General features: G+C 39.4%; 1 protein-coding gene across 1 annotated transcript; it reads left to right on the top strand.

Annotated features, from left to right (window-relative positions):
* The first annotated feature begins 29481 nt into the window (after positions 1-29481).
* GAMT (guanidinoacetate N-methyltransferase) lies at positions 29482-38902 on the top strand. The gene is made up of 7 exons (XM_053702785.1): positions 29482-29705; positions 31986-32131; positions 33147-33210; positions 33364-33431; positions 34552-34662; positions 38505-38675; positions 38769-38902. The coding sequence occupies exons 1-6, from the start codon at positions 29531-29533 to the stop codon at positions 38643-38645; spliced, it is 705 nt and encodes a 234-aa protein (XP_053558760.1). The 5' UTR covers positions 29482-29530; the 3' UTR covers positions 38646-38675; positions 38769-38902.
* Positions 38903-72089: the final 33187 nt, after the last annotated feature.

The following is a 72089-nucleotide window of genomic DNA, read 5'->3' on the forward strand; positions in this document are numbered from 1 at the left end:
GATCTTCACTGGAGGATGTAGCTGGTTTTTATTTTTTTGCATTAATTTTTTTAGCAACTACAGACCACTCTCTCTGAGGTATTCTTCTCACTGTCTGCTGTGTGGCCTGCTTCGTAGGTTCTTCCACCATTATTTCCAACTTGTTCAGTATTATCTGTCCTTCTTCCAGAGATGAGCAAGAATATAGGGTATTCTGGTGGGTAAAGATCAGCTTGAAGGGAAAGTTCCACCGGTACCTTAATTTCTCCCTGTTAAGCGCCTCCACAATCGGCTTCATTTCACGCCTCTTTCTCAATGTTATGGGGGATAAGTCAGTATATATTTGGATAACATGACCTTCATATGTGATCATTTTAGCTTGTCTTGCCGCTTGTAAGATCATTTCCTTGACATGATAGTAATGTAGCTTAATTATAATGTCTCTGGCTTTGGATTGGGAGGGTCTGGTGAGGGCTCTGTGGATTCTATCAAATAGTAACATATTGATTTCTGTATCTGGAATAAATTGGTGAAATATCTCCGTGACATCCGCTTGGAGATTTTTGTAATCTTCTGTGAGATTTCTGATTCTCAAATTTGATCTTCTAGATCTGTTTTCTAGGTCTTCCACCTGTTCTTCAAGTTTTTTAATATATATAGCATGATCTAGCAGGGTGTGTTGAATTTGGGGGATTTCTTCTGTGATATCATCAATCTTGTTCTCTAGCTCTGTTGTCCTTCCTCCAATTTCTCTTATGTCCTTCTTGAGGTCATATATTGCTGTTTTCAATTCTTCATGGAAGAAGGCTTTAATCTGAGTTAACAGTTCGTTGTTTGGGATATCCTTTCCCACTTGGTTATCTTCCTCTGTTGGTTCTGCCTCAGGGGGTAGCTTTGTTGGAGAAGCTGCTTTATCTATGAGTTTAAGTTTAAGTTGCGACTTGGATAAGCAGTCCTTTACTGTTTGGTTCCTGCTCTTCATCTTGAAGAATGTCCCCCTTCAGCAGATATGTTTCAAAATTCGTCAGAGAAGCAGATGAATTGAAAACGTTACACCTGTATTCTCCTTTGCTCACCCTACTTCCCTTTCCTCTTCCAACAGCTTTATAAAAACATTAGTTTGCTGCTAGTTGGCATTATGTCAGCTAGTATCCTCAATGTCTCTTTAAGATCACTCCAGGTTGAATTTTTATATGTTTAGCCAAACATTGCAAGCTTTAAATATCTCTCCAGAGTGTTGTTAATATTTCTTAGTGTCTCAGGGTCTGCCGTTCTAATGTCTACATGACAGCATTAACCACAGAAAGTCTCGCTAGAAGTGTCCCAATCTCGCCTTGTTGAGGTGCAGAATCAGGCTAGTAAGAGGTGAGATGTTATCTGCTGTGGCTTTATTAGAACTACTTAGGTTGAGAACCCTGAACTTGATGTTAGTGACTTCTCATGCTCTCTGCCTATTTAGGCATACAGTTAATTAGTCTGCAGCTTTTGATTGCTTTCTGCTTTATAATCCTCCCCCAGTGTCTCTCCCCTACATTGCAGGGATGCTCCGGTTATAATATAAACTCATTCTCTAGGCAAGGTTTAATGATAAAATGATATAGTGAGTAGGTGTACAGTACAATCTTAATAATTATAACCCAATGTTAAATCTCAGCGCTCCCTGTAATAGTTTATCTCCTTTGCTTGACTGTGCACAGAAGATTTTTTCTAGAAATAGAAGATTTAATTTTTCTAGTTTTTAGATTAAAACATCCGTTTTATACTACCTATTTTGTGTGTGTGGGACAATCTGTCTTTAAAATCTATAATAACATTGAAATGGTTAGAATGGTTAAAATATTCATACGTATTGTTCTAAATAAAAATTACAATATTATATATATATTTAATTTAACCAACAATGCCCATAAAAAATGTCCAGATAGTATGTGCTATTATGTTGAACCTTGAAAGAATATTGAAGCTCCTTTCAGATTTCCTGCACCTGATCGGTTGCTGCTTAGTGTGTAAACCGGATGTCTTTCGTCCGACAAGGGTATAATAACTGAAATGAGATAAAAGACACACAGCGCCCACCGAATCAAGGTAGCTTTTTAAACAATTTATTATGCGCAAGAAATAAAATATATACACTTACAAGATTGTAGTGTTATAGATGCCTTTAAAAGATTATGTTGTCAGCAAGAGTCCGTCCATCCACAACCAGCTGATAAGCTTAGAGTTCCGTATTCAAGGGCTGCTCACACAGTCTTGCCGCCTCAGCTGTTCTCCCACAACAGCGTGTGATGTTCTACATAGAGAGCGGCTTGTATACTTCCACTTAGCTTAACGCTGGGATAACGTGCTTCAGGACACTTCAATGCTTTGTCCTATTTAACCCAACGCGTTTCTTTTGCAAGCGTGCAAACTTCCTCAGGGGCATTTCTCTCTCCTTTGCTTGACTGTCATTTCACAATCTTAATAATGCTAGTGCATCTAAGATGGCAACTTTTCCCGCCACTCACCCTTATGTTGCTGATCTCTGTAGCAGATTTCAAAGCATATATGTAGTTTCCAGAAGATATTGTCACCTTCTTTTTTGCCTGATCTCCTCAGCCCTCACCTCCAGGCAATGACTCCTGAGGCCTCCTCCACCTCCTCAATTATTATACCTTCCGGTAAGCTGCTCCACTTTAAATGCTTATTTTCGGTCTGATATAGCCAGTCCTTGGGTCTACTTAGTATAAGCTGGCCGGTCAGATGGTAGGGATTTGAATTATATTGATTTCGGCCCCTTGCTGCACTTTATCCAGCCCGGGGTAGGCCACATCCACGGCCTTTCCTAGTTTCGGCCTGGTACTGGAACCCGGATCTCTCGAAAATGGCTCCAAAAGCTCCGGAATTTGCACTGCTGCCTCCTAGTAGTGTCCAGAGGCACACAGGACTTAAAGTATAAAGTTAGCAGTGCCAAAACAGCTTTAAAAATACTCGATTTTGTGATCTCTGTCTGGAGCTCCAGCTAAAAGCTTCCTCTCAGTTTGCTGGCTAGCTCCGCCCCCGTGTATGTTTTATTTTTAATGTGGTGTGTGTTTTACGGTGAGGGGGTGTACAGATTAGGGATTTATATGTGAGTTCTACTCTCTCTCTTCCCTCAGACTCCCCGAGGTGCCTGCTTCCATTCTTCCAACATTGTTTTGTGTATCTCAACTAAATCGGATTTTAGATAATAATATCTCTCCATTTGTAGGAGCAAATCTACATGGGTTGACCATTGCCCTATTGTGGGAGTGTTTGTGGATTTCCAATGTCTGGGAATTAAAACTTTAATGCTATTTAACATTAAGATCATTAATGCTTTTTTTGCTTTGTCTTTTATTTTGGGGAGGCCTTTAAATAGAAGAGTTTCTGGTCTATTAGGAACAAGTGACCCAACGATTGTACTTATTCTAGCCGTCGCTTCATTTAGTAAATTGTGCATTCTCTGGCAGCCCCACCATATGTGTAACGTTGTGCCTCTTTCCCTGCAACCCCTCCAACATCTGCCCGCGGTTTTGGGATAGATCTTTTGTAGTCTGTGAGGTGTTAGGCACCAGCGTGTTAGAAATTTAAGGTTAGTTTCCAGAATCCTGGAGGATATGGAGGAGGACTTTGTTGTTTTAAAGACCTCGGACCATTCTTGATTTGTCATATCTATGCCGAGTTCCCTATGCCAGGCGCTAGTATCGCTCGGTAGAGAATTTGTATCTGGAGTTAGTAAAATCTTGTCGATTAGTGAGATGGAGTGTGACGGTGTGTGCTGCATGAGGCACAATTTTTCAAAAGCTGTTAGTTGTCTGGCTTTACTGATTTTTGTGCGTATGGGTTTCATAAAAGTGTTTCAGCTGTGCATATGTGAACCAATTAGGCAAGAGTCCAGGGTCCGAGTCAGCAATTTCCTTGTATGTTTTTAGTCTATTATCTTTTACAAGAAATTGGAATGTTTCTTTACCAATGTGAGTTGGTTTATCTGGGTTTATTGTGGCATTGGGTATAGGTATTGCCGGATTGTGTATGAAAGGGGTCAGCGGGGATACCATCGTTGAAATGTTGCTGGTTGTGTTAATTACTGAATCCCAAACTGAAAAGAATTCACTCAGAATGGGGTATTTAGCTATTTGTTTTTGTCTATGTTTTGTGTGTAGCGACGCTATTGTATCCATGTTTTCCCTATGCAATATTTATCTATCTATTTGTGTCCATTTTTTATTTTCGTTGTTTATACTCCAATCTAGTCTGTTTTTGGATATGTCAGGTACTCCTAGTCCTCCCTGTTCTTTTGAGAGATATGGGGGGTGTTGTATACATGGTCTGATATCTTTCCATATGTAATTGTTTAAGTTGTTTTGTGATTTATGGATGTATGTGTGGGCTACTGGTATCGGTAATGTCTGAAGGATGTATAAAATTCTAGGGAGGATATTCATTTTGATTACATTTATTCTGCCCAGCCATGAAATAGTTTTGTTTTTCAAATTTGATAATTCTCTGGTGATGGATTGCATTAGTAAATTGTAGTTCGATACAAATAGTGTATTTGGGTTTCATCCCTGTAATTGTTTTTTATATACCACCTATGTTTATAGCGCTGTGGAACCAGTTGGCGCTCTACAAATACCTGATAATAATAATAATCCCCGGATATTTCATCTTATTACTTTGTATGCGTAGGGGGCTGTCCAATACAGCTTGTATGAAGTAAGTTAAGCTGAAAATGTAAAACTATACCATAATCTGCAATGACCTTCAAAGCCCTAGGAAGTTATGTATGTAAATTTGTGAGTGTTAATAGGACATTATCATCGTACATGGCAAGTTTATATTCGGTGCCTCCTATTTTGATTCCAGATATGTATTTGTCTTTCTTAATTTTATGGGCTAATGCTTCTATGGAAATTGCAAATATGATAGGTTACAGTAGGCACCCTTGTCTTGTGCCATTTGTTATGTGGAATTTGTCTGATAGTAACCCGTTTACCTTAATTTTTGGTAATGGGGCGCAGCATAATGTGAAAATGAGATTGATGAATTTCTCTCTTAAATTCATGTGGGACAGTGTGGTACGTAAGAATGGCCAGCTCACTCTATCAAAGATTTTACTATCCGAGTTTAGTAGAGATATCGGTCGGAAATTTTCAGGCCGGTCTGGGTTTCTCCCTGGTTTTGGTAATACGGATATATGGGCTTCTAACATGTTAGAAGGGAATCCTCCCTTGTCTAGTAATGTATTGAACAATTGTGAGAGATGTGGTAGGAGTTGTGACTTGAATGTTTTATAATACTTTATGCTAAAGACATCAGGCCCCAGACTTTTGCCACTCGGCATGCTTTTGATAGCCAGAGATATTTAGTCAGTGGTTATCAGTGATTCAAGGTAGTCTATATTCTCTCTAGACAATTTAGCCATATCAATGTTTGAGAAGTAGTCATTTATATGTTCTGTTGTTGGGTTGTGTTTCTGTTCACTGAGCTGAGGAGTTGAATCAATTTTGATATTGTATAGAGAAGAGAAGTAAGTTTTGAATGTGTTTTCTATGGCTTTACTATCTTTGTGTTTATGTCCCTGAGAGTCTGTGAGTTCTAGCACCTGGGATTTTAATTGTTTGAGTTTTAATGCCCTGGCTAAGAGGGCACCAGGTTTATCTCCTTGTTCATAATAGTGTTGTTTCAAGTGTAGTGTTTTGATTTGTAGTTGCTTAATTAGGAGTGCATTTAGCACTTTGCGGGCCTGTGCTAATGCATTAGCAATGTCGGTTGAAGAGGGCCTTTTTATGCTGTTTTTCCCAGTACGAGATCTGTGATAGAAGCAAGTTTAAATGTTGTCTGTGGTGTTTTTTTTGTTTGGCTTCTATCTGCATACGTTCACCTCTCATGACGCATTTGTGTGTTTCCGATATAGTGGAGGGGGCATGTAGTTCCGATGAGTTATTGGCAAAGAATTTCACAAGTGTTTTTTCTAAATTAAATTTGGTTGAGGCTGTCTTTTAAAAGTTGTTTGTCTAACCTCCATATGTATGGCGTAAGGGGCATATTTGGCCATTGGAATTTGCACAACACAGGGGAGTGGTCTGACCATGTTTGTGGGAGGATGTCTGTCCTAGTAACCAGTGATAGTCCCAAACAGTAACCAGTGATAGTCCCAAAGAGTCTGGTTTATTCTCCAGATGTCGTGTAAATGTAGTTGAGGTTAATTGTGATTGTACTGATTTTATTGTTTTCTTAGAATGTGAGGATTGTCTATTGGAGGGGTCTATTGTAGGATCTAATGGCAGATTAAGTTAATCTTTTTTAGCTAGAGAGGTGGCTATGTTTTGCATTAAATACAGGAGTTTCGGTAGTATAATCATTTTAATTAAATTATCTTCTGCAGTCAAATATAGGGGTAAACGTGCCCAGTTAGTCATATTCTGATTAAGTTTTATGAACAAGGGACGGTAGTTTCTTTTGTACCATATGGGATTAGTCGAAATAATGATCCCTAAGTATGTAATCTGTTCAGGTACAATTTTAAAGTGGGGGGAAAGATTTATCTAAAGGAGGCTTATTAATCCAAAGAATTTCAGATTTGGTAGTGTTTACTTGATATCCGAAGAAAGGAACCAAACTCCTGAACAAGTTTCAGAATATAGGAGATTTCTATGTGTGTATCCTTAAGAAATAGTAAATCGCAGGGCAGGATTGGGACCAAAAAGAGGCCCGGGAATTTTAGGGCAAAGAGCCCCCCCCCCCCCCCCCCACACACACACGGCAAGTATAATGCCTGTTTAAGTGAGAAAAACATTTAAAATTCCCAACACTTACACAAGCTCACTATAAGTCACTCACATACACTGATATATTCTGAATCATGTGAGTGACTTAAAGTGAGGTTGTGCACTGTTACTGTTTGGGTAAAAAAAATATTGCAATGCTGCTAGCCTCACATGGATGATTCAGAATATATCAGACAATAAGTCACTCACATACACTGATATATTTTGAATCATGTTAGTGACTTAAAGTGAAAGTAACTCCTAGCATTTTACAAACGCTAGGATTGACTTTTGAAACAAATAAAGGGGACTTTCATTCATGAAGTATAAGATACTTCATGTAGAAAGCTCCTTTATTTGTTTTAACCGCAGCCCACAGATAAAAAAAAAAAATTGCTAAGAGGTGACATTTTCACCTCTTAGCCAATAGTCGTGCAGTAAATCTGGCTTGGCGCCCATGGGAGCCGGATTTACCGCACGGCTATTGGCTAGAATCTTATACTTCATGAATGAAAGTCCCCTTTATTTGTTTCAAAAGTCAATCCTAGAGTTTGTAAAATGATAGGATTTACTTTCACTTTAAAGTGAGGCTGTGCACTGTTTGGTTAAACAATTATGGCAATGCTGCTGGTTTAGTAATCCCTAATCAGATTATCAGAAATATATGACTTAAGGTACTCACATGAATGATTCAGAATATATCATTGTATGTGAGTCACTCAAATCACACAATTTTGATAATCTGATTAGGGATTAGAGAGCTAGCATTGCAATATTGTTTTAAACCACAACAGTAACAGTGCACAACCTCACCTTCTATCTGTAGTGTAGACAAAACTCTTAACTAATTTACATTCCATTATCTATTTGTAAACTTTATCAATTGGTAGTAACAACTAAAACTTCCAATAAAGTGACAGGAAACCCCAAAATTATTTTTCATTTGCATAGTCCTCATATAAGTGTAACATATTTTGCATTCCTTATACAGTATGGCCCCTATTTAAGAAAGGTCTGAAGACTTGCCAGAAACACGGGCCACAAGCTCCCTACGGAGCTTGTTAAATGGGCCTCTATGTATGAAACCGTATGCTTACTACCTAGATAAATGTTTTACATTTAATATATTATATTTGCATTTTTCTTACTTAAAACATCATAAACTGGTTTTCAATTTCAAATGCTATAGTAAATGTCTTTGCTGGCAAAGTGTAAATCTTGCTAATAAAAGTGCACTTATTTCTTTGCATACATGACTGCTAATGTATTTTGCGGTCTTCCAGTGACAGTCGTGTATCTATCTAAATTTCAGTTTGCATTAAAATTATATAGCAAACATTAACACACAACACAGGATATTTTCCATAGCACTCGATTATGTTTATACAGCCAAAAGGGAAAATAAAAATGATGTAAAACGTTAATCATCAAGTACAATTTGTAGAAAACATTCTGTGTTTTACAATGTTTAAAAGCAACACTCTGAGCATTTGTTAGTGGAAAGGTGGTATAGACAACAAATGCAAAGTACAATTACCCATAGGCCATTTCACATGGCTTTATTTTCTGTTGCTCTGTAGGCTAACTTATCATTTTCAGTGTGTGTTTCTATGGTCCTTTAACTTTTTGAATAAAGTGGATCACTTTTAACTGATGGCCAGTTGCGGCTTGTTTTCATTTTCTGCTTGCTTTGCCTTTGCGGTTTGTCCGCCACTTACTGCCGGCACGTTGCAGCCCCCAGGACTCAGACTCAGAATGTTTTCCCATGTTCTAACCTCTGCCACACTGTCACTACGGCTTTTAATCTCCGGATCTGCGTGGGCCGCGGCACACTTTAAAAGAACATCGGTAGGATTTTTCAAGAGAGCGAGACGTGAGCCAATGAGTAGAGAGCAAGAATTTGCCCGGTATGCCTTATGGTCAGTCAGGGCCTGGTAAATCGTCCGCGTATAATAAGAGTTCGAGTTTCTTACCCATGAGGGGGGTTCTTTGTAATTCTTGCCTGAGCAGTATTGTGAGAGGTTCGATAGCTAGACTGAATAGTAAAGGAGAAATCGGACATCCTTGTACTGTACCTTTCGACGTACTAAAAGTATTGGTTAGGGAGCCATTCATCAGAATCGAGGAAGATGCTTTAGTATAAATTAGTTTAATACAATTTAAAAACTGTTTTTTAAACCCATACTGACTTAAAGTAAAGAATAGATGGTCCCAAGTAATTGAATCAAATGCTTTCTGAGCGTCTATTGAGAGAATAGCTAGGTCATGCAAAATTTTCAATTTTTTCCGATCATCAAGATTCCAATAAGAGCCTAAAAGTAGAAAGATTTTACGGATATTAGCAGAGGGATTTCTATGTGTCATGAAGCCAACCTGATTTTTTTTATTATTATTATACTTTATTTATGAAGCACCATCATATTCTGCAGCGCTGTCCATGGATACAGTACATTTAAATAAAACAATAATATAAAACTTCTAAGACTAAGAGACAGGATAGAATTTACAAACACATACAGGAGGAATCGAGGGCCCTATTCCCATGGGAACTTACAATCTAGAAGGGTAGGAGGTTGAGAAACAGGGAGGTGAGGACTGCAAGATTGAGGAAGATGTTAATGCAGAGTTAAATGGAGGGAAATGTTGTTAGGTAAGAGAAATATTATTGAGTTGGGTGGTAGGCTTCTCTGAACAGAAAAGTCTTCAGAGAGCATTTAAAGGAAGAAAGATTAGGGCAAAGCCTGACAGCACGAGGGAGAGTGTTCCAGAGGGTAGGTGCTGCACAACAGAAGTCTTGCAGTCTAGCATGAGAGGAGGTGACAGTCGCAGATGCAAGGAGCAGGTCATTGTTGGATCTTAGTGGGCGAGCTGGAGTATACTTGTTGATAAGAGAGGATAGGTAGAGGGGAGCAGTGTTGGTGAGCGCTTTGTATGCAAGGGTGAGAATTTTGAATTTTATTCTGCTGTGTATGGGGAGCCAATGAAGGGACTCGCAGAGAGGTGCAACAGATACAGAGTGACGGGAAAGGTGGATCAGCCTGGCAGAGGCATTTAGGATGGATTGAAGGGGGGAGAGGCGGGAAAGAGGAAGGCCAGTAAGTAGGTTATTGCAGTAGTGAAGTCAGGAAATAACTAGGGGGTGGATTATTTGCTTTGTGGTGTTAGCGCACAGAAAAGGTTGAATCTTGGAAATGTTGTATAGATGGTTGCGGAAGGATGTAGAAAGCGATTGGATATGGGGGGCGAAGGATAGATTTGAGTCAAGTGTAACTCTGAAACAGTGGACTTTGGGCGATGGGGAAATGGTGATGCCGTCAACAGGGATAGAGAAGTCGGCGTAGAGCTTGAGGGGGGATAAGAAGGAGCTCAGTCTTGGACATGTTAATCTTTAGGTGGTGAGAGGCCATCCAGAAAGAAATACCAGATAAGCAGTCGCTGACATGAGAAAGGACAGAGGGAGAGAGAGCAGGAGTGAAGAGGTAGATCTGGGTGTCATCAGCATAGAGGTGATATTTGAAGCCGTAACTGTTGATAAGTTTACCCACTGAAGAAGTAAAAATGGAGAAGAGTAGAGTTCCCAGAACAGATCCTTGAGGTACTCCAACAGACAGAGGCATTGGAGAGGAGGTGTCGCCGGTAAATTACACAAAAAAAGACCTGTGAGAAAGATAAGAGTGAATCCAGGAAAGAGCAGTGTCACAGAGGCCCAAAGAGCTAAGGGTCTGTAGGAGGAGGGGATGGTCAACTGTGTCGAAGGCAGCTGAGAGGTCAAGTAAGATGAGTATGGAGTAGTGGCCAATATTTTTAGCATAGAGAAGATCGTTGGTAACCTTGGTAAGGGCAGTCTCAGTTGAGTGTTTGGGGCGGAATCCGGATTGCAGGGGGTCAAGCAAGGAGTTGGCAGACAGAAAGTGGGTTAGGTAATTGTAAACTAGTTTTTCAAGGAGTTTTGATGTTAGTGGAAGCAGTGATATGGGGCGGTAGCTTTCAGGAGAATTAGGGTCAAGGAAGGGTTTTTTGAGTATGGGAGTGACATTTGCGTGTTTGAAAGAAGATGGGAATGAGCCGGTAGAAAGAGATAGGTTGAATATGTGGGTAAGAGCAGGAGTGAGGGTGGAAGATAGGGAGGGTATTAGATGGGAAGGGATAGGGTTGAGCAGGCAGGTAGTGAGGCGTGAGGAAGATAGTAAGGAGGAAACTTAATTCTCAGTGGCTGGATGGAAGATGCAGAGGGAGGGTGTAACCCGGTCCATGTTAAATGAGTCAAGGGGACCTTTTAAGTCTATGTGCTAATATACTTAAAGGGACACTGAACCCAATTTTTTTATTTTGTGATTCAGATAGAGCATGCAATTTTAAGCAACTTCCTAATTTACTCTTATTATCAATTTTTCTTCGTTCTCTTGCTATCTTTATTTGAAAAAGAAGGCATCTAAGCTGAGGAGCCAGCCAATTTTTGGTTCTGACCCTGGATATCACTTGTTTATTGGTGGGTGAATGTATCCACCAATCAGCAAGAACAACCCAGGTTGTTCACCAAAAATGGGCTGGCATCTAAACTTACATTCTTGCTTTTCAAATAAAGATACCAAGAGAATGAAGAACATTTGATAATAGGAGTAAATTAGAAAGTTGCTTAAAATTGCATGCTCTATCTGAATCACGAAAGAAAAAAAAAATTGGGTTCAGTGTCCCTTTAACCCCTTAAGGACAAGGCCATTTTTCAATTTCTTTCCCTTAAGGACCAGGGCTATTTTTACATTTCTGCTGTGTTTGTGTTTAGCTGTAATTTTCCTCTTACTCATTTACTGTACCCATACATATTATATACCGTTTTCTCGCCATTAAATGGACTTTCTAGAAATACCATTATTTTCATCCTATCTTATAATTTACTATAAAATAAATTATAAAATATGAGGAAAAATGGAAAAAAAACACACTTTTTCTAACTTTGACCCCCAAAATCTGTTACACATCTACAACCACCAAAAACACTGATGCTAAATAGTTTCTACATTTTGTCCTGAGTTTAGAAATACCCAATGTTCACATGTTCTTTGCTTTTTTTTGCAAGTTATAGGGCAATAAATACAAGTAGCACTTTGCTATTTCCAAACCACTTTTTTTTTCAAAATTAGCGCTAGTTACATTGGGACACTGATATCTTTCAGGAATCCCTTGACATGTATATATTTTTTTTTTAGCAGACATCCCAAAGTATTGATCTAGGCCCATTTTGGTATATTTCATGCCACCCTTTCACTGCCAAATGAGATCAAATAAAAAAAAAAAATTCACAAACTTTAGGTTTCTCACTGAAATTATTTGCAAACAACTTGTGCAATTATGGCATAAATGGTTGTAAACAGTTCTCTGGGATCCCCTTTGTTCAGAAATAGCAGACATATATGGCTTTGGCGTTGCTTTTTGATAATAAGAAGGCCGCTAAATACCGCTGCGCACCACACGTGTATTATGCCCAGCAGTGAAAGGGTTAATTAGGGAGCATGTATGGAGCTTTTAGGGTTAATTTTAGCTTTAGTGTAGTAGACAATCCCAAGTATTGATCTAGGCCCATCTTGGTATATTTCATGCCACCATTTCACCACCAAATGCGATCAAATGAAAAAAAAACCTTACATTTTTCACAATTTTAGGTTTCTCACTGAAATTATTTACAAACAGCTTGTGCAATTATGGCACAAATGGTTGTAAAAGCTTCTATGTGATCCCCTTTGTTCAGAAATAGCAGACATATATGGCTTTGGCGTTGCTTCTTGGTAATTAGAAGGCCGCTAAATGCAGCTGCGCACCACATGTCTATTATGCCCAGCAGTGAAGGGGTTAATTAGGGAGCTTGTAGGAAGCTTGCAGGGTTAATTTTAGCTTTAATGTAGAGATCAGCCTCCCACCTGACATATCACACCCCCTGAACCCTCCCAAATAGCTCTCTTCCCTCTGCCAGTACTAAAATAAAAGGTATTTTAAAAATAATTTTTTTTTAGCATATTTACATATGCTGATGTTTAGGATCCCCCCTTAGCCCCCAACCTCCCTGATCCCCCCCCAAACAGTTCTCTAACCCTCCCCCTCTACCTTATTGGTAGCCATCTTGGGTACTGGCAGCTGTCTTCCAGTACCCAGTTTACTAAAAAAAAGAAGCTTTTTTTTAAATTTTATTTATTTTTTCTGTAGTGTAGCTTCCCCCCCAAATACCAACCCCCCACCCCCTCCCAGATCCCTTAAATGTTTTTTTTTAATAAAATATATCCCCACTCTTACTTTTTTTTTTTTTTTTTTACAGTTTCTGGAACCATTCACGGTACAACACCGTTCCCACCCACTTCCACCCGTGCACGCCTCCGGGCGCGCCCCCGATGATCCCGCCCCCCCTCAACAGCCGCCCACCCGCCTTCCACGTAAGCTCCCACCCACCAAAGATACCGGCCATCAATGTCCGGTGCAGAGAGGGCAACAGAGTGGCTCTCTCTGCATCGGATGGCCAAGGGGTGTTATTGCAGGATGCCTCGATATCGAGGCATCACTGCAATAACCGGAAAGCGTCTGGAAGCGATCAGGATCACTTCCAGCAGCTTTAAACCCCTACAGGGTACGTCGCTGGTCTTTAAAGACCAGGTTGTGTGCGACGTACCCTGTACGACATGCGTCGTTAAGGAGTTTATAATCAGTGTTTAGCAGTGGGATTGGCCGATAGGATGCCAGATGCTAGATCCTTGCCTTTTTTCTGAATAAGAGTTATTACAGATGCAGAAAAATATGTGGAAGGAGTTAACCCGTGTAGAAAATAATCATTAAATAATTTTAATAATGTTTGTGTAATTTCTATTTTTAATAGCTTGTAAAATTCTCCTGGAAGAAGATCAGGACCAGCAGCCTTATTAAATTTCAATTTATCAATTACATAGTGGATTTCTATTTCAGTAATAGGCAAATTTAGGTGGTTTACATTTTCAGGGGTCACAGAGGGTAACACTGTCTTATGCCAAAATTATGATTTATTGGTACGGTTTATCTCGGTTGCAGAGTATAATCCTCGGAAAAAAATTATAGAATTCCTGACCAATTGCATCAGTGTTGGTTATACGAATTCCATCTTTGTTAATTACCTTAATGTAATTCTGTTTCTCTTGTTTTTTTACGCATTTAGCTAGATATTTGCCAATTTTATCCCCATATCTATAAAATTTTGGTCTACATCTAAGTTCATGGATTGCATTTCTCTGTGCATTTACAATCTCCCATTCTTTTTTTGCTTGAATATAACCGTCACAATTTAATTGAGTGGGGGTACTTATAACAGCTTCTTTGTTGAATGGATATTTAAGTAATATTAGGGTTATGTATTATAGGAGATGCCATGGATTCTAGTAATAAAATAAATACAAGTCGGGAAAGGGGGTATCCTTGACATGTTCCATTATTGATTTTGAATGAGTCTAAAAGTGAGCCTTTTGACACTAATCTTAGCGGTTGGATTGGTGTATAATACCATTATTCTTTGAATAAAAAATATTAGAAAAGCAATATTTTGTTTTAATGTTTGTTGTAGGAAGGTCCAGTTAAGTCTGCCAAAGACCTTTTCTGCGTCCACTCACAGAAAGATAGTAAGGAGTTTAGAGTGTTTAGTATGATCAATTAGATAGAGAATTATTACGGTATTATCTCTAGCTTCTCTCTGCAGAACAAACCCTATATACACACACACATCTTTAGCAATGTGCAAAGGTTGAGTAAGCAATGGCACTACAAATGGGCAATCTCTCAGATACATAAATAAAGGTGTGAATTAGATGTATTCAATTGTAGTAAACCTCTGTACCTGAGAGTGGTGCTTTGCGTAATATAATTAACATTGGGGTTGTGGATAGAGAAAGAGAAGAAAATATCCACTACAGTATGCACAACAGCACTCTCTGTCCTGACTATGAAGGCAGAGATGAGAAAAAGGAATAAAATATAACTTTTATTACATTAAAATTAAAAAATTGGTAAGAACCAATATTAAAATGGGATTAGAAGTATATGTGATATTAACCCTGGGAATCGGTATAAATTATAAGCCTTTGAGCAAATAACTAAATTATTGATCATCCAGGTAATAGTTGTAGTAATAGACCAAGGAGCACCAGTGAGGATTTAATTACAATCAAAGACGGCCTGAGTATAAGAAACCAACCTTACAATAAATACATATTCTGGGAACCCCAAAAGATACAAAATCAATACAGACTGGAAAATATTATATTCAGGTATCCTATCAACTGCTAGGATGTACTGTTGTTCTAAGGGAGTAAAGTGAACTGTATGTGTAATAGTTGGGAGTGTAGTACAAAACCAACAATGATTGCAAATCGATAATGGCTACAGATCAGAACTGATTTAATCATTGAGATATACATCAACAATAATATAGGTCTTCACTTAGTGGATGTATTGAATAGGTAATACTAGTGGCAGCAGTATCAATCTATGGAGTCTACTGCTTAAGGATTACTCTTGCTGATAAAGTGTCAGTTAAGAAATCAAGTGATATTCCATAAATGACTCGAATGGCAAATTGAAGTATTAAAAGGGAATGTGTTATGCTTAGACACATGTAATATAATGCGATCTAGATACCAGATCAAAATACACTACCCTGAATATAGTTGTGATGGATCCACTCGTGAGGTTTTAATGTGATTAAAAGTGACGATACATATATAATAGAAATGTGTCATTAATTATTTAATAATTTTTGGAGGTCTACTTTGTTGTTAAGCGGGCTAAAAAAAAAAAAAAAAAAAAAAAAAAAAAAAAAAAAGTGACGATACATACAATCACTTATGTTACAATATTAGACATGGATGATATTGTGCTTTTATTAAGGTAACACTTTAATGAATTCACATAGAGTTGAGGAATCAAAAGACATTGGTGTAGGAGTTTCAGGTGAAATATCTCTTTCAGAATTAGGTTCAGAAATAGCATGTGACCAACAGGGAGATTCCTCAAGTGCAGAAGGGGTAGAAAAGCTTCCACCATAAATTTTACATAACCATTTATCTTGCCAGCAAGGATTGTCACAGAGGGAACAGGTGGACTTAGGTTAAGTCTCTGAGCTAAAAGAACAATAGAACCAAAATACATGTGATAAATCTAAAAACAGATCTTGAATAAAACATATAAATAAATAAAGTTAGCATTCCTTATTTCCATATGAGAGGGACCTTGGACAGTCACAGTCTGAGAGGAATCATCCTCCATATTGGTATCTGCATAAATTAAGTGCAGAGGATCAGGCAAAAATGTATGCAAAGGCTTCCCCATAAATAGGCCATAAATATAAAAGCTCACATACTTGCCGTAGAAGAATAATGTAGCCTTCACATGTATCAATCTTCATGGAGCTCCTAACTGCCTAAAGAAGCAGCGGAGAAGTGCAGCTACACAAGCCGAGGCCTAACAATAGGCTCGCGCACTGCGAAAACAGCACACAGACACAGCCCCTGTGAGGTTGCGGAACAATGACGTCACAGTCAAGATGGCGGCCTCCACGAGACAGCTCCAGATAAAGCGTCCAACGCCTGCACAGTGCCCCAGTGCCCAACGGACAAAGATATCCACTGTGGTGAAGAGAAAGGTAAGTATCTACCAAAGTGGTTGCCAGATAATGCCCATGCACAGATGTAACAACTGGAGGAAAAAAAATCTGGAGAGGGACTGCCAGCTTTGTCAACCATCATGGCTGGACAGAACTAGGAGGAGAGGGTACTGTCTGGAAGTCACCTATATACAGGTAACTATATATAGTCAGTTCTGTTCCCCTTATGGGAGGGGTTCTCACTGGTAGGTATTACTACCAGGGAGGGCCAAGATTTAAGGAATTTAGTTATGGATGGAACAGACATTCAGTTTATATTATTTTCCGCAAAATCTGTCTTGTCCTGGTGATTTAATAGTTTTTAGACTGCTTTATGGACTCTAAAGTTTCCTTGTGAATGCTTGATTCTGCAAAGAACTATTCCATTTCAGGAGGGATTTGTATTTTATACATTACGGTTTCTTTCATTTTTTGAGTGCTCTTGCTAAGAGCTTTGCTCAGAACTGGCAGAATGAAACTTAAAGTGTTGGTAAATCCTAGCATTTTTTAAGTGCTAGGAATTACCATTGCTACAAATAATGGGGACTTTCAGTCATGAAGTGTAAAAAAACTTAATGCGGAAAGTTACTTTTTTGCCTGCAGCTTTATGCCGTGCCGAGCTCCTCTATCCACCCATGGCAGAACACTATTTTTTCAGTGAGGTGACATTTCCTCCTCTTAGCCAATAGGCATTATGCTGGATGGCTAGCATGCTATTGGCTATCATCACATCATTGATAAAATAGCATTCTGCAGTTTGTGGCCTGAGTTGCTCAGAGTTGCATAAGCTGCAGGCAAATAAAGGAACTTTCAGCATGAAGTTTTTTTTACACATTATGACTGAAAGCCCCCTTTATTTGTAGCACTGGTAAATCCTAGCTTTTTTTAAAAAAAAAACAAAAAAAACTCTAGGATGTCTCCAATCTGATCTCCCTGAGGGCAGGGGCTACAGTGAGAAATTATAAGTGCTCATATTGAGAAAAAAAACAAGTAAGATGTTTGCTGTTTTTGTACACAATCTGTTTCTTTTTATGTTTACTTAAATTTAACATATTTGTTTTTACCAAATGAGCACTGTTTAATATCCCTTTTTTTTTATCAAAAGTAGAAGACCAGTGAGTGCTAACCTTGTTGTTGTTCTACATTTATACCAGCATGCACCCTGGTGGTTGGAGTTGAAAGTGAGAGTGCACTTTAGGGGGATTCTATGTGGCTTGAGAAAGAGCTCTGCCTGAAACGTTGCCTATGTCTGTTATGCTTGGAATAAAATAACACAAAGTAATTGGAGTGCTGCAGCCTTTTCTTTCTATATAATATAATATGTATTTATATATATATATATATATATACATATACACGCACACATACACGCACATATTATATAACTATATATATGTGTGTGTGAATACATATATGAATACATTTATTTCAATAAATTTATTTTGAAATTATACCACTCTTCCTTTGTTTTTTTAATATTTACTATTTCTGAGAAACCCTTTCTGTTCACATCGGTTATACATGGCTCCAGCACACAGGTGGGGGTTAAACCAAAACATGGCACAACAAGCAACATTTAAAGCTTTAGTCATCAACAGAGAGAATCAAAGTTCACCTAGGAGATGGTGTATCCAAGGGCGAAGTGCACAGCTGGGGAAGAGGGAGATCTGTAAAGTTGAACATATAGACAGAGCCACATAAAATGTTTATTTAATCTTCAATGCTATTCCCCTGAAGTGCTTTTCAGTGTATTATATTTAAAGGGACAGTCTACACCAGAATTTTTATTGTTTTAAAAGATAGATAATCCCTTTATTACCCATTCCCCAGTTTTGCATAACCAACACAGTTATAATAATATACTTTTAACCTCTGTGATTATCTTGTGTCTAAGCCTGTGCAAACTGCCCCTTTATTTCAGTTCTTTTGACAGACTTGCAGTCTAGTCAATCAGTGCCTGCTCCCAGATAACTTCTCATGCACGAGCACAGTGTTATCTATATGAAATACATGAACTAACACCCTCTAGTGGTGAAAAACTGTTAAAATGCAATCTGAAGGAGGTGGGCTTCAAGGTCTAAGAAATTTGCATATGAACCTGCTAGGTTAAGCTTTCAACTAAGAATACCAAGAGAACAAAGCGAAATTGGTGATAAAAGTAAATTGGAAAATTGTTTAAAATTGCATGCTCTATCTGAATCATGAAAGTTTATTTTGGCCTAGACTGTCCCTTTAATTTCACCCCAATGCTATAAACATTTACACCATAATAATACTGGTTTATCAGATGCCATCCTTACTTATACACTCTGAGTTGTTTACCCCTCACAATAAAAAGCAAAATATTTTATTAGTGCACCGTATATAGGCTTCAAATATTTTGCTTTAAGTTTTACAAATGCTTATATAGGTCTATGTAAATTGTCCGTAGAAGAAGAGATTTAGTAGTCAGCATTTATGCATGATAAATGCTAGGTACTTTTAACTTGCATATACTGCAGGGATGCAGTTTACAGAGGCATCATTATTACTCTGCAAATAAACTTTTAGTTATCAGAATTGGAAAAGGTTTAAATTACTATACATTGTTAAACATTTTATATTACAATTTCAAAGTGTTTTCAGTGCCTTTAAATGGGAATCACTAAGATAAATACTCTACAATCTGCATAATTGTCATCAGTAGGGAAGCTGTCTTGGCTTCTATTTTACAAAATGTAAAAAACTTTGATCAACCACACCGTGCCTTGGAACACCCATAGCCTTTATCTGGATTTCTACCAATTGACTAGTCAGACACCCCCACGCCTGTACAGCACCAGTATTCTCTTGCAAAGTAATCTATGACATAAAATAAGATTAAAGGGACAGTAAACACCAGAATTCCTGTTGTTTAAAAAGGTAGATACTCCCTTTATCACCCATTCCCCAATTTTGCATAACCAACACAGTTATAATAATATACTTTTTACCTCTGTGATTACCTTGTATCTATGACTCTGCAAGCGTTTCATTCAAAATAGTCAACAGGGTCGCAAGAAGCGTGTGGAAAAACCAAGGCGCAAAATAACTGCCCATGAACTGAGAAAAGTCAAGCGTGCAGCTGCCAAGATGCCACTTGCCACCAGTTTAGCCATATTTCAGAGCTGCAACATCACTGGAGTGCCCAAAAGCACAAGGTGAGCAATACTCAGAGACATGGCCAAGGTAAGAAAGTCTGAAAGACGACCACCACTGAACAAGACACACAAGCTGAAACGTCAAGACTGGGCCAAGAAATATCTCAAGACTGATTTTTCTAAGGTTTTATGGACTGATGAAATGAGAGTGAGTCTTGATGGGCCAGATGGATGGTCCGTGGCTGGATTGGTAAAGGGCAGAGAGCTCCAGTCTGACTCAGACGCCAGCAAGGTGGAGGTGGAGTACTGGTTTGGGCTGGTATCATCAAAGATGAGCTTGTGGGGCCTTTTCGGGTTGAGGATGGAGTCAAGCTCAACTCCCAGTCCTACTGCCAGTTTTTGGAAGACACCTTCTTCAAGCAGTGGTACAGGAAGAAGTCTGCATCCTTCAAGAAAAACATGATTTTCATGCAGGACAATGCTCCATCACACGCGTCCAAGTTCTCCACAGCGTGGCTGGCAAGAAAGGGTATAAAAGAAGAAAATCTAATGACATGGCCTCCTTGTTCACCTGATCTGAACCCCATTGAGAACCTCTGGTCCATCATCAAATGTGAGATTTACAAGGAGGGAAAACAGTACACCTCTCTGAACAGTGTCTGGGAGGCTGTGGTTGCTGCTGCACGCAATGTTGATGGTGAACAGATCAAAACACTGACAGAATCCATGGATGGCAGGCTTTTGAGTGTCCTTGCAAAGAAAGGTGGCTATATTGGTCACTGATTTGTTTTTGTTTTGTTTTTGAATGTCAGAAATGTATATTTGTGAATGTTGAGATGTTATATTGGTTTCACTGGTAAAAATAAATAATTGAAATGGGTATATATTTGTTTTTTGTTAAGTTGCCTAATAATTATGCACAGTAATAGTCACCTGCACACACAGATATCCCCCTAAAATAGCTATAACTAAAAACAAACTAAAAACTACTTCCAAAACTATTCAGCTTTGATATTAATTAGTTTTTTGGGTTCATTGAGAACATGGTTGTTGTTCAATAATAAAATTAATCCTCAAAAATACAACTTGCCTAATAATTCTGCACTCCCTGTATACCTCCTAGATTTAGCTTTCAACTAAGAATACCAAGCGAACAAAGCAAAAACACAATTTATGCTTACCTGATAAATGTATTTCTCTTGTGGTGTATCCAGTCCACGGATCATCCATTACTTGTGGGATATTCTCATTCCCAACAGGAAGTTGCAAGAGGACACCCACAGCAGAGCTGTAATATAGCTCCTCCCCTAACTGTCATAGCCAGTCATTCGACCGAAAACAAGCCGAGAAAGGAGGAACCATAGGGTGTAGTGGTTACTGTAGTTTAAATTTAAAAATTACCTGCCTTAAAATGACAGGGCGGGCCGTGGACTGGATACACCACAAGAGAAATAAATTTATCAGGTAAGCATAAATTGTGTTTTCTCTTGTAAGGTGTATTCAGTCCACGGATCATCCATTACTTGTGGGATACCAATACCAAAGCTAAAGTACACGGATGAAGGGAGGGACAAGGCAGGAACTTAAATGGAAGGAACCACTGCCCGTAAAACCTCTCTCCCAAACATAGCCTCCGAAGAAGCAAAAGTATCAAATTTGTAAAATTTTGAAAAAGTATGAAGCGAAGACCAAGTCGCCGCCTTGCAAATCTGTTCAACAGAAGCCTCATTTTTAAAAGGCCCAAGTGGAAGCCACAGCTCTAGTGGAATGAGCTGTAATCCTTTCAGGAGGCTGCTGTCCAGCAGTCTCATAGGCTAAGCGGATTAAGCTTCTTAGCCAAAAAGAAAAAGAGGTTGCCAAAGCCTTTTGACCTCTCCTCTGTCCAGAGTAGACAACAAACAAAGCAGATGTTTGACGAAAATCTTTAGTAGCTTGTAAGTAAAACTTTAAAGCACAGACCACGTCCAGATTGTGTAACACAAGGATGGAACCACAATCTCTTGATTGATATTCTTGTTAGATACCACCTTAGGTAAGAACCCAGGTTTGGTACGCAGGACTACCTTATCCGTTTGAAAAATCAGATAAGGAGAATCACATTGTAAGGCAGATAGCTCAGAGACTCTACGAGCCGAGGAAATAGCTACCAAAAAAAAAAAATAATTCCAAGATAAAAGTTTGATATCTATGGAATGAAGAGGTTCAAACGGAACTCCTTGAAGAACCTTAAGAACCAAGTTTAAGCTCCATGGTGGAGCAACAGGTTTAAACACAGGCTTGATTCAAACTAAAGCCTGACAAAATGCCTGAACGTCTGGAACATCTGCCAGACGCTAGTGCAAAAGAATAGACAGAGCAAAAATCTGTCCCTTTAAGAAACTAGCTGACAATCCTTTTTCCAAACCTTCTTGGAGAAAAGATAAAAACCTAGGAATCCTGACCTTACTCCATGAGTAACCCTTGGATTCACACCAATAAAGATATCTACGCCATACCTTATGGTAAATTTTCCTGGTGACAGGCTTTCGTGCCTGTATTAAGGTATCAATAACTGACTCGGAGAAGCCATGCTTTGATAAAATCAAGCATTCAATCTCCAGGCAGTCAGCCTCAGAGAAATTAGATTTGGATGGTTGAAAGGACCCTGAAGTAGAAGGTCCTGTCTCAGAGGCAGAGACCATGGTGGAAAGGATGACATGTCCACTAGATCTGCATACCAGGTCCTGCGTGGCCACGCAGGTGCTATCAGAATCACCGATGCTCTCTCCTGCTTGATCTTGGCAATCAGTCGAGGGAACAGAGGAAACGGTGGAAACACATAAGCCAGGTTGAAAGACCAGGGCGCTGCTAGAGTATCTATCAGTGTCGCCTTGGGATCACTGGACCTGGATCCGTAACACGGAAGCTTGGCGTTCTGGCGAGACGCCATGAGATCCAGTTCTGGTTTGCCCCAACGGAGAATCATTTGTGCAAATACCTCCGGATGGAGTTCCCACTCTCCCGGATGAAAAGTCTGACGACTTAGAAAATCCGCCTCCAAGTGCTCTACACCTGGGATATGGATAGCTGATAGGTGGCAAGAGTGAATCTCTGCCCAGTGAATTATTTTTGAAACTTCTAACATCTCTAGGGAACTTCTTGTTCCCCCTTGATGGTTGATGTAAGCTACAGTCGTGATGTTGACCGACTGAAATCTGATGTACCTCAGAGTTGCTAACTGAGGCCAAACCTGAAGAGCCTTGAATATCGCTCTTAGTTCCAGAATATTTATTGGAAGGAGAGACTCCTCCTGAGTCCACGATCCCTGAGCCTTCAGGGAGTTCCAGACTGCACCCCAACCTAGAAGGCTGGCATTTGTTGTTACAATAGTCCTATCTGGCCTGCAATGGTCATACCTTTGGACAGATGGACCTGAGATAGCCACCAGGGAAGAGAAACCCTGGTCTCTTGGTCCAGATTCAGTTGAGGGGCCAAATCGGTGTAAACCCCGCTCCACTGACTGAGCCTGCATAGTTGCAGCGGTCTGAGATGTAAGCGTGCAAACGGCACTATGTCCATTGCCGCTACCATTAAGCCGATTACTTTCATACACTGAGCCACCAAAGGGCGTGGAATGGAATGAAGAACCCGACAGGAATTTAGAAGCTTTGATAACCTGGACTCCGTCAAGGTAAATTTTCATTTCTACAGAATCTATCAGAGTCCCTAGAAAGGAAACTCTTGTGAGTGGGGATAGAGAACACTTTTCCTCGTTCACTTTCCACCCATGCGACCTCAGAAATGCCAGTACTACGTCCGTATGAGACTTGGCAATTTGGAAGTTTGACGCCTGTATCAGGATGTCGTCTAAATAAGGGGCTACTGCTATGCCCCACGGCCTTAGGACCGCCAAAAGCGACCCTAGAACCTTTGTAAAGATTTTTGGGGCTGTAGCTAATCCAAAAGGAAAGAGCTACAACTGGTAATGCCTGTCTTGAAAGGCAAACCTGAGAAACCGATGATGATCTTTGTGTATCGGAATGTGAAGATAAGCATCCTTTAGATCCACTGTAGTCATATATTGATCCTCCTGGATCAGTGGTAGGATGGTACGAATAGTTTCCATCTTGAACGACGGAACTTTGAGGAATTTGTTTAAGATCTTTAGATCCAAAATCGGTCTGAAGGTTCCCTCTTTTTTGGGAACCACAAACAGATTTGAGTAAAAACCCTGTTCCTCCTTTGGAACTGGATGGATCACTCCCATAACTAGGAGGTCTCGTACACAGTGTAAGAATGCCTCACTCTTTATCTGGTTTGCAGATAATTGTGAAAGGTGAAATCTCCCTTTTGGGGGGGGAAGCTTTGAAGTCCAGAAGATATCCCTGGGATATAATTTCCAACGCCCAGGGATCCTGAACATCTCTTGCCCACGCCTGGGCGAAGAGTGAAAGTCTGCCCCCTACTAGATCCGTTACCGGATAGGGGGTCGTTCCTTCATGCTGTCTTAGAGGCAGCAGCAGGCTTTTTGACCTGCTTACCTTTTTTCCAGGTCTGGTTTGGTCTCCAGACCGTCTTGGATTGAGCAAAAGTTCCCTCTTGTTTATTATTAGAGGAAGTTGATGCCGCACCTGCCTTGAAGTTTCGAAAGGCACGAAAATTAGACTGTTTGGCCCTAGATTTTGACCTGTCCTGAGGAAGGGCACAACCTTTTCCTCCCGTGATATCAGCAATAATCTCCTTCAAACCAGGCCCGAATAGGGTCTGCCCCTTGAAGGGAATGTTAAGTAGCTTAGATTTTAAAGTCACGTCAGCTGACCATGATTTAAGCCATAGCGCTCTGCGCGCCTGTATAGCAAAACCAGAATTCTTAGCCGTTAGTTTATTCAAATGAACAATGGCATCAGAAATAAAATAATTGGCTAGCTTAAGTGCTCTAAGTCAACCAATGGAGTCTCTACCTGTAAAGCCTCTTCCAGAGACTCAAACCAGTATGCCGCAGCAGCAGTGACAGGGGCAATGCATGCAATGGGCTGTAGGATAAAACCTTGTTGAATAAATATTTTCTTAAGGTAACCTTCTAATTTTTTATCCATTGGCTCTAAAAAAGCACAACTGTCCTCGACAGGGATAGTAGTACGCTTTGCTAGAGTAGAAACTGCTTCCTCCACCTTAGGGACTGTCTGCCATAAGTCCCGTGTGGTGGCGTCTATTGGAAAACATTTTTCTAAAAATAGGAGGGGAAGAGAACGGCACACCTGGTCTATCCCATTCCTTATTAATAATTTCTGTAAACCTTTTAGGTATTGGAAAAACATCAGTACACACCGGCACTGCAAAGCATTTATCCAGTCTACAAAATTTCTCTGGCACTGCAATGGTATAACAGTCATTCAGAGCAGCTAAAACCTCCCTAAGTAACACACGGAGGTGTTCAAGCTTAAATTTAAATGTAGAAATATTAGAATCAGGTATCTTTCCTGAGTCATTAACATCACCCACTGACTGAAGCTCTCCTTCCTCAGCTTCTGCATATTGTGAGACAGTATCAGACATGGTTCTTAAAGCGTCAGTATGCTCTGCATTTTGTCTCACCCCAGAGCTATCTCGCTAACCTCTAAGTTAAGGTAGTCTGGCTAATACAGCTGACAGTGTATTATCCATGACTTCCGCCATGTCTTGTAAAGTAAACGCTATGGGCGCCCTAGATGTACTTGGCGCCATTTGAGCGTGAGTCCCTTGGGCGGGAGTCAAAGGGTCTGACACGTGGGGAGAGTTAGTCGGCATAACTTTCCCCTCGTCAGATTCCTCTGGTGATAATTTTTTTAAAAACAGAATATGATCTTTATTGCATAAAATGAAATCAGTACATTTGGTACACATTCTAAGAGGGGGTTCCACCATGGCTTTTAAACATAATGAACAAGGAGTTTCTTCTATGTCAGACATGTTTATACAGACTAGCAAGCTTGGAAAACACTTTAAATCAAGTTAACAAGCAAATATAAAAAATGGTACTGTGCCTTTAAGAGAAACAAATTTTGTCAGAATTTGAAAAACAGTGAAAAAATGCAGTAAATCAAACGAAATTTTTACAGTGTATGTAATAGGCTAGCAGAGCATTGCATCCACTTGCAAATGGATGATTAACCCCTTAGTTCAAAAAACTGATCAAAAAAACGAAATAGACGTTTTTTAACAGTCACAACCAACTGCCACAGCAAGCTGTGGTCCTACCTTCCCCAATAAACGACTTTGGAAAGCCTTTGAGCCCTTTAGAGATGTCCTATAGCATACAGGGGACTCCTGAGGGAAGCTGGATGTCACAGTTTGTAATTTTAACTGCACCAACTGTAACTTTTATACTATAACAGTGGAAAGCCTCAGTAAAACTGTTTCTAGTCAAAATTTAAGCCAGCCATGTGGAAAAAACTAGGCCCCAATAAAGTTTTATCACCAATGCATATATAAAAACGATTAAACATGCCAGCAAACGTTTATATTGCAATATCATAAGGGTATTACCCCTGGGAGTAAGCATGATACCAGTCGTTATTAAATCACTGTATTCAGGCTTAACTTACATTAATCCGGTATCAGCAGCATTTTCTAGTGTTTTCCATCTCTAGAAAAAATTATAACTGCACATACCTGATAGCAGAATAAACTGCACGCCATTCTCTCGCTGAAGTTACCTCATCTGTGTAATCCCCTCAGACATATGTGAGAATAGCAATGGATCTTAGTTACAACCTGCTAAGATCATAGAAACCTCAGGCAGATTCTTCTTCTATTTACTGCCTGAGATAAAATAGCACAACTCCGGTACTATTTAAAAATAACAAACTTTTGATTGAAGAAAATAAACTAACTATATTTAACCACTCTCTCCTACAACATCCTAGCTTGTTGAGAGTTGCAAGAGAATGACTGGGTATGACAGTTAGGGGAGGAGCTATATTACAGCTCTGCTGTGGGTGTCCTCTTGCAACTTCCTGTTGGGAATGAGAATATCCCACAAGTAATGGATGATCCGTGGACTGGATACACCTTACAAGAGAAATTGGTAATAAAAGTAAATTGGAAAGTTGTTTAAAATTACATGTCCTATTTAAATCATGAAAGTTTTATTTTTTACTTGACTGTCCCTTTAAAAAAAAAATACATTCCACAGCATACTAGTACTGATTTATATTAAATAATAGAAGGAAATAGAGGAGCACAGACAAGGGTACGTTGAAAGTAAAATGTACATTTATTACAAGTCGCGCAATAGCGCAATATGAGTGAAAAAAATACACGAGTGAATAACAGAAAAAATACATGAACAAACACTGCGTGGAGGGGATAGACACCCCGGGGTTAGAAAACTTTACAAAAGTCTTATCTTACAAGCTGTAGACAAGCAGGTAGACGCGTTTCAGCAAGTAGCCTTACTCATTACCTGTTTAAAATATGTGTGAGGTGCTCTATAAAAACTAACAGCCCGTCCTCCCATTGGTTAACAGGGACACACCCCATTCAAAGATAGACCAATGGGATGATTTTATAAGAACTGCAGCTTCTAAACTACATATTACTACGGATTCACCAAGGATAGCACTGTGACATAAATACATACTGTTTGTGTAGATACACCCTAACAGTTATACCAAAGACATTAAGTGAAAGCGCTGATATGAAAAAGTATATATTATGTCAATCCATGTCTAGCAAACTTTTGTGCAGCCCAGTATGGTCATCAATTTTCCACGCTCACTGAAACACAGTATAACATATTGTTAGTTTTGCATGCAAAGTGAGGTGTTTATCAAAAGGCCGTTACTAAATAGTAAAAGGAATACATACTGCATGGGGAATAACAGTTAGTAGAAAGGTGAGAACATGAAGCGCTTGGAACTAATTTAGCACATATATATATATATATATATATATATATATATATATATATATATATATATATATATATATATATTGATCAAGACAACAAGCACCAAGAGAACATCTAGGTAAACAGATATATATAGACAATATGGGGCCAGTTTATAACAGACAATTGCCGAGAAAGCAAGGAGATTTGTGGTTAATATATATATGTATGATATAGAATAATAGTAAACACATCTCCATATATATATATATATATATATATATATATATATATATATATATATATATATATATATACTCTAATGCCTAACTGCTTACCCCCTCATAAATATATGCTGGACTCTCTATAGGTTTAGGGATAGCAGAGCTAGAGAGGACCCTTTTACGGCCCAATCAAATGGTGCCTAACCATTAGGGGTAATACTACAATGCACCATAATGGAGGAGGTATCCATTAAACCACATAACTGTGGGATAATATCAATGCTAGGGACCCACTAACTGGAGTAAGGGGAAATTATTAGTAGGATCTCAAGACCTCCAGAGAGGAGGGAGGGAGGGGGGGAAAGATGAAGAAGGGTGGGGGCTCGGACAGCTCATCTGGCCAGGGTCATAACCAACATCCAACTTTATCAAGCCGGTAGGTCTCACCAAAATGGATTTATATTCCCTTTAACCTTAACGTAATGAGTGCTCCCCAGTCTACTAGAAAATAACAAGTCTCTGCGTGCACCAAGCCTTTTCAGTCTATTTCTTCTTACAGAACAGAACTTGCATTACATTGCAACAGATCAAATAAAGAAAGAACAAAATAATAAATAAAACTATATTCTCCTACTATTTTCATTTATAAGTTAGGAGTCTGGATACAGACCTTCATTTTATTACACCCAAAAAAAATGTGTAAAAGTATAACTTTTTCAACACCTGATCTATATATGTGTGTGTGTGTGTGTGTGTGTGTGTGTGTGTGTTTATTGTCTGGGCATATTTCACTTTATTGTTGCCCCCTCCCCCCCAAAAACAAATTCTGCAGATGCTAGAGTTGCCACCCGTCCCTTTAAATACAGAACACTTATAAGTTACACATGCTGCAGGATGTGCAGAGACGAATATGAATAGTGTTGTCCAGAAACACAATACATGTTCCACCCTGCAGCATGTGTAACTCATAAGTGCCCAGGAAAACATGGCTGAGGTGGCAACCCTAGCAGATGCCCATGCTACATAGATTTAGGAGGTAAGTGTGCACATGTTGGAAGTACTATAACAAAACTAGTGTTACATAGTGGTCCAGTCAGGTGCATGCTACTGAATATACCTTGATGTACTCTTCAACAAAGGATATCAAAAGAACAAAGTACAATTGATAATAAAAGTAAATAATGTGATTGAATATGCAACAACTGTCTGTTCTCCATCCTTGCAATATGGTCTTGGCTACTCCACTATGAAAGGACCAACACTATAAAAAGACAATGCAATAGCACTTTTAAATAAGAAGTGGAATATTTTCTGGCAAACTTCTAAATTAATCCAATTTCCCCTCAGCCTGTATCATGTGACAGCCATCAGCCAATTACAAAATGTATATACTTTTGCACATGCTAGGTAGAAACTGGTGCATCATAAAGTGTGTATATAAAAATAAAGTGCGTTTGAAAATGGAAGTATAATGGAAAGTTGTTTTTCAATTGCATGCTTTATCTGAATCATGAAACTTTATATTTTACTTTAAATGATTATGAAAACATAGCACAAGTGGATTCAATTTATAGGTTAGGGGAAAGCATACATAATTGAAAAGCTATTGCTTTTTCTCAATTGAATTTTAATTAAGCTCAGATCCAATAAAGCGAACATGATGCATTATTCTTCTCCAAAATAGTTTACTTTCATTAGTTCAACACATGTAAGTAACATAGTCCAATCATCTAAATACCTGTGCATCGGCTCCTCTTATCTATGCTCCGCTCTGTGGTTTCCCTCACAGTTTAAACTTTATAGATAGGTCCGCTTCAGCTGGCACAGACCACGCCCACTATACAACCACGCCCACATAGCAAATACCACGCCCTGCTGAAAGATCCCTATATCCAGCCCTGGATCCCTGCCCCTCTCTCTGTCCCGTGTCCTTCTCTGGTGTCACTATGTCCACCGCAACCCCTATCTTCGCAGAGGGAGAAACCTGCAAGTCTGCCTGGCATAATGCGACCGCTGGGTACGATGACACGGACACCCACCTGGAGATCCTGGGAAAGCCGGTGATGGAGAGGTGGGAGACCCCCTACATGCACAGTCTAGCCGGGGTGGCAGCCAGCAAAGGTATTTCTCTATAATGTATACGAGTATATTTATACTCTACATGTGATATACAGGTGTCAAGCACATGCATACATTTGTATGTTTGTAGCAAAGAAAACTATATACAGTATATATTTATATGTTTTAATACAAACTTGAAGTGCATGCATATGGTTGTCACTTGTATATCGCATGTGGGGAGAATCTATTTTTCCATGATTTCTATGTGGGGTTATTTTTATTCCATCTAAGTAAAGTGCATTACTGATCAATTTTGCTATTTTTTGTAAAGTGACAACAGTTGTATGTTTAATTACAAGGCAGCTATGAAGAGGGTGGCCTGAAATGGGCAGACATTGGGAAAAACCCTTTAAGGTCAGGTATTGAGGTTTTCCCTGTAACCCCAGGAAGGTATCCCGGAAAAACCAGATTCCTTGACAGCTGTGTGTCTCAGAATAGCTGTCTGCCCTGTTTGCTACATTTGGTAACAGCTGTGTGGCGGAGGAGGGGGCAGTTTCCTTCTCACTTTTTCTGCTCTTATTTTAGTTTTCAGCCCTGTGACTTTTTTTCTTTCTTTCAATTTTTATGCATTAGGATTTTAAATGGCACTTTTGTTATTTATTTTATAAATATAGTGTCTTCTCATTTATACTTCTATCTGCACTAAGTACAGTAAACCTTTCTCCCTATATTCAAATCCTCTTATTCCCACCATTTGCTCCATATGGCTTAGGCTAACCACAGCTCACCAACCCTGTACTGTATGTACCTCATTATAAAATAACCCCTCTAATTGTCTCAAAATTCCTTTACAAGATTCTCTCTGTTGCCCATATTACCCTTTGCACACAGTAGAAAAAACAGCCGTGTTAACATATTAAGTAGAATCCAGTGTCACAAACACACCGTGTGTACGTGATATGTGTCAGTATAAGGTTAAAGGGCAAAACAGAATGCACGCTGATTCTTACTGAAGATTACATAGTGATTAAAATTTTACTCTGTTATGATTCTCTAGAATATTTACTTATTGTGTACTTTTTATTTGCTTACAATTGCACACTTTTAGTTGGTGTGTGTATGTATTTATTTATTTATTTATTTATATATATATTACACACAAGATTCTGAGTCAAGATTTGATACAAGGTGTTACTATGAAATGTGTTTAATCTAGCTCCAAGATTGGAGCCACATTTTACTACAAATAAGTCTAAACGTGTCTTATTCACAGAATACTAAAATGAATGAAGTACATTTTATGATACAAAGATGGGATATTATAAATAGGAATGCCTAGAGAGCAATGGATTGGGATCTACTTTGTTTTGTGGTGCAATGTGCTTGTAGGTTTGTAAATCAAGGACATTGGAGTGTGATGCATTCCCAGAGTTTTTTCTTTACTCAGAATAAGTTGTTTTTTAACTTGGAGCAATAGCTGTGGCGCTCAGTATACACGTGCAAACACATCTGTTATTTTAACTTTATAATGTGGTTTAGCTTGCAACTCTAGGGAAAACAGGGACATCGTACAACAATTCTGTAGTGTACCAGTGAGGTGTTTTGAGACATACTGGTTGGCTGTGATCTTCTCTTGGGCACAACTGGGTTACAGCATTTATAAGGGTGAAGGTAGCAGAAACTTGTATACTTGTCCAATATTATCAATTGTTCTTGGGAGAATACTGGTCTACTGCAGAAATAGGTAACTAGTCAATAATTACACAATGTCTTACAGTTAGACACAATACTCAAAATTTCTTTCATGGTGCAAATATAGCATGCAATTTTAATCCACTTTCTATTATCATATTTTTTTGTTCTCTTGGTATCTGTTGTTGAAAAGCAGGAGCATAAGCTCAGGAGCGTGCACGTGTCTGTAGCACTATGTGGCAGCAGTTTCGTAAAATTAATTTGCAAAAGCACTAGATGGCAGCACTGTTTCCTGCCATGTAGTGCTCCTAGGTATTTCTTCAACAAAGAATACCATGGGAACAAAGCACATCTAATAAAAGTAAAATGGAAACATTTTTGAAATTGTATGCTTTGTCTGAATCTCATTAGAAAATGTTTGCATTTTCATATCCCTTTAAGTGGGACAGCTAAAGTAAAAATGTCCCCAAAGATATGAGAAGTGGTAGTATATATATATATATATATTGTATCAGTAATAAACGCTCCTAAATTCTGTGAGTTTCAACACTTACAAACATGCCGACTCTGGTTCGCAACTATTTTAATAAAGTCTTCACTTCTAAACTGCTATCATCCTCACCCGCTTTCCTGTCCTCTCTTCTGCAGGGGGTCGCGTGCTGGAGATTGGCTTTGGCATGGCAATAGCAGCCAGTAAATTGGAACAATACAACATAGAGGAACACTGGATTATTGAGTGTAATGATGGAGTATTCCAAAGGCTCCAGGAATGGGCCAAGAAACAGCCGCACAAGGTGACCTCTGCAGCATTATGGGAATAGCAATTTTTTTTTAAAGTGGGGGAGGGTAAGCTAGCGTAGCAAGTCAGTGGACTGTAAGCATACATTTATATTGAAGGGGCTGTGTATGGTGTCTGGGCATACATTTATATGGAAGGGGCTGTGTATGGTGTCTGGGCATACATTTATATGGAAGGGGCTGTGTATGGTGTCTGGGCATACATTTATATGGAAGGGGCTGTGTATGGTGTCTGGGCATACATTTATATGGAAGGGGCTGTGTATGGTGTCTGGGCATACATTTATATGGAAGGGGCTGTGTATGGTGTCTGGGCATACATTTATATGGAAGGGGCTGTGTATGGTGTCTGGGCATACATTTGGGAGCGAAGTGCCAGTGTTTTGTTTTTTGTGTGTGCTTGATCTGTTTTTAGATATTGGAATGCAAAAATATAAATTTGCTTTATTTTTAAACAAATAACCCTTTTCCATATTTAACCACTGAAAAGTTAGTCAGGCTACAGCAACATATGTGCCTCTCCAGAAGAGAATGCGAGTGGCGATTGGAGCATATGTACATATGGATGTTCCTAATTGGCTTAATTGTTGTATATTCATCTGGATTTTACAATCTAGCAAAATGATGATTTTATTATTATACACTAGAATGTCCAAAGCTTTGGAGAGTTGGGATGATAATAGATTCTAGAGGAAGTGGTGAATAGTAGGCATGAGAATAATTTCGTGTCCGGCATTCGTTTGTAAAATATGGCAGTAGGCGGTAGCATTCAGCTATTATTTGGTGCCAGATATGGGTGAATGTGGAACACACAAAAGTCTGGATTTGCACAAATCTTTGTTTGTTGCATTTTCACACAAATAAATCCGGCATCGTAAATAGCCGAATGCTGCCTGCGGCCATATTCAGTATTTGTTTATAAAACAAATACTGCTCATGCCTTGCAGAAAGTATTTTGTATAGTTTGAGTGTACAAAGCCTTGACCCTTACTCTCTGAATCTCCTCTTTAGATTGTACCTCTGAAAGGTCTGTGGGAGGATGTGGTGCCAACATTACAAGATGGGCATTTTGACGGTAAGAAGATCAAGCTTTATTTATTTATAAAATATTTTACCAGGAAGGATACATTGAGATTTCTCTCGTTTTCAAGTATGTCCTTTGTGATGTACCATATGTTCTTTATTTGTGGATCTCTCAAACTCACACTGGTTTACTTTCTCCATCTAGGAATTCTGTATGACACATACCCTCTGACTGAGGAAACCTGGCACACACATCAGTTTAACTTTATAAAGGTAACATTACAGCCATTCTGTGTGTGTGTATGTATGTATATATATATATATATATATATATATATATATATATATATATATATATATATATATATATATATATATATATTCCTAAAGGCAGGTAAAATGTCATTGTAAGACTAGCAACCCTGCACCTCTATCTGTCTAACAACCACAAAAGGTAATAAACACCCACTTAAAGTACTGGTTGAGACCCACAGAGCACTACTGGTCCCGAGCAGAAACTGCCGCAGACCCATTAAGCAGAAGTTTCCTTTTGCAGGGTTGCTAGTCTTAAAATTGCATGCTCTAATAATTAATTGGAGTATGGAACTTTTTAAGTATTATGGCCCTTTAAAGAAACATTAAAGAAACAAATTCCAAATTATTATATCATTACTTAGCACTTCTGATTTGTTAAATATCTTTATATCTTAGTTTCTAATACTTGTGGCACTTGCATTGCAAATTTTGGTATTTTAAAGGGACATTAAACCCACATTTTTTATTTCATGATTTAGAAAGAACATACAACTTTCAAATTTGCTTCATTTTCTTGATATCCTTTGCTGAACAGCATATCTAGATATGCTCAGTAGCTGCTGATTGGTAGAGGCACATAGATGTCTTGTGTGATTGGCTCACCCATGTGCATTGCTATTTCTTCAACAAATGATATCTAAAGAATGAAGCAAATTCATTTATAGAAGTAAATTGGAATGTTGTTTAAAATTGTATTCTGTGTCTGAATCATGAAAGAAAAATGTGGGGTTTAGTGTCCTTTTAACTCCGTAGAGAAGTGTGGAAAGAAGGTCTTGGCCTTTGCAGACAGTGCACCATGATTTTTCTTATTACAATAGTGTGTGTTTATTTTTACCTGGCCAGAATGTCTTTGTAACAGAAATAGATAAAGCATGATCAGTGAAGTTTATTGGGCTTTATAAAACTGTTTTTCTTTATTAGAAAACAACAAAACAGTGATACACCTTTTAAGGGCAATCGGGTTCTAGTGACATTTTTATATTTTTTACAGTGATCTATTTTTGTTTCTTCTACTTATGTAGAAACGAACACGTATGTAGTGTCTAATGCCACTGAATTATCTTTCCTATATCTGCAGAATCATGCTTACCGGCTTCTTAAACCTGGAGGAGTCCTCACATACTGCAATTTGACATCTTGGGGAGAGCTACTCAAGACCAAATACACTGATATTGAGAAAATGTTCCAGGTAAGAAATAGTTTATCCCCATGTTTCCCCTGTCTTATCTAGATAAAATACCACTTGTCATGTTGTACCAGAGTCTTGCTGAGAAGGCTATATGTTGAGCCCCTATATTCACGTCATGCATCAATTATGCTCCTGACACCCCCTACTTTGTTTATTCTTCAACATGGAACTGTAGGGTCAAACTTGTATATTTACCTTTTAAAGGGACATTAAACGCATCTTGCCTCTGTGTGTGCAAATAAATGATGATGATCTCTTGGGAGTGTTTAATTACCCTTTTAAGAATGGCATGTGTACTTAATGGGGGTGTATTGAAAGTAAAGTTATTCATTTTCTTAACACATTCTGTATACTGTACAATACATTTGTATTCTTATTCTAGACGCCATAAAACACATTGGTTTCACACTATAAGAATCATTGAAATTGATGTTCCTGTACCACTATGCATCCTTCATATTTTGTGCATTGTTGGGCTGGATAGGTCCCTGTGAGTTATAGCACCTGTACTGATGTATGGCTGTGCAAGACTTTGTAATTATTTTATTACAGTGCATCTCACACTCACTATACAATTTCAGGGGAAAGTCTGAAATGAAAGGATACTGTACTTTAAATTGGTTTGCCCTTAATCAGTTTTCAATGACCTGCTATACCAGGTGCAGAGTATAAAATGCATGAGAAACTGCTCATTTCAGTTTTATTGTATATAAAATAGCGTTTTTTGTTCATTAAAACAACCCATTAAAAAGGCATGTTTTTTTTTTTTTTTTTTTTTTTTTTTCCATTGCAAGCTCAGCCAGACCTTGTTATCTTTTAACTATAGATAAACCCAGATACTTCCTTATCTCTCTTTATACTAAAAACCCAATACTGAGGACCCTATAATCAAAAACTTGCTGCCATGGAGAGAAATCGGTCTCTGGGGTGTTTTTAGACTTAATATTGTAATATTCCTTCACATACAGAACCATGCATAGTTAGAAACATCTCTCAAGGTAAAAGACATCAGTATTCTTATTTTCAGTATAGCTTTCAAGAACCCTTTTAAATGACAAGATAAAAGTAAAGGAGATATAGTTATATATAGAAAATTAAAAATAATAATAAAATATAACAAACAGTGGGACACACACTTGTGGAGTGCAAAGTGTTGTAACAATATTACTTGGATATATATAACCTCTGGATAAAAAACCTCTGAATGGAAAGCAACACAAGTACCCCCTATTGCACAATTTGTATCAGAAATGATAAATCAAATGATATTGGAACAATACAATATACCACCAGAAGCAGAGAAAATATTAAAGTTTTTTTTTTTCAAGTGGTTAGAGGCACAGCCAATAAGTACTCAACTCCAAATTAATAAACACTTAGTTAAATCAAATATAGTAAAATATTGGATAAATATGAACGAACTACCGAATGTTTGGAGTATTACACTGTAAGCTATGAGATATGTGGCCCTCGGGCCACCCCCCCCGGCACGCCTCAGGGCATTTGTATACGTCTTCCCCTAGAGCAGAGCTTTCCAAACTTGTTATGTTGGTCACACACTTTTTAGACCTACATCATTTCGCAACACAGTAATTCAGTTGTACTAGTAAAAAGGAGGTTAAACTAACTTGTTTTAAGAGATACAGACACATACATAAATTATATAATAATGAAATCTATTTACAAGTAACAGTATGTATGTGCAAGAATTAAAAAAATGTTTAATACCACTAATAGCTACTTACTATTTTAATGGGATTTATGAGGTTGATGGGATGAACACAGTTTCTGAATATTTGGGGGAATATTAGATAAAGACACTCGCATTTCATCATCAAGAATGTTTAAGCTTCCACTTCCTATCCATATATCAAGAGCAGGAGTAGCAATGCACTACTGGGAGCTAGTTGCCAACCCCCCCCCCCCCCACACTGACTTCAGCTCAGCATTTAAGCTGCCGCCCTCCGAGCTCGGTGAGTCCGATTGACTACTGCCCGCGCTGCAAACACACTGCTGTCCCACTCACTGACTACACATGCAGTCACAAGCCAATTAAGGAGACTACATGTGCCGCCAATGGGAATAGTTTCAGTTCCCACTGAGCTGCGCCAATAGGTTAAGATGATCTGTATCAATCACATGTCAACCATGTGATATGCGTGGCAGGCGGAAAGTCAGAAACCAAAAAAAAAAATTAAAAACAATTTGTGCTGAAGCTGGGACACACTTACACACTGCTGCCGACACACTAGTGTGTCCCGACACAGTTTGAAAAGCACTGACCTAGAGTATATTGAAAGATGGTTCAATGCTGAGAGAATTCCCTAGCTGTTGTGCAATAGAATAGAAATGTCAATTAGTTTGCTAGGCCCATATCTATCAAATGATATTAAAAGGATTATGAGAAGTGCTACTATCTAAGGGGAAGCAATGTCAAAGTCCAGCTGCTGGATGTCCCTGGCATCGTTTGTTTTTTGTCCATCTTTTTGTTTGTTGTGTTTTTTTTTTGTCAATATGTCGATAGACATCCGAACAGAGTGTGGACTTAGAATGTATTATTTGTAAGTTGTATGATATACAGAATAATGATGTATAGGTACGTTAAGTAGTTTTTTTCCCCTGATGTAAACCCTGTATAAAACAACAAAAAAGAAAGTAAAAAAAAAAAAACCTCTGAATAAACTTCCTGGGCTTAGCAAACATATATCAGTCACCAAAATGGAGCCACTACAAAGGGTGTTCTACAGATGTCAAATCCCAGTAGATCTCATGAGATTAGTTTTCCTTCTGTTTGAAGATGGTAAACTTGATGAAGTTAGGAGCATAGAAAATCCCAGGTGCTGCTTGAATTAAAAATGAGTTGCAAACGTTTCTCTGTGTTGCTTGATATCTGGTGGGATAAAAGACAAGCGCAACCCAGATTCAAAGTAGTAGAAATATTTATTATAAAAACCCACTGCGCATATATATGCACTTACAAGAGGGAAGATTTAAAAATACAATCTTTGGCTTTCTCAGATCACTGAGGTCCTTCATGATCTAATAAAAGCCTTCTGTTAGATTATACCAATAAAAGTACTGGCCTGAATCGCTAGCCTGGATCAGGCAAAAAAAAGTTGTGAAGAAACTAAATTTATCACCACTTATAGTGTAGGAGCTCAGTCTATAAAAACTGCATTACATAAACACTGGGATGTTTTAAAATCAGATCCCATCTTAGGAAAGAATCTACCAGATAGACCTAGTGTGATTTTTTTTTTTTTTTTTTTTTATTAAAGGAGTCAGAACTTAAAGAATATTCTAGCACCCTCCAAACTTAAACCAATAGTAGCAGTCCAGTCTGTAGGTAAAAAGGCCAATACGTTGTCCGGATGGTTAACTGAGTAATAGTTTGTAGAAATGTAAAATATTAAATTGTTGCTTATGCCCACTTATTCAATCAGGGAGCATGTTTAAATTTTTGTGACTTGTCATAATTATTAAAGTTAAATGCAGCATGGGTTGCAATACTACTTATGCGGTATACTTGCATGCGGCTGTGATTTGATTTACATATATTGTCACTCAAGAATTCTGCAATAATCTAGTGTGTGTATCACATCTACCCACTGTATCTTGCTGTATTAAACAACCTTCCATACAAGTACTCCGGCCTCTTTAACGGCAAGGGGGAAAAAGTACAATTTTAAAGGTAATTTACACAAAAACCAGGCAAAATAAGTGAAAGTGGCAATTTTTTTAGAATCCCTTAAACATAACACAATCTGCTCTTTGGGCTTCCCACACCAAGTAATCTTTCACAACTATGTGAGATGTTCTTAAATGTCTTTATCCACTTACAGGAGACACAGATTCCTCAACTTTTGGAAGCTGGTTTCAAGAGTGAGAATATCAGCACTAGTGTGATGGACTTGATCCCTCCTGCAGACTGTAGATATTACTCCTTCCCTAAGATGATCACACCATCTATTTTCAAAGTCTGAGCAGAGCTGGAGACTATCAAGATGCAAAACGTAGGGCAAGTCTAGCTAACTCTTCACCTTTTTTATAAAAAAAAAAAATCACAACCAGTGACTTGGGATTCCTAATCGATTTCTACATTTTAGACTGTTCAAACCTTCACTGACCAAGAGGCCTGCAACACATTGCATGAGAACCTACCTATAGCAAGCCTCTCTCCCAGCGAGGATATGTGAATTGTATGTTTATAAAATGTTTAATAAAGATATGCTTATTTGAATTGTAGACTCTGATTATTGTGTTGGGTAAACATTTCTGGCTTAAAGGGAAATTAAAAACGAATGCTAGATGGAGAGCAGATGTTGTCAGACTATTTGCGCATGCGATCAGTAGCAATAACCAAGATGGCTGCTGAGTGTTTTAGTTAATAATGCGCATACAACTCAATTAAGTAGGAAGTGTGCACGTGATGTTACCCTATAGACAGTAATCTGACTATTCAAATTAAATGGTCGCAACTAATTCGCTATTGGGTAGGACTCGGAAACTCATTTTATTAAAACTCTACCTACTTTTAAGGGTGGTTTGTTGAGTCATAGGCACAGGAAAAAATATTGCATTTCGTATAACAAACACTATATTTTAAAATTGCAAACTGTCCTATAAAAGTTTGTTCAAGGTGTGAAACCCGTTTTCAAAAGACTTCCTCTTCAGCCCCCACAATTGTTAAAACTTTGATGCTTCCAGTCTGCAAATTGAATCAAGCTACACCATTTGTTTTTAAAACTTTATCTTGTAGACACAATTTAATGAAAATTAAATATTTGTCCATGAGAAGGTAACCAGACTTTGGCCAGGAAGAACCCCTGCTCTTTGTAAACACAAAAGAGAAACACAGGTGGAGTCCCATTGTCTAGAAACTATTGTCAATGGAATTACAAACAAATGGGCCCTCACTCATATGTTAATGAGACTGCCAGGCTACTCCCATAAGCAAAAGACAATGTTTGTTTGGAAAAGAAATAAAAATTTTATATACAGGTTAAAGAAAAGGCTAGAATTGTATGTAAAAATTGTTACACAAATTGTGTTCCAATGCTGTACAAATAATTAACTGGTTACCAGTGTATATATTAACCACATGTTTGAATGTATAGATAAGTTAAATATGGAATTAAGTATATGCAATAACCAGTATGGTATGTGTATATATAGCTGTGCTCATAAGTTTACATACCCTAGCAGAAATTATGATTTATTGGTCATTTTTCAGAGAATATGAATGATGGCACAAACTTTTCTTTCACTCATGGTTAGTGTTTGGCTGAAGCCATTTATTATCAATCAACTGTGTTTACTCTTTTTAAATCATAATGACAACAGAAACTACCCAAATGACCCTGATCAAAAGTTTACATACCCCAGTTCTTAATACCGTGTATTGCCCCCTTTAACATCAATGACAGCTTGAAGTCTTTTGTATTTGTGGATGAGGCTCTTTATCTTCTCAGATGGTAAAGCTGCCCATTCTTCCTGGCAAAAAGCCTCCAGTTCCTGTAAATTATTGGGCTGTCTTGCATGAACTGCATGTTTGAGATCTCCCCAGAGTGGCTCAATGATATTGAGGTCAGGAGACTGAGATGGCCACTCCCGAACCGTCACTTTATTCTGCTGTAGCCAATGACGGGTTGACTTGGTCTTGTGTTTAGGATCATGTTGGAATGTCCAAATATGTCCCATGCGCAGCTTCCCGGGCTGATGAATGCAAATTTTACTCCAGTATTTTTTGATAACATACTGCATTCATCTTGCCATCAATTCTGACCAAATTTCCTGTGCTTTTGTAGCTCACACATCCCCCAAAACAGCGATCCACCTCTGTGTTTAACAGTAGGAATGGTGTACCTTTCATCATAGGCCTTGTTGACTCCTCTCCAAATGTAGCGTTTATGGTTGTGGCCAAAAAGCTCAATTTTGGTCTCATCACTCCAAATTACTTTGTGCCAGAAGGTTTGAGACTTGTCTCTGTGCTGTTTGGCATATTGTAAGCGGGATACTTTGTGGCATTTGTGTAGTAATGGCTTTCTTCTGATGACTCCACCATGCAGCCCTTCTTTCTTAAAGTGCCTCCTTATTATGAATCTTGAAACAGCCACACCACATGTTTTCAGAGAGTCCTGTATTTCACCTGAAGTTACTTGGGGATTTTCCTGGCAGTTGTGGCTGAAATTTTAGTTGGTCTACCTGACCGTGGTTTGGTTTCAACAGAACCCCTCATTTTCCACTTCTTGATTAGAGTTTGAATACGGCTGATTGGCATTCTCAATTCCTTGGGTATCTTTTTATATTCTTTTCCTGTTTTATACAGTTCAACTACCTTTTCCCGCATATACTTTGACAATTCTTTTGCTTTCCCCATGACTCAGAATCCAGAAACGTCAGTGCAGCACTGGATGAAAGATCCAAGGCAAGGGTTTGTCAGGAGTCCAGAAACTCATTGACTTTTTATACACATACACTAATTACAAGCAAACATATCACAGGTGAGGATGGTTACATTTTAATAGCTATTCAAACCCATTTGTGTCAACTTGTGTGCATGTTATCAGGCCAAAATCACCAGGGTATGTAAACTCTTGATTAGGGTCATTTGGGTAGTTTCTGTTGTCATGATTTAAAAAGAGTAAACAGTTGATTGATAAGAAATTGCTTCAGCCAAACCCTAACCATGAGTGAAAGAAAAGTTTTTATATTCTCTGAAAAATGGCTAAGAAATCATAAATTCTGCCAGGGTATGTAAACGTATGAGCACAACTGTGTATTTGTGTGTGTATGTGTATATATATATATATATATATATATATATATATATATATATATATATATATATATATGTGTATGTATGTATGTATGTATGTATATATAAAAATTTTTTTTTTTTTTTTTTATAAATAAGTATCTATATAAATTATGAGGATTTAATTTTAAACTGGTACATTTTAGTTAAACAAAAATATTAAACAAATATATGGAGATTGATGTATATATAAATATCTATGTTAAAGCCTATGTATACCTCATTTTAAATAAGGTTTATGAGAGTAACCATATGCCCAACTTTAAAAGACAATGCCCAAATGATAAGCCATGAAGATATATATATATATATATATATATATATATATATATATATATATATATATATATATATATATATATATATATATATATATATATATATATATATATATATATATATATATATATATATATATATATATATATATATATATAGGTACTGGAAGGAATAGTGTGCCCACTTAAAAACAAGCTTAGGGATAGGTTCTTATAGCAATGTTTGCAGAGATATAAATAACATTTAAGGTGTTTTATCAAAAACCATAAGTAAAACGTTTAGTCTCTGGATTCACTGAAAAACAAAAGTCTTTATGCAACTTGGTAATAATCACAGCAATGTTTATCCAATAGGGTTTGTTTTCGCTACTTACAGGGCAAACCCTCAATCCTATGAGGTAAGTGTAGGGCGTAATACAGGTGATGCTCACAGGATAATGTCACTCCATCTGGAGATTCTGTTTCATATATCGAACTCCACCTTTAATATCTTCAGAACGAAATCCACCCAATCTGGAATATGGCAGTCGTCCCCAAAAGAAGGCAAAGACTCTTTTTTGCAGGATCTTTTATGTGGATATTCACCCCAATGGTTTACTCGATGTTATAAAAGGAAGAGAAGATGGCAAAACATAGTGTGATATTGTTTATTGATTAGTGCATATAAAATATGTTAGCCAAATGAACACTTACAATAAAAAAAACCAATGATTATGAGGTAACTTAAAAACATATAATCCAACAATTCCAAGAAGCGACAAGGATGGTATATCTGTTTCTCCTAATTGTAACAAGGTCTGATGAAGAAGGAGCTGAAATTAGCGACTCCCTTCGAAACACGTAAGGTTACGCCAGGGCTAACATAAGAAGCCCCTTTTTTTTCTGCCGGACTTTTTACTCTCAGATTCTTTGTTACCCTACCTTGTTACAATTAGGAGAAACAGATATACCATCCTTGTCGCTTCTTGGAATTGTTGGATTATATGTTTTTAAGTTACCTCATAATCATTGGGTTTTTTTTATTGTAAGTGTTCATTTGGCTAATATTTTATATGCACTAATCAATAAACAATATCACACTATGTTTTGCCATCTTCTCTTCCTTTTATAACATCGAGTAAACCATTGGGGTGAATATCCACATAAAAGAGTCTTTGCCTTCTTTTGGGGACGACTGCCATATTCCAGATTGGGTGGATTTCGTTCTGAAGATATTAAAGGTGGAGTTCGATATATGAAACAGAATCTCCAGATGGAGTGACATTATCCTGTGAGCATCACCTGTATTACGCCCTACACTTACCTCATAGGATTGAGGGTGTGTCCTGTAAGTAGCGAAAACAAACCCTATTGGATACACATTGCTGTGATTATTACCAAGTTGCATAAAGACTCTTGTTTTTCAGTGAATCCAGAGACTAAACGTTTTACTTATAGTTTTTGAAAAAACACCTTACATGTTATTTATATCTCTGCAAACATTGCTATGAGACCCTATCCCTAAGCTTATTTATACAGTAATTACCATTGTTTTTAAGTGGGCACACTAACAGGCGCAGTATTAGTATTCCTTCCAGTACCCCTTCTCACACCCATTTCTTTTATCTAAGGGATTACCTAGAAAGGGTTCTCCCGCCCACTGGTAGGTTATTTGCAGCAGCCAGTTTGTGGTGTCTCAACTTAAACATTCGTCTGCACCCACTTATATAGCGTTTGTTTATTTTTATTATCTAAGAGCAGCAATTTACACTCTCCCTATATTTATATCGGCACTTAGAGTGTATCATTTGTACCAATATAACTTTTTACTTAATTGCTCTAGAATAATAAATAATTTTTGTATGTATTTACTCACATACAATAAATTGTTTTAGATATATTCAATTGTTCTATTTTTATTAAATATATCCACTCGCGCTAATATATAAGTGCGTGTGCATCCTATGCTCAAATTTATTACTCTGAATCTATTTTATGTATCCAAATTGATTATACATCCAACTGAGATTGTGCGCACTCAGGGAGCTTGTACTAGTTGCATTTACATTCTACTTGTTACACTATATATATATTTTATACATTTATGTGTAATCAGCCCCTATAAATACAAGCTTACCCCTTTAGGTAAATTAAATATATAAAATTCTACAAAAATATTAACTAAATAAAAATTAAATGTAAGAAATAGTTCACTTTCATGGCACAACTCACAATTGCCATCTTGTGGCCAGTTAGCAAAATAACAACCAGCTATATTTAACATTTGGTGAATTATTCCCAAAAAGTTCATTAGTATTCATCCAATCACAGAGTTACAAATATTCACACATCAGTGAATGGCTGTTAGAGATCAGGGCGGAGTTACAATTCAGGATAAATTGGGACACAGGATACCCACAAAGGATCTTACACTGAAAGCACTGTCCAAAAATTCCCTGAAAGAATCCTAGTGGTACCCATCTTATATTTTTGATATCCTTGGAAACGTTTTGCCTGTTTTTCCTGTGGACTAAGAGATTCTGTGGGACCAGATACAGTGGGAACATACAGCTTGACTAGAGGCTTGGAGAGCAAATATTTGTGGAGAAGTATAAAAAGTCTTTACTTATATTTAAGCAGTTATTGCATTTAAAGTCTTTATTGAGATATGCATGATATACATTATAAGCCCATTTATTTATATATACAGGTATGTGTGTGTGTATATATATATATATATATATATATATATATACATATATATATATATACACACACTAGTGGGAAAGCCTGCCCAGAGGGCAGTCTATTGTGGTGATGGAGAGAGAGCAAAAGAGAGGGGGGGAGAGAGAGAGAGCAAAAGGGGTACAGTGTAAGCTGTATCCATGTGGATCCTTTCACCACCCTGCCATTTTCAGAATCCACCTGGATGCAGCTTATGCTACATCCAGGTAAATTTAAAAAAAAAAAGAGAGGTGGTGAAAGAATCCATCCAGGTGGATTCTTTCACCACCCCTTTTGCTCTCTTTCCCCTCTCCCTTTGGCTCTCTTTCCCCTCTCCCTTTGGCTCTCTCTCCCCTCTCCCTTTTGCTCTCTCTTCCCCCCTCTCTTTTGCTCTCTCTTCCCCCCTCTCTTTTGCTCTCTCTTCCCCCCCTCTCTTTTGCTCTCTCTTCCCCCCCTCTCTTTTGCTCTCTCTTCCCCCCTCTCTTTTGCTCTCTCTTCCCCCCTCTCTTTTGCTCTCTCTTCCCCCCTCTCTTTTGCTCTCTCTTCCCCCCTCTCTTTTGCTCTCTCTTCCCCCCTCTCTTTTGCTCTCTCTTCCCCCCTCTCTTTTGCTCTCTCTTCCCCCCTCTCTTTTGCTCTCACTTCCCCCCTCTCTTTTGCTCTCTCTTCCCCCCTCTCTTTTGCTCTCTCTTCCCCCCTCTCTTTTGCTCTCTCTTCCCCCCTCTCTTTTGCTCTCTCTTCCCCCCTCTCTTTTGCTCTCTCTTCCCCCCTCTCTTTTGCTCTCTCTTCCCCCCTCTCTTTTGCTCTCTCTTCCCCCCTCTCTTTTGCTCTCTCTTCCCCCCTCTCTTTTGCTCTCTCTTCCCCCCTCTCTTTTGCTCTCTCTTCCCCCCTCTCTTTTGCTCTCTCTTCCCCCCTCTCTTTTGCTCTCTCTTCCCCCCTCTCTTTTGCTCTCTCTTCCCCCCTCTCTTTTGCTCTCTCTTCCCCCCTCTCTTTTGCTCTCTCTTCCCCCCTCTCTTTTGCTCTCTCTTCCCCCCTCTCTTTTGCTCTCTCTTCCCCCCTCTCTTTTGCTCTCTCTTCCCCCCTCTCTTTTGCTCTCTCTTCCCCCCTCTCTTTTGCTCTCTCTCCCCCCTCTCTTTTGCTCTCTCTCCCCCCTCTCTTTTGCTCTCTCTCCCCCCTCTCTTTTGCTCTCTCTCCCCCCTCTCTTTTGCTCTCTCTCTCCCCCCTCTCTTTTGCGCTCTCCCTCCCCCCTCTCTTTAGCGCTCTCCCTCCCCTCTCTTTAGCGCTCTCCTCCCCTCTCTTTAGCGCTCTCCTCCCCTCTCTTTAGCGCTCTCCCCCCTTCTCTTTTTCTCTCTCCCTCTCTGTCTCCGTGTCTCTCTCTCTCTCCCCCCCCTTCTCTTTTGCTCTCTCCCTCCCCTTCTCTTTTGCTCTCTATCCCCTCTCTTTAGATCTCTCTCCCCCTCTTTTGCTCTCTCTCTCTCCCTCCCCTCTCTTTAGCGCTCTCCTCTCTTTAGCTCTCTCTCCCCCTCTCTTTAGCTCTCTCTCCCCCTCTCTTTTGCGCTCACTCTCTCCCTCCCCTTCTCTTTTGCTCTCTCCCTCCCCTTCTCTTTTGCTCTCTCCCTCCCCTTCTCTTTTGCTCTCTCCCTCCCCTTCTGCTCTCTCCCTCCCCTTCTCTTTTGCTCTCTATCCCCTCTCTTTTGCTCTCTCTCCCCCTCTCTTTAGCTCTCTCTCCCCCTCTTTTGCTCTCTCTCTCTCCCTCCCCTCTCTTTAGCGCTCTCCTCTCTTTAGCTCTCTCTCCCCCTCTCTTTAGCTCTCTCTCCCCCTCTCTTTTGCGCTCACTCTCTCCCTCCCCTCTCTTTAGCGCTCTCCCTCCCCTCTCTTTAGCGCTCTCCCTCCCTCTCTTTAGCGCTCTCCTCCCCTCTCTTTAGCGCTCTCCCCCCTTCTCTTTTTCTCTCTCCCTCTCTGTCTCCGTGTCTCTCTCTCTCCCCCCCTTCTCTTTTGCTCTCTCCCTCCCCTTCTCTTTTGCTCTCTCCCTCCCCTTCTCTTTTGCTCTCTCCCTCCCCTTCTCTTTTGCTCTCTCCCTCCCCTTCTCTTTTGCTCTCTCCCTCCCCTTCTGCTCTCTCCCTCCCCTTCTCTTTTGCTCTCTATCCCCTCTCTTTAGCTCTCTCCCCCTCTTTTGCTCTCTCTCTCTCCCTCCCCTCTCTTTAGCGCTCTCCTCTCTTTAGCTCTCTCTCCCCCTCTCTTTAGCTCTCTCTCCCCCTCTTTTGCTCTCTCTCTCTCTCTCTCTCTCCCCCCTTCTCTTTTTTTCTCTCTCTCTCCTCTCTTTTTCTCTCTCTCTCTCTCTCTCTCTCTCTCTCTCTCTCTCTCTCTCTCTCTCTCTCTCTCTCTCTCTCTCTCTCTCTCTCTCTCTCTCTCTCTCTCTCTCTCTCTCTCTCTCTCTCTCTCTCTCTCTCTCTCTCTCTCTCTCTCCCCCCCTTCTCTTTTGCTCTCTCTCTCCCCCTTCTCTTTAGCTCTCTCCCCTCTCTTTTGCTCTCTCTCTCTGCCCCTTCTCTTTTGCTTGCGCTCTCTCTCCCCTTCTCTTTTGCTCTCTCTCCCTTCTCTTTTGCTCTCTCTCCCCTTCTCTTTTGCTCTCTCTCCCCTTCTCTTTTGCTCTCTCTCCCCTTCTCTTTTGCTCTCTCTCCCCTTCTCTTTTGCTCTCTCTCCCCTTCTCTTTTGCTCTCTCTCCCCTTCTCTTTTGCTCTCTCTCCCCTTCTCTTTTGCTCTCTCTCCCCTTCTCTTTTGCTCTCTCTCCCTTCTCTTTTGCTCTCTCTCCCTTCTCTTTTGCTCTCTCTCCCCTTCTCTTTTGCTCTCTCTCCCTCCCCTCTCTTTTGTGCTCTCTCTCTCTCCCCTCTCTTTAGCGCTCTCCCTCCCCTCTTTAGCTCCCTCTCCCCCTCTTTTGCTCTCTCTCTCCCCCTTCTCTTTTTTTTCTCTCTCTCTCCTCTCTTTTGCGCTCTCTCTCTCTCTCTCTCTCTCCCCCTTCTTTTTTGCTCTCTCCCCTCTCTTTTGCTTGCTCTATCTCTCTCTCTGCCCTTCTCTTCTGCTTGCGCTCTCTCTCTCTCTCTCCCCCCTCTCTTTAGCTCTCTCTCCCCCTCTTTTGCTCTCTCTCTCTCTCCCTCCCCTCTCTTTAGCGCTTTCCCTCCCTTCTCTTTAGCTCTCTCTCCCCCCGTCTCTCTTTTTTTTTTCTCTCTCGCTCTCTCTCCCCCTTCTCTTTTGCTCTCTCTCTCCCCTCTCTTTAGCTCTCTCCCCTCTCTTTTGCTCGCTCTCTCTCTCTGCCCCTTCTCTTTTGCTCTCTCTCTCCCCTCTCTTTAGCTCTCTCCCCTCTCTTTTGCTCTCTCTCTCTCTCTGCCCCTTCTCTTTTGCTTGCGCTCTCTCTCTCCCCTTCTCTTTTGCTCTCTCTCCCCTCTCTTTGGCTCTCTCTCTCCCCCTTCTCTTTTGCTCGCTCTCTGCCCCTTCTCTTTTTCTCGCTCTCTCTCTCTCTCTCCCCTCTTTCTCTTTTGCGCTCTCTCCCTCCCCTCTCTTTTGCGCTCTCTCTCCCTCTCCTCTCTTTAGCTCTCTCCCCCCCTTCTCTTTAGTTTATTCTTAGAGTAGGTGGTGTTTTTATTTGGGGGGTATTTTTATATGGATTAGGTTTAATTTTGTAAACTTTGGTAATTTTGTTTTTTTATTTTCTGTAATGTTATCCTTTTTTAATTTTTTGTAATCTTACGGTTAGATCATGAGTTTTGTCGGTAGAGCCGTGCAGTGCTAACGAGCCTTTTTTTCTGAAAACGTTTTCTGAATGGTGGCTGCGTTAGCCGCAGAAAAGTGAGCGTTGAGCAAAATTTAGCTCCACATCTCACCTCGATACCAGCGTTGCTTAAGTCAGCGATAAGCTGGCTAAACGTGCTCGTGCACAATTTCCCCATAGGAAACAATGGGGCTGAGCGGGCTGGCAAAAAAACCTACCACATGCAAAAAAGCAGCGTTCAGCTTCTAACGCAGCCCCATTGTTTCCTATGGGAAAATAAAAAAATATGTCTACACCTAACACCCTAACATGAACCCTGAGTCTAAACACCCCAAATCTTACACTTATTAACCCCTAATCTGCCACCCCCGACATCATCGCCACATGCATTATACTATTAACCCCTAATCTGCCGCTCCGTACACCACCGCCAGCTACATTATACTTATGAACCCCTAATCTGCTGCCCCCAACATCGCCGACACCTACATTATCTATATTAACCCCTGATCTGCCGCCCCCAACGTCGCCGCCACCTACCTACAATTATTAACCCCTAATCTGCTGCCCCCAACGTCGCCACCACTATACTAAATTTATTAACCCCTAAACCTAAGTCTAACCCTAACTTAAATCTAATTTAAATAAATCTAAAGAAAATTACTATTATTAACTACATTATTCCTATTTAAAACTAAATACTTACCTATAAAATAAACCCTAATAAAGCTACAATATAACTAATAGTTACATTGTAGCTATTTTAGGATTTATTTTTATTTTACAGGCAACTTTGTATTTATTTTAACTAGGTACAATAGTTATTAAATAGTTTATTAACTATTTAATAGCTACATAGCTAAAATAAATACAAATTTACCTGTAAAATAAATCCTAACCTAAGTTACAATTACACTTAACACTAAACTATAATTAAATAAATTACCTAAATTAAATTAAACTAATTACAATTAAATTAAATAGACTAAATTACGGAAAAAAAAACATTAAATTACAGAAAATAAAAAAGAAATTACAATTTTTTAAACTAATTGCACCTAATCTAATCCCCCTAGTAAAATAAAAAAGCCGCCCAAAATAATAAATTTCCCTACCCTATACTAAATTACAAATAGCCCTTTAAAAGGGCCTTTTGCGGGCCATTGCCCCAAAGTAATCTGCTCTTCTACCTGCAAAAAAACCCAAAAAACAATACCCCCCCCCCCAACATTTACAACCCACCATTCACTCACCCCTACTCTAAAACCCACCCAATCTCCCCTTAAAAAAAATCTAACACTAACCCCCTGAAGATCACCCTACCTTGAGCCGTCTTCACCCAGCCGGGCACAAGTGGTCCTCCATACGGCAGAAGTCTTCATCCGATCAGGGCAGAAGAGGTCCTCCAGACGGCAGAAGTCTTCATCCAGCCGGCATCTTCTATCTTCATCCTTCCGGAGCGGAGCGGGTCCATCTTCAATCCAGCCGACGCGGAGCATCCTCTTCAAACGAAGTCCTAACGAAGAATGAAGGTTCCTTTAAATGACGTCATCCAAGATGGCGTCCCTTGAATTCCGATTAGCTGATAGAATCCTATAAGCCAATCGGAATTAAGGTAGGAAAAATCCTATTGGCTGATTTAATCAGTCAATCGGATTGAAGTTCAATCCGATTGGCTGATCCAATCAGCCAATAGGATTGACCTTGCATTCTATTTGCTGTTCCAATCAGCCAATAGAATGCGAGGTCAATCCTATTGGCTGATTGGATCAGCCAATAGGATTTTTCCTACCTTAATTCTGATTAGCTGATAGGATTCTATCAGCCAATCGGAATTCAAGGGACGCCATCTTGGATGACGTCATTTAAAGGAACCTTAATTCTTCGTTAGGACTTCATTTGAAGAGGATGCTCCGTGTCGGCTGGATTGAAGATGGACCCGCTCCAGAAGGATGAAGATAGAAGATGCCACCTGGATGAAGACTTCTGCCGTCTGGAGGACCTCTTCTGCCCCAATCGGATGAAGACTTTTGCCGTATGAAGGACCACTTGTGCCCAGCTGGGTGAAGACGGCTCATGGTTGGGTGATCTTCAGGGGGTTAGTTAGGTTTTTTAAGGGGGGATTGGGTGGGTTTTAGAGTAGGGGTGGGGGGGATTGGGTGGATTTTAGAGTAGGGGTGTGTGGGTGATGGGTTGTAATGTTTAGTATTGTATTTTTTTTTTACAGGTAAAAGAGCTGATTACTTTGGGGCAATGCCCCACAAAAGGCCCTTTTAAGGGCTATTTGTAATTTAGTATAGGGTAGGGAATTTTTTTTATGTTGGGGGGGCTTTTTTATTTTATTAGGGGGATTAGATTAGGTCTAATTAGTTTTAAAATTTGTAATTTATTTTTAATTTTCTGTAATTTAGTGTTTGTTTTTTTCCGTAATTTAGTTTATTTAATTGTAATTAATTGTAGGTAGTTTAGGTAATTTATTTAATTATAGAGTAGTGCTAGGTGTAACTGTAACTTAGGTTAGGGTTTATTTTACAGGTCAATTTGTATTTATTTTAGCTAGGTATTTATTAAATAGTTAATAACTATTTAATAACTATTGTACCTAGTTAAAATAAATAAATTGCCTATAAAATAAAAATAAATCCTAAAATAGCTATAATGTAACTATTAGTTATATTGTAGCTATATTAGGGTTTATTTTATAGGTAAATATTTAGTTTTAAATAGGAATAATGTAGTTAATGATAGTAATTTTATTTAGATTTATTTAAATTATATTTAAGTTAGGGGGGATTAAGGTTAGGGTTAGACTTAGGTTTAGGGGTTAATACATTTAATATAGTAGCAGCAATGTTGGGTGCGGCAGATTAGGGGTTAATAAATGTAGGTAGGTGTCGGCGATGTTAGGGACGGCAGATTAGGGGTTAATAAAATGTAACTAGTGTTTGCAAGGCGGGAATGTGGCGGTTTAGGGGTTAATACATTTATTAAAGTGGCGGCAATGTCCTGTCGGCAGATTAGGGGTTAAAAAATGTTGCCCGGCATTTCTTGGAACCTAATCATCCTATATCTACCCCGAGAGCGATGCTCATCGATAGGGTAGCCCCCCTTAAGAGGGGGGAGACGCACCATGAACTACTACGCTGTGAAACCAGGTGGATCTACCGCCTTAACACACTGGCTTCAAATGGGCTGAATGTTAAATGATTATGTGGCACATGCAATTTTGTCAACATGCACGGGTGACACCCACTCCAATGTATTACTTCAGTGAACATGCAGGATTTGTTTCTTGCATCTAGTTAGCTTTATTGGTTGTTTATGACTATGCATTGGGGGGTGCCCCCACGCCTTGATCTCCATTTTGATACATTCTAACAGAGGGAGGGTTTGAGGTATTCTATTTGAGGAAATGGAATTTTTATTACTTAGAGAAAGCAAATTAAGATGGGACATTATGACCCTTAACAAGTACCAGGAATTGAAAATTATACCCAGGGGGCTTAGGGTAAATAAGTTCCCTACCTTTCAGACTGAGGATCGTGATTTTATTAATGATTGGAATTTAGTATTGTCAGATTGTTCACTCCGCCTAATGGCTCTTCTGGTTACATATAAAACAAAGTCCTTAGATTTTATTACTCTACAAATAGAGACGATTCAGGTGGAACTAAATCAGAGGAGGGGGCCTTAGAATACCCCAAGTACAATGGTATTTTGCAGAAAACTCTAATGGAAAGCAAGGCTTTATTAATTACGACTAAACATAACAAGTATTTAAGAGACCAGTCGGATTATGATAACAACAGAGTCTTTGTCTGGAATAGGAAGGACAGGTTTGAAGGCCGAAGAGCCTACAACAGGTCACGAGGTAGAGGCAGGGGCAGAGGTTTCCCCAATAACAGGGACAATAGGGAGAATAATCCTCAGACTCCTAAGAAGGTACAGTTTTCTGAGAGTGAAGCTGAATCCTTTGATGATAGTTCAGCATCAGGGGGGGAGGACTATATTGAGACTTCTAATGTTCCAGCCACCCTGCCCTCTGGGTCTGTGGCAGTAAGATCGAAATCTTCCAGTACAATTAAGCCACCCATTTTGAAAAAAACAACATCAGGGGATATTAAAATATACCCCTGATGAAATGTCTGTTGCAGGACAGCCTCAGGTTGCTAGAGAAGCAAGAACTGACATAAGTGACAAACGAGATTTAGAACAGGTTTTTTGTCTTCCCCCCAAGGAACCAGAGGGAGGGGGGAAAGAGATAGGAGTTCAGTCAGGCCGGCCAAGGCAGAATCGTCAATCAACCAGACAGGGCAGGAATGTGAGCAAATATCAATGAATGACATAAATGTGATTAACTTGTATGATTATGTATTGTCAAACATGGAAATTAAAGTATTAAGCCTGGGATTGGGATTCGTCCCATCGCAGAAGTTTAACTTATTCAATACATTGATTGACGTCAATAAATTAATCAGAGGGTTAACTGTACGGAAATTTTTCTATAGGGAAAATATGGAGGAAAAGAATGATAGTATCCCACATCAGGGAACACCCAAGATGAACACTGAAAAGCTCCCCTTTGTTGAGGAATGATATATTGTAAATTTGGATACACTAGCTTATGAAGGAAGGGTAGATGAACATATACCAGAGGTACGGTTACCAACATTTAAATCCGCCTCTAGTTTCTATCCAATACAATGCAGAGGGGATGCATTAGAAACTTTCCAAGCGAGAGTTGAAAGGGACTTGACGTTACTACACCAGACCACCCCCAATAATCAGCATAACCTAAATTTCAAGGAAAGGGAAGCTCTGAAGAAGCTTCAAACCAATGAATATTTGGTGATTAGGAATGCAGATAAGGGTGGCTCGGTGGTGGTAATGTAAAGAACCCAATTTGTTGCAGAAGCAGAAAGACAACTGCTGAATAGTAGATTCTATCAAGTTTTGAGAGGTGACCCGACCAACAAATACAAAAAGGAACTCTCACCTTCTGTCTCTCTCACTGCTACTACTGCTTGCTGCTGGTGATGTCTCTCCTAACCCTGGCCCTGCAACAATCGCCAATCTTGTGCCCTCTGGAATGCTCGCTCTGTCTGTAACAAGCTTACAACTGTTCACGACCTGTTTGTTTCCAACGCTTTCAACCTCTTAGCTATTACTGAAACCTGGCTATCTTCTTCTGACACTGCTTCCATTGCTGCTCTCACACATGGTGGTCTTCACTTTAGCCACACACCTAGGCCAGGTGAGAGACACGGTGGCGGTGTTGGCATCTTACTCTCCCCCTCCTGCTCCTATCAGTACCTATCCCCATTTCCATCTCTCTCCTTTTCTTCCTTTGAAGTGCACTGCATTCGCCTGTTCTCCCCTCTCTCTCTCAGAGTGGCAGTTATCTATCGCCCCCCTGGACCAACTTCCCAATTCCTTGACAACTTTGCTGCCTGGCTTCCTCCCTTTCTCTCCACAAATACACCTGCTCTAATTCTAGGGGACTTCAACATCCCCATTGACAACCCATCTGCCCCTGCTGCCTCTAAACTTCTCTCACTCACTAACTCCTTCAGCCTGTCACAATCCACCCTATTCCCTACCCACCGCGAAGGACACTCAATTGATCTGGTATTCTCCTATCTCTGCTCTCTCTCTAATGTTGCATGTCGCCCATTTCCCATCTCAGACCACCATCTGCTCACCTTTAATCCTAATATAGATACTAAACCTACTTCCCCCTCTCGCCCCCGCACCAGCAGAAATCTGCACACTGTGGACGCTCCCCAACTCTCCAATCTTATTCAACTACGCCTCCCCCACACTTCCACGATATCCTGCCCTGACCTTGCTATAAGCCACTATAACAATACCCTCTCTGCTGCACTTGACACTCTCGCTCCACCCCAACCTCGCAAAGCCCCACGTCGTCCACTGCAACCCTGGCACTCCCAACAAACGCGTCACCTACAAAAATGCTCCCGCACTGCTGAGCGTGCCTGGAGGAAATCCCGCTCTGAACATGATTTCATGCACTATAAGTTCATTCTCTACTCTTACACCTCTGCCCTTCGCTTAGCTAAGCAAACCTACTTCTCCTCTCTTATATCCACTCACTCCTCAAACCCTAAAAGACTCTTCTCTATTTTCAACTCTCTCCTCTACCAACCTGCACCACCCCCCTTATCTGCATTCAGTGCTCAAGACCTTGCTGACTATTTTCTCAATAAAACACTTGCAATTCGAGGAAACATCCCAACACAAACCTGCAATCTCCCAACTCCGCTCCCAGTCACCCCCTCTGCCACTCTCAGCACCCTCCTCCCAACCACCGAGAGTGAAGTGGCTTCCCTTTTGTCTTCCTCACACCTCACTACCTGCCCACTTGACCCTATTCCTTCACATCTAATTCCTCCTCTGTCTACCACCCTCACTCTGGCTCTTACTCACATATTTAACCTATCCCTTTCTACCGGCTCATTCCCTGCCTCCTTCAAACATGCGAAGGTCACCCCCATCCTCAAAAAACCCTCCCTCGACCCTAACTCCCCTGCAAACTACCGCCCCATATCACTGCTCCCACTAGCTTCAAAACTCCTCGAAAAACTAGTTTTCAATCGCCTAACCCACTTCCTGTCATCCAACTCATTGCTTGACCCCCTGCAATCTGGCTTCCGTCCCCAACACTCAACTGAAACTGCTCTCACCAAGGTTACTAACGATCTCCTTTCTGCTAAAAACAAAGGCTACTTCTCTATACTCATCTTACTTGACCTATCTGCTGCCTTTGACACTGTTGACCATCCCCTTCTCCTACAGTCTCTCAGTTCTCTTGGTCTCTGTGACACTGCCCTCTCCTGGATTCACTCTTATCTCTCTAACAGATCCTTCTCAGTCTCTTTTGCTGGTGACTCCTCCTCTCTATTGCCCCTGTCTGTTGGAGTACCTCAAGGCTCTGTCCTGGGTCCTCTACTCTTCTCTATTTACACTTCTTCACTGGGTAAACTTGTCAACAGCTATGGCTTCAGCTATCACCTCTATGCTGATGATACCCAGATCTACCTTTCCACCCCTGCACTCTCTCCTTCTGTCAACTCTCACATCAGCGACTGCTTATCTGGCATTTCTTCCTGGATGGCCTCTCACCACCTAAAAATAAATATGTCCAAGACCGAACTACTTCTAATTCCCCCCTCTAGCTCCACTCCCGTATCTAATTTCTCTATCACTGTTGGCGGCACCACTATCTCCCCATCACCCCAAGTCCGCTGCCTCGGCGTCACGCTTGACTCAAATCTGTCCTTCATTCCCCACATCCAACTGCTCTCTTCATCCTGCCGCAACCACCTACGCAATATCTCCAAAATTCGCCCGTTTCTGAGTGCTGAAACTACCAAACAGCTCATCCACTCCCTGGTAATTTCCCGACTTGACTACTGTAACAACTTACTAACTGGCCTCCCTCTCTCCCGCCTCTCTCCCCTCCAATCCGTCCTAAATGCATCCGCCAGACTAATCCACCTCTCTCGACTCTCTGTGAGTCCCTTCACTGGCTCCCCATTCACAACAGAGTTAAATTCAAAATTCTCACCCTGACCTACAAAGCCCTCACCAATGCTGCCCCACCCTACCTGTCCTCACTCATCAACAAATATACTCCTGCCCGTCCCCTAAGATCCAACAACGACCTGCTTCTTGCATCCTCTACCATCACCTCCTCTCATTCTAGACTACAGGACTTCTCTCGTGCGGCACCAACCCTCTGGAACGCACTTCCTCGAGATGTCAGACTTGCCCCTAACCTCTCCTCCTTTAAACGTTCCCTAAAGACCTTTCTGTTCAGGGAAGCTTATCACCCGACTTATTAACAAAATACCAACTAACTAACAGTTGCCCTCTATCTCCTCACTAATATCATTCTCACCTCTGCAGTCCCCACCTCCTGTTTCCAATCCTCCTACCCATCTAGATTGTAAGTTCCCACGGGAACAGGGCCCTCAATTCCCCCTGTATTTGTCTGTAAAATTTTGTGTCTTATCGTATTGTTTCTCCACTGTACTGTTATCCTTGTACCCATGGGCAGCGCTGCGGAATCTGTTGGCGCTTTATAAATAAAGAATAATAATAATAATAATAATAATAACTAGCACAGATCATTGATGATGGTAGGGAATTAGGCATTTTGGATGGGTCTACCTGTGAGTTCCTCCAGATAGAGAACCCAGTGATCCCTATTTTTAATCATTTACCAAAGGTTCACAAGTCCCTGGAGGGGGTCACGGGTAGACCCATCGTAAGTGGCATTGGATCTTTATTGGAAAGAACCTCACAGTGGTTGGACGGGTTATTACAACCCTTGGTAGGCAAACTAACTAGCTTTTTGCAGGACACAACACACGTTCTAAATTTGATGGAGAATATGGAATGGCAAGACTCAGACTTGTGGCTCACAATAGACGTCAAAGCCCTGTATACCTCTATACCGCATAATAGGGGATTAGAGGCTATTGAATTTTTTCTGAGAAGACAAACTGGCTTTTCGGATGAGTTGATTGACTATGTACTAAGGGTTGTACAGTTTCTTTTGACACACAACTATTTCTCCTTTGAGGGGGTGTTTTATCTCCAGAGATGCGGGACAACAATGGGCGCGAAGTTTGCACCCTCTTTCGCCAATCTCTATATGGGATGGTGGGAGCTGTCCCGCATCTATGGGGATGAGAACCCCTTTAGGAAAAATTTCCAATTCTACCGGCGTTATATTGATGATCTGCTCCTGGTGTGGAGAGGCACAGGGGAAGAAGCCAAGTCTTTTGTGAATTGGCTAAATCACAATGACTTTGGGCTTGAGTTCACTTTTGAACTAAATAAACATCAGATACATTTTCTGGACCTCACTTTGAGAGGTATTCCCGAGGTTGGAGTAGTTACTGAGGTCTTCAGAAAACCAATAACAGGCAACACTCTACTCCACGCCAGGAGCAGCCATCCAAAACAGGTTTTTAGGTCAGTTGCAAAGGGTCAGTTTACCCGACTGAAACGCAACTGCAGTGATTCTAAGCAGTATGAATCACATGCTGAAAAGCTAACTGATCGCCTGAAGGCAAGAGGGTATAAAACATCTGAGATTAACAAAATTAAGAAGGAGGTATCCTCCTCTAGTAGAAAACAACTATTGGAGAAATCGTAAATAAATGTGTCCAATAGCGACCACATTTATTTTGTAACAGACTATAGTACCCAATACAATAAAATATGTAAAATAATAAGAAAACACTACAGACTACTATCAGCAGATGACTCATTAGCCAGTGTGATAGAGCAAGGCTGTAAATGTTCCTTTAGAAAGGGAGTCACGATGGGCAATCTATTGGCCCCTACACAATTAAAAAGCAAACGGAGAGAACAAACAAGCTCTTGGCTTAGATGCAAGGGTGTTTTTAGGTGTCACAATTCTACATGCAAAGCATGTGAACACCTATTGACAGGCAATGGATTTAGATGCAGTGCAACAGGCACCAAATACAAACATGACAAATGCATGAATTGCAGAAATATTTTTGTAATTTACTTAGCGGGCTGTGTGGCATGCAATCTACAATATGTGGGCATGACCACAAGGGAGGCACGAGTTCGTATCAGGGAGCATTTATTGGATATCAAGGCGGGCCTTCTAACTACCCCCCTCGTCCAACATTTTAAATTGTTCCATAATAAAGATAACACTTATTTTAAATGGACAATTATTGAGACTATAGATGCGGGGCGAAGAGGGGGAGATAGGGAGTCTGTGCTTGACAAAAAGGAGATATTTTGGATCTTCAAATTAAAAACAAGGTCTCCAACAGGCCTAAATTCGGCCTATGACCTCATTAATCATTGGATTTAGTATAGCACGCCTTAATATTTGAAACAATTATCCAAATAATTTTCCAATCATCATTTATAAAATCTGTGATTCAGTCTGTATTTATAATTTAATATCTGAGGGTTAGCAAGTGTATTCAAATGAACTATGACCATGGACATTCAATTTAGTCACATGGTAGCATAACTTAATATGGTCTCTTAAAAAGGGAAAGAAGGAAAAATAAGTAAGTAACCCTTGTATTATAGTAATAGAATTGTAAAACAGATCGGTTTTGGGGGTAATTTTAGTGGCACTTAATATTGAGGGATAAAAATAAAAATATTAGCCAACTAGCTTTAGTGAGATTCATAAGCACTTTTGAAGCTTTAAAACACAAAATCAAGTAAGAATTTAGAAATTACAATTCGACAACTGACAAGTATAAATTTAGACATTTCGAATTTGATTATTAAGAAAGTGCACTTAATAGTGTCCCCCTTAGACAAGTACTATTCACAGTAACATTAGTAACATCACTTAGTTCACTGAATACTTAAGTTTTACATTTGAGCTTAGTCACAGAAAGACAGAGTTTTCTAGAAACATTACACTAGCTAATTGGTTAGTGTATTTAATGTTTGATCTACTGGGAAGGAAGGAGTTAACCCGGCCACAGCCATTTAGCCAATAACATGTTTTTACCCCCTTTTTAAAGCCCAGAGTAAGAAGGGAGTGTATGAGCTATGATTACGGCATGTAGCCGAAACGCGTAAGCTTGTATCACTGGAGGGCTGTTTCCACCATTCTGTGACCTGTTTTACCTGAATAAATGCTATTTTTGAATTGACCTCACCTGCGACTCCTGAAATCCTTTTCTACGTTTGAGGTATTCTACCCTGGTTGGTTCCCTACCCCAGTATATTTTAGTGTTTCAAGTTTGAATGATTTGCATGTTCTGTTCCTATTCTTATTTTTTTGTCTTTATGCCCTGATTGTCCCCTTAGAGCTGTCATATATCACCAGCTGCCCAGCAAGGTTTTATTTCATCACTATTTTTTATTTTTTAAAAAGTTTATTTCAGCCTGTTTTGCTTATCCACATACAGTGGTAAAGGGCTACAGCCCGGTGCTCTTTTAATTGTCTGTTTCCATGTGGTTTATGCAGTGGGTATGTTCGTTCTGGTACTTTAGTTCATGATTGGTTTTTAATGGAAATATTTTTGGTGTTGGGTGTGCTTGATGTATGTCTTCACTTGTCTTGCACTGTATAAGTCTCTATTTTTCAGTTTTTTTGTATAGATAAAAACTTGTCTTGAAGAAGGCTCTGAGAAAGAACCGAAACATCGACCATGACTATTCATGTATAACATTTGATGATTTCAAAATAAACAATAACAGTTGTTGGAATTAAAAAGTCCTGAGAGTGCCCTCCTTTTCTACAATTATCTACACTTGACTTTTGAGGATTGCACCCAGGTTACTATTACACTACAGAGGTTGGAGTGCTGGGCCACTGGCTATTTTGGCAATATATATATATACACAATATCTAAAGTTGTGGGGGGTTAGCATGACAAAATATTTTTAAAAGGGTTTGGACTGCTTTTGAAAGGAGGTGTATGCACAACTGGTTTATTGGATAGACTGCTTACTGGATAATAAGGACAACTGTCCCTTTAATGTTCACCATTAACCCACCTAAAAAAAACCACACTATGGCTTTGATAATTTTTCATTTGGTTTTAACTTGCTGGAATTATTGAACAAGCAGTCAAGTAACAAGAAGCAAAGTGACATCTAAGCACAATGTTACACTGGCTCACTGTAATGTTCAGAAACTCTTGCAAAAGAGAAAATAAATTAGCTTAGAGGTATTTATAAACACCACTTAAAAAAAATTAAACTTTAATAATCTGGGCCACATTTAACTTTCTCTTCAATAAAGTCACCTCAATCAAAGAACAAGCAAACACACAATTTCCTTCACTGTATCGAAAAAAAAAAATCCAGACTAAGAAACATTGATTCTTTCTATCTAAAATTAATTTAATAACAGATCAGTAACCATTTACAATAGTGGCAGATTGAACATTAAAGGGATACTGAATCCAATGTTTTCTTCTTTCTTGATTCAAATAGAGCAGCAATTTTCTTATTTACTCCTATTATCAACTTTTCTTCGTTCTATCTATATTTGAAAAAGCAGGAATATAAGCTTCACTGGTTTCAGAAGCATATTTCATGGATTGTGTTTAATTTAATGATATAAAATGTGCTTCTTTTGCATGAACCACTTTTTTGGGCTTTAACAAAATGAAGGTCATGCTTTTTTAGTTTTATGTTTTTGCACCTTAATGAACTGCACCACAGCCTGACATTTTTCTTCCTTGTCTTATTAAAACTTTATCACCCTATGCTGTCCTATTAATTATATCTGAGACACAAAATGTTTTTCATGATTCAGATATTGCATACGATTTTTAGACAAGTTTTCAAATACTTCTGTTATCAAATTTGCATAATTGTTTTTGTATCCTTTGTTGAAGGGGACAGCAATGCCATACTGGGAGCTAGCCCTCAAGTGAGCCAATAAGAAGAGGCATATATGTACAACTACCAATCAGCTGCTAGCTCCCAGTAATGCACTGCTGCTACAGAGCCTACCTAGGTATGCTTTTTAAGAAAGGATACAATGAAAACTTAGCACATCATAAGCTTCCAATTTACTTCTATTTTTAAATTAGAGTAATTCTCTTGGCATCCTTTGTTGAAAGAGCAGCAATGCTCCACTGGGAGCTAGCTGAACACATAGGGTATGTCAATGAATTTGGCATATATGTGCAACTACCAATCTGCAGTTAGCTCCCAGTATTAAGTACATTGCTGCTCCTGATTATCTACGTAGGTGTGCTTTTCAATAGAAAGTATACTAAGAGAACGAAGCCAAATTTGAAAATAGAAATAAATTGGAAAGTTGTTTAAAATTGCATGCTCTATCTAAACTGTGAGACTTTGTCTTTCCCTTTACAGTTCAGCTTGTAGCACACTCAGAATTTTTGGACATGTTAAAAAGATTAGTGAATACATTCCTGTATTTACAGTCCTAGACAAAAGTTTTGAGAATGACACAAATATTAATCTTCACAAAGTCTGCTGCTTCAGTGTTTTTTGATCCTTTTGTCAGATGTTACTATGGTATACTGAAGTATAATTACAAGCATGACATGTGTTAAAGGCTTTTATTGACTCACATTAAGTTTATGTAGAGTCAATATTTGTAGTGTTCACCCTTCTTTTTCAAGACCTCTGCAATTCGCTCTGGCATGCTGTCAATCAACTTCTGGGCCACATCCTGACTGATGGCAGCCCATTCTTGCATAATCAATGCTTGGAGTTTGTCAGAATATGTGGGGTTGTTCACCCGCCTCTTGAAGATTAACCACAAGTTCTCAATGAGATTAAGGTCTGTGGAGTTTTCTGGCCATGGACCCAAAATTTTGATGTTTTGTTCCCCAAGCCACATAGTTATCACTTTTGCCTTATGGCAAGTTGCTCCATCATGCTGGAAAAGGCATTGTTTATAACCAAACTGTTCTTGGATGGTTGGGAGAGGTTGCTCTTGGAGGATGTTTTTGTACCATTCTTTATTCATGGCTGTATTCTTAGGCAAAATTGTGAGTGAGCCCACTCCCTTGGCTGAGAAGCAACCCCACACATGTATGGTCTCAGGATGCTTTACTGTTGGCATGACACAGGACTGATGGTAGCACTCACCTTTTCTTCTCTGGACAAGGTTTTTTCTGGATGCCCCAAACAATTGGAAAGGGGATTTATCAGAGAAAATGACTTTACCCCAATCCCTTTACTTTTTGCAGAATATCAGTCGGTCCCTGATGTTTTTCCTGGAGAGAAGTGGCTTCTTTGCTGCCCTTCTTGACACCAGGCCATCCTCCAAAAGTCTTCGCCACACTGTGCGTGCAGATGCACTCATATCTGCCTGCTGCAATTCCAGAGCAAGCTCTGCACTGATGGTGCCCTGATACCGCAGCTGAATCAACTTTAGGAGACGGTCCTGGTGCTTGCGGCACTGAAGCCTTCTTCACAACAATTGAACCTTTTTCCTTGAAGTTCTTGATGATCCGATAAATGGTTGATTTAGGTGCAAACTTAGTATCAGCTATATCCTTGCCTGTGAATCCCTTTTTGTGCAAAGCAATGATGACTGCACGTGTTTCCTTTAAGGTAACCATGTTTACCAGAGGAAGAACAATGATTTCAAGCACCACCCTCCTTTTAAAGCTTCCAGTCTGTTATTCTAACTCAATCAGTTAACGAGAGAACCACTGACATGTCAGCTGGTCCTTTTTGTGGCAAGGCTGAAATGGTTAATGAGAGAACCACTAACATGATGTCAGCTGGTCCTTTTTATGGCAAGGCTGAAATGCAGTGGAAATGTATTTCTTGGGATTAAGTTAATTTTCATGGCAAAGAGGAACATTGCAATTGATCTGACCACTCTTCATAACATTCTGGAGTATATGCAAGTTGACATAAAAACTTAGGCAGCAGACTTTGTGAAAATTAATATTTCTGTCATTCTCAAAACATTTGGTCAGGACTGTACATATGAAGCAGAATAACTAGCCATACAAGGAGCCATTGTACGGTTTGCAACACTAATGACAAAGAACAGCAGAAGTAATAACTATTTTTGGATTCTGAAAAAACAATTTATACTTACTGATACATTTATTTTGGGGTGATGAGAGGCCATAACATGTGGGATATACTTCCTGCCACTAGGAGGTCAAGAACACTCACAAGAGCTTTAATCCCTCACACCTCCTCTCCCGACTCAGTTTACGTATAGCCGAGCAGAGACAGAAAAGGTAAGAAAGAGAGAAAGCTGGGTTAAGAGGTGCAAATAAGAACTGTCGCCCGTCTAGTATAAAACCTGGACAGGTCTTATGGATTCTCATCATCCCGAAAGGAATATATCGGTAAGTATAAATTCTGTTTTCTTTCGTATAATGATGAGAGTCCATAGGTGTCCATAATATGTGGGATACAATACCCAAAGCTGAGAATCCATGTTAAAGACAGGTGGGACAAAATGATGGAAATTCCTATTTGCCAGACACTGCGGCCTGAAGGACTTTCCTGCCAAAAGCAGCTTCGAAGAAGCATACATCTTAAAATGGTAACATTTAGAAAAGGTATGGAGAAAAGTTGCCGTCTTGCAAATCTGTTCCAAGAAGGCATCATTTTTAAAGGCCCAGGTAGTAGATAGAGACCTAGTAGAATGAGCAGTTACGCTTTTTGGAGGCAGTTTTCCCGCAGCCAAGTAAGCCTTACAAATAGTCTAATTTAGCAATGATGCCAAGGTCAACTCTGTAGCCTTTTGACTCTTTGTGGGACCTGAAAAGTGCAAAAACAAGCTGGAAGTTAGCCTAAAGATATTTTAAGGCTCAGATTACATTTAAATTGTTAGAAGGCGTTCCTTAGAGTTAGGATTTTGGCAAAGAGAAGGAACAACAATCTCCTGATTAATATTTTCTTAAGACTACTGTGACGACCAGGGTTATCCAACAATGCACCAGTCACTTGTTTGGCACAGAAAGGGTTAAGACCCTTTCCACTTTAACCAATCTGTCACAGTCTAGCCACTCCAGGCAAGCCTGTGACTTAGTGGGTGCAAGGGTTTACAACACTCTCTAGTCTGTTCTAGACTTAGACAAAATGCCCAAACTCCCCTTTAATGCCACTCACACTAAACTATCTCTAAGCTGCCACCACTTAAGATTTAATATATGGGAAGTTTTAAGGAAACCCAGACTTACAAATTAAATCCCAGAATACACTTAAACAAAAATAATCTAAAAACACTGTCTTAATATTACCAGTCTCTTTCAGTAACGTGGTTCAAATATTAGACAAAGGCAAAATTTAATAAGTGAATATTTATTATGTGAAAAATGATGCACAATGCATTATTAATAAAAAGATGTTAACAAATATAATTATACACAAGCAAACCGTTTTTAAAATAAAAAGGAGAAATAACAGACTTTATAGTTTACTAGCTTTAGTTGTCTGTGCCAGGGCGATTGGCAGGAAAATATGGTCACTCACGCTGTAACAGCCTCCCATGTAGAGTAAACAACTTGTATTGTAAGACACAAAATATTATACCTGTTCCTCTGATATCAAATTGCTTGATCCAACCTTCTTACAGAAATATCCACTCCCCTCTTTTTATGACATGCCAAAGTTCAGAGTCTATCGCTGAAATTATAGAAAACCTTATAACTTCTGTTTTACATACTCAGCGCATACACCTATATAAGCAATTTCCCAGTGACAACATAATAATAAGTTTGGTACCAAATATAACATGGTTGTCATTTTCATCAGCTAGTGTCATAATATGGTTAAAAGCATGTCTCAAGAAGGCGGAGCTAGCCAGCAACTGAAGCAGAAGCAATTTTGCAAAGCTCTGTGCAAAACTTGCCATTTAACAGTCATTTAGGGCACTAATCAGGGGTAATTTGTTTAGAAAACCCCCTGATACAGAAGCCACACAGTCCCAGTCAGTCCATAACTGATTTTGGGCAGCTTTGAGAGATTTTGCGGCCCACCCGGAAAACAGAACCAGAGCATTCCTAGGAAATTCTGCGGCTGCAGCCTACTCCAGGTGCACCGGCTGCAATAAAGACATCAAAGGCATCAGAAACCTCACAAAAAAGCGGAGGATAAGTGGAGTAACACGTTGGAAGACCAATAGGGGTGAGAATATAATTTTTTTGTTTGCCTAATAAGAGCGATAAACGTTCCAGAGACTATACTTCAAAACGGAGGGACTTGTATTTAATTCCACACACTGGATCAATAAGACTAATCAATCTTTGAGATCAATACCTTTGAGGGCCACACACTACAATTATACACAGATCTCTCCCTGTCAACCCTAAGGAAAAGAAGGGTACTCAAACCGATCATATCAGTCCTCATTAAGGCGCAAATCAAATATCAATGGGGATTTCCATTTAAACTCATCTTCATGTATGATAGAACTTCCTACTATTGCTCTTCTCTCCTGCAAGGACAAGCAATCCTGGAAAAGCTGAACCTGGAAAAGACTTCCTAGGAGGTTTCTTCCTCTCCCAAACCGCAGCGTAAGGCAATAGGAAGGGAGTGGATGCCCGTAAATAAAAATGGAAAGAACTCTAGACTTAGACAAGAGCCGGAGAGTCCTACTAGAAGTAACTTATGCAAGTGATATGGGTCCTTTTCTAATATGACTTAAGTTTACAGCCCTACTGTTCTGGGGCTAAAATATGTAGGGTTACTCTCAAACACCTACACCCCATCAGGGGTTTACTAAGTTTGGAATATCCTGGCACATTCAGCCTTTCCCCCCCCCCCTCCCCATCCCTCCCCACTCCACTGATTCCACTACTTTATTAATTAAGAATGGGTGACATTCGGTCCCCCTATGTTTTCAGTTTTTTTTATCCTGATTTTCAGGTTATGTTTGTTGTTAAAGTTTAATGTTGTACTGCAGTTGCAGTTGTTTGCAAATAATACTAACTTCACTTTCCTCAGCAGGTTTTGTCTACAGGTCCATTCAGGTATGAAGTACCACATTGGTCTAAAATGGTCGTGAAGGTCCAATTTGTGTAATGTGTTTCAATGCTTTAGGATCAGTTGTAATGCAATCGGATATGTATCTTGGATTTTTGTAAAACTTATTGGTCAATTTATGAGATCTCCTGCAATCCCTAACCAATTCACAACATGACACTTAATATACTTACACATAATGTGAGAGGGCTACACTCTAACATGAAACGTCGCAAGGCCATTACCACCTATAAGTCACTGAATTTACACGTTGTATTCATGCAGGAAACTCATTTTACTAAATCCCTAACCCCTAAGTACTGGGACAAAGCTTATTCTCAACAATTCCATGCTACATGTCATAAAAAGAAGTGTGGAGTCTCCATCCTTCTCCATGATAGTCTTAACTTTCCAGAAGATGAATCCTATGTAGATAAGCAAGGTCATTATATAATCGTAAGAGGTACAATTCATGACACCCCAGTAGTCATAGGCATAATGCTCCAAATGAGTCCCAGGCACCGTTCTTGTCCAAGATCAGTAAACCTCTAACACACTGGAAACAATATAGATTAATTATTGGGGGCAATTTTAACCTAGTAGTAGACCCCAAACTAGATAGATCAAATAGTAATACCCCTTCTCAGGCACGTACCAATGGGAAAATCCTATATGATTTTTTGCTTGACCATAATTTGCTTGACAGTTGGAGGGCATATAATGGCAACTGTAAAGACTTCACTTTTTATTCACCAGCTCACAAGGTATATTCACAAATTGACCACATTCTATTCAGCCAAATTTTAGCACCACTGATTGTTGACTCTGACATTGTCATCAATGTCTGGTCTGACCACAACCTAGTTATAACTAGGCTCACAGGGTTAGTAGACCCTCTGAGAAATAAAAGCTGAACCTTAAACCCCATCCCTACTTAAAGATAAGATTTTTCTTCAGACTCTGAAAAGAGAAATGGGGGACTTTCTGGAAGCTAACACCCATTCAGTAAATAATCCTACTCTCGTTTGGGGAGCACTTAAGGCCTACATCCGGGGACTCTTGCTCAGAGAATCCAACAATAAATCCAAACAGTCTCATTTACTTATAAACAAACTTAAAGACGAAATAAAACAACTTCATACGCAACACTGCTCTGCCCATTGCCCCGCGACACTTCGAGCACTAAACTCCAAGAGGGCAGCTCTAGATGAGTTGCTATCCAGGGACGCGGCTCGATCACTTAAATTAATAGACACGCAATATTTTATATATGCCAATAAGCCCGATAAGATGCTTGCACAAAAATTAAAAGCTTTAACGAGAATAACAACAGTTCCCCAAATCCAAAAACCTGATGGATCCACCTCCAACCACCCGCAAATAATTGCAGACACATTTGCAACATATTATCAATCTCTATATACCCCACCCCAGACCTCAAACAGCGATAGTTGTACAACCAACACTCAAAAATTTCTGCTTATCTGCAGTCTGGCTGAACTAGACATAGACAATTTAGATAGCCTCAATGCGCCAATTACCCTGAACGAGGTCAGACTGACAGTTAAAAACTTAAAATCTAACAAGGCACCTGGTCCGGATGGTTATACAGGTATTTTCTATAAATTGTTTCTAGATTAAATAGGTCCCTCACTAGTTAACACTTATAATCATATGCTGGAGGGTGGAGATGTCCCCAGAGAATTCTTAATGGCCCGAATATCATTTATCCCGGAACCAGGGAAAAGCAAACAACATTGTAAAAACTATAGACCAATATCATTGATAAATCAGGATGTTAAGATCTTTTCTAAAATATTGGCCACCAGGCTTAACAAACTAATGCCTAAACTTGTACATCCGGATCAGGTGGGCTTTATTCAGAATAGAGAAGCCCCAGATAATGTTAGGAAAATAATAGACTTGATAGACTTTGCTAGTGTGAACAAGGTGCCTTCTCTGTTCCTGTCTCTTGACGCAGAGAAGGCATTTGACCGTATATATTGGGATTATTTGGATGCAGTGTTAGTCACTATGGGTATAACAGGCAAATTTAGGACTGCAGTTTTGTCTATATATTCACATCCCTCTGCCTATGTTAAAATAACTGGATACAAATCTAAACCTATAAATATTGCTAATGGGACTAGGCAGGGTTGCCCTCTCTCTCCACTGCTCTTTGCACTTTGCATTGAACCCCTTGCAGCCCATATTCGGCAAAACATTGATATAGCAGGTATATCTGTGAATTCTAAAGAATATAAGATAAATCTGTTTGTGGATGATATCATCCTTTCAATCACTAGGCATTTATTGTCCCTCCCCCTAATTTACTCTACTATTGCCCAATTTGCTATAATCTCAGGATATAAAATTAATAACAACAAATGTGAAGCTATCAGTGTGCATCTACCACCGCATACTAAAAAACTGGTAGAGATCAATTTTTACTTTTCCTGGGCAGAAAAAGGTATAATATTTGGGAGTATCTCTTTCAGGCAGAGTAGATTCCCTGTACCAAAACAACTATCAACCTATGCTGTCCCAAATTAGAAACCTACTGCAGAAGTGGGGGAAAAATTAAACTTTCATTATATGGTCGAATAATCTGAGTCAAAATGTTGATACTCCCAAAATTACTATATTTGTTTAGATCCCTCCCGGTCTCGGTCCCTGCCCAAGTCCTTAATAAACTCCAAAAAGCCATTATATCATTTATTTGGCAGGGAAGGCAATCCAGAACTAATAGACACACTTTGTGTAGGGGTAGAGGGGGAGGAGGCATGGGATTTCCAGATCTTCTAACTTACTATTATGCTGCACGGTTAGCCCAAACATCTCTATGGCATAACAAAACAGATAGAATTCAATGGGTCCAGCTAGAATCTGATATGGTTATGACCCAATTTATAAATTACTTTGGTCTAGCAGGCCTTCCAGACCTTCAAACTGGAAGACTTTCCTATCTATCTCACACACTGTCTCACTATGGGATTCCCTGACCATGAAGTTCAAATTACTTTCAGAGAAATTCAGAGCAACCCCACTAGTGACTTTCTCCTCGACCCCAGATTCGGGGCTCCAGACTAAATGGGCAAATAAGTGATTATATAGAATTGCAGATACATTGCTTAACCAATCCTTCATGGATTTTAAGACATATGTTGACCTTGGCGACCAAGACGGACCTAGTTGGTTCCATTATTTGCAGCTTAGGGCAAGAGTGGCTGACATTATAAGTAATTCGAGCAGGGAAGGCTCTACCTATCTAGAACATCTTTGTTTAGCTACTCACAGATTAAAAGGAACTATTTCTAGATTATATTCCATATTTAATAACCCATTAGCATCACCTAAACTTCCCATTATGCTTAAATGGGAAGAAGACTTTAATTTTTCTTGGTCACTCAAGAAATGGAACACCACCCTTCATAGGGGCACCTCATTCTCCATTTGTGCACATTTAAAAGTAAATTATATGAAGGTTGCATTTAGGTGGTACTTCCACCCTTCCAGATTACATAGCCCAGACCCAGGGTGGGGGGGGGGGAATTGTTTAAGAGGCTGTGATGAGAGCCTCATATGTGGTGGCATTGTCTGGATGTTTCCAACATTTGGTCACAAACCTCAGAATTACTGAGTTCCATTTTTGATACTTCTATAAAATTAACGCCCACACAGGCCCTTCTTTATGAACCCCTGCCTGGGCTGGGCAAATCAAGAAATAAATTCTTGTTCTTTATCTGTACATTAGTCAGATTAACTATAGCTTGATACTGGAAGTCAGTATACAGTCAGAATACACTTTACCACATTGGTTCGCCTGTGCTACGTATTAGTTACTATGGGTTAGATAAGATTGTCGATACTATACTGGAAGCATTGCTCAAGAATAGATGCTAAAGCTGTATGCACAAGGTTTTGATAACATGGCTGTTCATCATAGTTGTAGAAGTGAAGGTTTGATTAGTGGAAACCCCCTTTGGGTCGGGACAACAATGATGTGAAGGAGGCACTTTACTTTCTGACCTGGAGTGCATATTGTAATGACCAACTATTTTTCCTTCCATACAACCTTGGCTATGACTTGTTATCTATGACTGTGTCCTGTAAGATTAATTTACTGTTATATTACTGTTGTGATGTATACTTGAGGAACAAAATAATAAAAATCTGTTTTCAATTAAAAGCATGTCTCAAGTTGTACTAGTGTCCTCTGATCAACCTTATCTAGCTCTGGGTAGAGGGCACTGCTTTTTGTCTCTTGCGCTGACATTTTTACTTACTTGATGCATCAATAGATATGCAATAACATTTGGTCAAGTGGAACTTAGAAACTATTTATTATGGGGTTCTGGCTTATCTAAGAAAAAACACAGCCACATATTTCTTCTGAAAAAACAAATGTTTTTAGTACACAAGTTAAAGAAAATTATCCCATCCGCATCTAAATCATGAGGTAAAACAAAAAATTATATTTTGTCCAGAGAACAGCTTTATCCTGATGAAAAATCAAAAAGGAGGATCAGAAGACAAAACTGATAATTCAGAAACTTTTGTAGCTGAAAAAATGGCTAGAAGAAAGAATCTTCCATGATAACTTCAGGTCCAAAAAATGCATAGGTTTAAAGGGGGGGATCTTGCAAAACAGAACTAGATTCAAAGTCCAATCGGGAGAAATGGCTTAACAACAGGGTGAATTCTCACCAAGGCTTGAACAGTAGTGATCAGGCAATTAGCTAGTTTCTTGGGAAACAAAACAGATAATTCTGAAATCTGACCCTTAAAAGAACTAGCAGATAAATCCTTATACAGTCCATCCTGAAGGAACTGAAAAATTCTGCAGATTCTAAAAGATTTCCAAGAGAAAGAACACCAGAGAAAGTAAGCTTTCCAAATCTTATGATAAATTCTCTGTGTGGCAGGCTTTCTGGCTTGAAGTAGAGAAAACAGAATCTTATAAACCTCTGTTTTTGAGAACTGGTGTATAATTTGGATGGTACAAGGGTCCTTGAGAGAGCAGATCTTTCCTTAAAGGTAGAGCCCCTGGAGGAAGGGATGACATTTGAATTAGGTCCCCATACCAAGTTCTGTGAGGCCACACCGAAGCTATGAAAATTAAAGAAGCAGATTCCTCTGATTCTAGCAATGACTCTTGGAAAAAGAAGTGGATATAGATAGGCTAGACGAAAGTTCCAAGGACAGACTAGAGCACCTATCATGTGAACTCTTTGATCTACTGATCTGGCGCAAGTTTGTGGCTCAAATTGGACGGCATTCAATCTATTTCTGGAAGACCCCACCACAGGACTCATTGAAGAAGAAGAAGACTGTAACTAAAGAAGAAAAGGACTTGGGAAATATTATTTCAGATTATTTAATTTATTTATTTATTTTCAGATTATTTAATATTTGGTAGACAATGCAGTAGTGCAGCCAGTAAGGCCAGTCAAATACTTGGTTGCATTGGAAGAGGTATTTTAGACCAAATCTGGAATGCTGTGTACAGTTCTGGGGACCATATCTTCAGAAATATATAAATAAACTAGAAGCTGTCCAAAGTAGGGCTACTAAAATGGTACATGGTCTAAAATATAAAACGTACAAAGAAAGACTCTATGATCTAAATATGTATAGTTTAGAGGATAGAAGGGAAAGAGGTGACATGACTGAAGCCTTCAAATATATGAAGGGACTTAATAAAATACAGGGAGTGCAGAATTATTAGGCAAGTTGTATTTTTGAGGATTAATTTTATTATTGAACAACAACCATGTTCTCAATGAACCCAAAAAACTCATTAATATCAAAGCTGAATATTTTTGGAAGTAGTTTTTAGTTTGTTTTTAGTTATAGCTATTTTAGGGGGATATCTGTGTGTGCAGGTGACTATTACTGTGCATAATTATTAGGCAACTTAACAAAAAACAAATATATACCCATTTCAATTATTTATTTTTACCAGTGAAACCAATATAACATCTCAACATTCACAAATATACATTTCTGACATTCAAAAACAAAACAAAAACAAATCAGTGACCAATATAGCCACCTTTCTTTGCAAGGACACTCAAAAGCCTGCCATTCATGGATTCTGTCAGTGTTTTGATCTGTTCACCGTCAACATTGCGTGCAGCAGCAACCACAGCCTCCCAGACACTGTTCAGAGAGGTGTACTGTTTTCCCTCCTTGTAAATCTCACATTTGATGATGGACCACAGGTTCTCAATGGGGTTCAGATCAGGTGAACAAGGAGGCCATGCCATTAGATTTTCTTCTTTTATACCATTTCTTGCCAGCCACGCTGTGGAGTACTTGGACGCGTGTGATGGAGCATTGTCCTGCATGAAAATCATGTTTTTCTTGAAGGATGCAGACTTCTTCCTGTACCACTGCT

This window comes from Bombina bombina, chromosome 2 (genome assembly GCF_027579735.1).
Source record: "Bombina bombina isolate aBomBom1 chromosome 2, aBomBom1.pri, whole genome shotgun sequence".
NCBI classification, from domain to species: Eukaryota; Metazoa; Chordata; class Amphibia; order Anura; family Bombinatoridae; genus Bombina; species Bombina bombina.

Coding starts and splice junctions, on each gene's coding strand:
- GAMT (XM_053702785.1), top strand. CDS start 29,531: ATGTCCACCGCAACCCCTATCTTCGCAGAGGGAGAAACCTGCAAGTCT. Junction 33,211..33,363: donor ACAAGATGGGCATTTTGACG/GTAAGAAGATCA, acceptor TTCTCCATCTAG/GAATTCTGTATGACACATAC. Junction 33,432..34,551: donor ATCAGTTTAACTTTATAAAG/GTAACATTACAG, acceptor CTATATCTGCAG/AATCATGCTTACCGGCTTCT.